The sequence below is a fragment of the Ixodes scapularis genome, unplaced genomic scaffold, assembly GCF_016920785.2.
Source record: "Ixodes scapularis isolate PalLabHiFi unplaced genomic scaffold, ASM1692078v2 PGA_scaffold3__209_contigs__length_174095766, whole genome shotgun sequence".
Classification (NCBI taxonomy): Eukaryota; Metazoa; Arthropoda; class Arachnida; order Ixodida; family Ixodidae; genus Ixodes; species Ixodes scapularis.
In genome coordinates, this window is record NW_024609868.1 from 12,932,459 (window position 1) to 13,004,547 (window position 72,089).

Sequence of the window (72,089 nt, forward strand, 5' to 3'; positions counted from 1 at the left end):
TCATGCCCAAAATTTCATGCAGGATGTGACCCACGCGGTCTTTTGAGATGCCTACTGTCCCAGCTTTCTTGGGCAACTTCAATCGGCGGTCTGCCATTACGAGATCGTGGATTTTTGTCACGTTATCCTCCGTGGTAGCCGTTTTCGGGGCACTTAGGCGTGACTCATCAAAAACCGACGTCCGACTACGTTAAAACTCGTTAAACCAATTTTTGACTGTCGCCATCAAAGGAGAAAGGTCATCGTACACAGCATCCAAGCGCTCTTTGAGTTCACTGCACGATTTCACTTCCAAAAACAAGAATCGAATCACCGACCGATATTGCTCTTTTTCCATTTTTCTAAAATTTGCGGACACGCCCGCTTTCACCTGCGGTCAAAACAAAAGTACGAGTCCGATTCAGTTGAAATTTCGATAGTAGCCGTCTACGAGAATGTACTACACGATAGTAAATTTCTCTTGCGATAGGGGCGCCATCGGGCGGTGAGGCTAAGTACTTATCAGACCGTCCTCGTACGAGCCCAATCCAGAAATTTTGGCTCCCAAGAAGCTATAGTGAACAAGATCAAGTAGTAGCTATTCAAAATCAAAATTACATTAAATCAACTTATTCTCGACAACCGGCATTTGGTATAGTGTGTACTAAAAATGAAGCAAGATATTTCCACTGAGAGGTTTTGATGCAAACTGCTTACTGAATGAAAAAAAAAAAAAAACGCGGGACTTTAAGGATGGAGGATGAATATACACTGACCTTTTGAATTATCTTGGCGAAAGGCGCGGAAGTAAAGTAGACACGTCGTTACAAACCGGCCTTCCGCAACCCGATTTAAATATTGGCACTTCTTTAGCATTTATCTATCTGTAGGAAAATATATTGGTATGTAGAGAGCAGTCGATAGCTGTGCGCAAGCGTAGGTGAAAAACTCTATTCGTAGATTTCCCGCAAACATTGGAATGCCGTCCTCACCGTGCCAGGCTCATCAAAAACCGCTCCCGCTGAAAATGGCATCATAGATTTTGAAAGAATTCTTTAGTGAAATAAGTCTGAAACAGTCTTTCAGTCACCTCAACATTTTTCTAATAAGATGCAGGATTCAGTAAAACACACCTATAATGCAGCTATACGGTTACGCTCAATGAGTAGCGTCCGTTTTGGTTTATGAGTCGCACTTTTGTATAAGTTCTCAGTATGGTCGCCGGAGCTCAGCAGCGAACCTACGCCTTCGAACCGTCTTCGGATAGCCAGAAGAGCAGGCCATCGGAGGAAACTCTGGAGTTCCTGTTATGTCATAGATATAAATACGGCCTAGATGTTGCACGGTTAAGGTTCACACTTACTCAAATAAAACGCACATAAGTCACACCGCTGTATAAGACGCACCTGCGGAAAGGTGGGGAAAACACCGCGACTTGTGCGCCGAAAAATACGGCATTTGTCTGTAGAATGTTTTTATGCGCATACCCCATGTCCGAAACAATGATGCAGAAACGACAAACCACATCCTGAGTACTAAAGGAGCGAATAGGGCGGATTCAGCGCGCAGCCAATTTGCCTCGCCGCCATTCACCCGTAACATAACCGCTTTTTCGAAGCGCGACTCAAAGAAGCGCGGACGCCGAGTTCGGAACATCAATACTGGAGGGCGCCCATTACCCGTTCCGTAGAAAGCAGCGGAGCTTTTTCTCTGGCTTCCTGTGAGGCGGACTTTTGGTGTCGCTAGTAGTGCCACTTTTGATAGGGCGGGCTCCACGAGGTCTATCTATATTTAGACAACGTACCCTCCAACGATACGATATCTCACGCGTGCAAAAAAACAACGATCGTTCCGGTGAAAGTCTCTTAGCTGGGCCGATGCGTGCCGTAATTGCCGGTATCTCAATCGTCTGCTCTTACCCTCGTCCCCCTTTAAGAAAAGTTAGCTCCCGTAATGCTCGCAATGGCATCAGTGAGTCGGATCGCTATGTGTACGTTAGAGGATGTCCTGCCAATTTTCAGTGCGTTGGTGGTCTACGCATCCATTTTGGCGGCAAGCTTGATTTCGTGCCTCATCTTGTTTCTGTGCTACATCAAAACCCGACAGCTAAAGACCTGGAAGTTCATGAAAAAGTTTCCCGGAGCAAGTTCGACAATGCCAATGATACCGATGCTCTCCACGTGGAAGATCCATCGCACTCTGTCGAAGCAGGCCCACCTTGTTGACTACGGAACTCGTCAGTACCTATTTCTTTATCATTCTTCCTCCGTGAGTACGTTGGGAGATCTTAAAGATTAGCATCATGCAGTACGAGCCAAGATTGTATCGAGCCCATTGTGACTGTAACATATACCTGGAATGCACTTCCTGGAGAGGGTGCGACCTTCAAGTGTTGGTCTTTTGTCACCTTGAGCACGTTTCGGGAATGAGAAGTCGACGCAATCGCGGATGCAACATCTGAAAGATGGCGTCGACATACCATGGCACCAGGATGTCCATTTCAGAGGCCGAACCAATGAAAACAAAACTGCAACTAAATAAGCATTGTTGATCTTGCCAACCGCAATGCGCGTAAGAGAGAAAATGCGCTTCATGGTGTTTTACACTTTGTTTAATAATAGTATGCTGTTTATGTATATTTTGCGGCCATATTTTCATTAGAACCTGTCTGTTCTCTTTTTTTTTTTTTTTGTATTATTACGTACGATATTAAAATAAGAAACAGATGCGTATTGCTTTCGTGTTTCCCTGCCGAACACCTGCGTGATGCACCTCATTTCAGTACCTTTAATATTTATATAGTATTTAACTGTTTTCTAATATTTTTTCGAAACTGGCGGTGAAGAAAAATGAAACCCATGTAGAAAAAATAATTTTAGACGCATTTAATGAACATTTTAAATCGGTTACTAAAACAATGATGTGTTACCTAATTTTGACGCTGACTATCCGCCTATGCCTGATATTGTAATTAGTGAATGTGGTATATTGAATAAGCTTTTGAAATTGGATGTAAAAAATCCCCTGGGCCCGATAGTATCCCCAATGATTTTTATCCAGGTATGATGAATAGGTCTCAAAATATTTATTGGTTCTGTTTTCAAGATCGCTGTCCAAAGGTCAAGTTCCAGACGACTGGAGAATGGCCAGCGTCAAACCACTTCATAAGAAGGGAAACAAGCAGTGCATTCAAAATTACCATCCAATTTCATTGACTTCAACTGCCTGTAAACTTCTTGAACATATAATACATAATCATTTATCAAAATTTCTAGACGAACACAACACCTTGACTAAAATCCAGCATGGATTCCAAAAACGTTTCTGAACGTGTACTCAATTAATTTGGACTGTTCACGACTTCTCCTCGGCAATAAACAATAGAAAACAATTTGCTGATATTTTCATGGGTTTTTCGAAGGCGTCTGATAAGGTCTCTCACAAACTGTTACTACACAAATTGAAGAAATATGTAAGAACACAGAGTTAGTCAAATGGATTTCAGCATACCTTTCAAATCGTCGACAAATCGTATAGTTTACGGAGAAAATTGCTCTGATAGACTTTCTGTTCACTCTGGCGTTCCCCAGGGCACTGTGCTCGGACCCCTCCTTTTCTTGTTGTTTATTGATGATATGGTACAAGATGTTCCAGTAAAAACCAAGTTATACGCTCATGATTATATAATTTACCACGAAATAGCTAGTGCTTCCGATCAACTTTTGTTAAATAGAGCTTTTTAAAATATCGCAGAATGGTCTACGAAGTGGCAAATGACTATTAACTTTGAAAACACGGTTTTATGAGAATTACTCACAAAAGAAATTATTTGAAGTTTGTTTACAATACCAAAATTATTATTCTATGAAAAGTAACACAATATAAATACTTTGGACTATGGATCACTCATAATCATACTTTGATAAAACAGAGTGAATTACGTGACGTCTATTGCTCTTCGAAATTTATTCATTCTTAGAAGGACGCTAAGACTTTCTACCCCTTCTTTGCGTCGTCTAACATATAAAGCTATAGTCTTGCCAACAATACATTACGCGGCTATCATTTGGGATCCCTTCACCAAATTAAACATTAACAAGCTCGATCGTGTGCAGAAAAAGGCAGCTCGATACATTTATAATAGCTTTGGACGTACCTCTATAACCGAACTTTTAACCACAGCTAACTTAAAGTCATTATGTCAGGAAAATCGGCCTTCTCGACTACAATCTTTGTAACAATTAATAAATGGACATTGTAGGATGGATCTGACTTACCTAATAATCTTCTCATCGGGCTACGCTACTTGACGGAAGCATGCCCTCATATTAACTCATTTCCGATCGCATAGTAACTGCTTCAAGTACTCTTCTTTTTTTTTTTCGCGAACGGTGACTGATTGGAGTAACCTTTCTGAAAGTGCTGTTATGAAGCCATCATTGTCGTTATTTGAATCCCTCCAAACTTAGTTTTATCCCTCTGTAAAATATTTGTTCTTGTGTTTCTCCGACTTATTTGCTATTTTGTAAGCCTGCCTGTTTTATTCATCAAATGTACCCACCTGCTAAAATCCCTTTCAGGGATTGCAGTATCAATGAATAGATAAATAACAATAAATAACGCCAATGAACATGGCAATTGATTTTCACCGTGGGTAAAGTCAGCTTCCATGAATGACCTTCGAACCTTTTCAAAAAATGTATAGGGAAAGAAAGTGCGAAACACGGCCACACTACCGAAGGTTACAGCGAACTTTGCGCCTCCGGCAGCTTGAAGTCTGTGAGAAGAATGTTGTTACTCTGTTATAGTAATAGGTACAAAATATCAACCGCGATACAAATATGACGGGTAATCTGGAAGGAAAAGATAACAATAACGCGGCACGTCAGGTTTACGATTATTTCATAATTTAAAGAAGGGAAGGGACATCTCAAATCTGCCGAAGTTTGAGTTCAAACAGGTTCGACTTTTCCGAAAATTTGACAAGAACTTCGACATGCGTTCGACGAAAGTTCGACTATTACACTAATGAGCGGAAGTTTAGAACGAGCTGACGCCAACACACAGAAGAGAGTATCAAACTAGCAAGATGATAACAAGAGTACATTTGATGTTTGGCTTCAGGTTTCGTAAACATTGGGTAGATTTTTTTTTCTTTTTAAATTTCAAATAAACTGTTTTATAAATACCTTTTTATAAAATATTAAATGATCGTGTACAAATTGGGGAACGCTGTTCAAAGTTCAAACTTCCTCGAGTTTTGCCGAAATTTCGAAGATTTCTGGGTAGTAGCCGAACCTCGAGGTTTATTGTAGCACCTCGTGTAAGGCAACTTCTCTCTAATTGAGACTAATAGCCGTAACACGAGTATTGTACATTACTGCGCTCTGATTTGTTGTTGTGTATCGGCTATTTCTGAACCTCTCTTTTTCAGAAGTATTTCAACTCGCCGCGGGGTCTTCGCTATGCTTCAAAAAACAAGGGATGTTCAGGTTTTACGATGCAACACAGGCTGTGCTAGCGATCTACACGGCAGACCCTGTCGAGGTTTGGCTTTTCTTTCTCGGCACTTTTAAGTACAATATAAGACAGCCCGATGGCTGTCTTATTTGGACGCATGCCTAGGGCAATTTCAACAGGAAATTAGTAGGGAATATCTGAAATTCAATCTGTGGGAGCTGCAAACCAGTATAGAAACAAGAGAGCAATATGCCACGTTCAAGGGTATTTTTTGTTCTCTTTAACAGAACTGTGTGTCCACGGACACACAGCGAGCTCCTACAACTGACATTGTATTTGCTAACCTCACACAAACGCGCTCTTATTAAGTGTACACGAAACCAGACCGTAAGTTCTTCAAACTTCATAAGTGTTATAAATTTGCACTATTTACGTATAACTTCATCGTTCAATGTAGCTTAAAGACCTTCATGAAAATAGCCGATTAATAAAACCGAACTTCAGGGCCCGTTTGCTCGAAGCGCGGTTAAGCGCTAACCGCGGCTAAAGTTAACCGCAGTACCTAGGAGAGGGATTTTGAAATCACGTGACTGGCTCGGTAGGGATGCGGGGAGCCACGCATGGCCCCGTCGCTTTGTTTGACAAAATGGCTGCGGCGTACACACTTTCCACGTTCGCGATCGCATTGGTGTTTGTCTACAGGGCCCGTTTGCTCGAAGACGGTTACCATTAACCGCGGTTAAAAGTTGACCACCCTTCCCTACTAGGTACCTACAAGTACCTAGCCAAGTGTGACGAGGGCTGGATGAGCGGTAGCTCCGTGTTTTATTATAGGATGATAACTGGTATCTTCTACTGGTTGTAGCGAATGTAAGTGGCTTCCGTAGGAAAAGTTCCCAAAAAGGGGGGACCCAACAACGCGCGCTACCGGGTTCTCGCGACGCAGCGCGGCATACATTTGAGCAGGCAATTTTTTTGTTGCTCGTTGGTACAGATATTGGGTAAGGTAAAACTAAATTCTCCCTTGTTTCAAAAATTTCTAAATGCTTGGCTGTCTTAATTAAAGACAAGCCTCGTTGAAATTTCCTTCCAAGTTCGAAAAGAACGACGAACTTCAGTCCTAGAAAAAATAAGGAAGAAGTAAACAGTGAAAGGCGGGCAGTACACCGGCAGCATGGTTGGCCAAAATGTAACAACTGTATATAACACCATCATAAATTGAAAAACCTGTAATTCGGCTCCAGTGAAAATAGACCTATTAGTAGATTACCCAAGCATCGAGGAGAACGCTGGAAGTGTAATTCTACGGTCCGCACGCGCTGGCCTTCCTCTTATAAAATATTCGAAGTAAATAATCATAATTGACTTCGTAAGTGTGACGTCATGGGTCCAAACAAACCGTTGCTAGGGTCGTTGTTATGGACAAATACATGTGGCTAGGTTTCGCTGCGAAAACCCGACCGTTCAAAAATCAGGAGTGGGATTTAAACTTCTAAAAATCACAGATATCGAAAGCTTGAATGTCATATATGTTTCGACAGAAGTGTGCCAGCAATCGCTTGTTTCTAAAATATTTATGACTGCAACTTCCGGTCCTCAAGATGCCTGCAGCAGACGACGAATGCAAGAAGTATGCCGTCTGCCACACGCCGGCAGGCCAAGCCGGCGCCGTCGTTTGAATCGTGTTAATAAGGATATTGCATTTGTTCTAAATATAATGATTTTGAGACTTAAAAGAATTTATGGTGGGGTGCGATGCCAAATATGGTTTATCGAAAGTCCGGGCGTCGATTGAGATGATCTTCTCCTAAAAGATCGCATTAGACCCGTGAGAAAAGCACTTCAGGCGATCGGTCGAGATCCCAAATTTTGTTTGTGGACTCACGCTATGTGAGGGTGCGTCGTACCTGGTTGTGACCACCGCTGCAGGTTACTGAAAAATCGCAATAGACATGGAATTCTTTAATAAACTGACAACCTCAATAATAATAATAATCATAATAATAATCAACGAATTACCTTGACGGCGTACGATTTGTTTCTCATACTGGTTTGCACTACGCCGGTAATGCACTTCAGGTCGTCGTCGTAAATGATCGGCATGACGTCGTTTGATTTTACGGCATTTTCACCCCTCTGAGGTAAGCTGGGTTCTTCACAGGAAAAAAACGCACATTGCGGAGGTCTCTACGGCCACGGCAAAGCACTTGTTTTTGTCGCTTGTATACCGACGCAATTCAATGAAGACGCCCGTTGCAACAGAGGCCAGCAAATCTATCGTGTCGTCTGCTACCAAAGCAAGCGGAGTGTAATACTTCAGAAATGGCTTTCATTATTGCTATACGACACTGAGACGACAAGAACATATTCATAAATAGATATCAAGAAGTTAGGTTGCTTACAAAAAATTATTTACTTGTAAGCAAAACTCTAGCCTCATGTGGAGTTTCCATGCATTAGTTCATAGCAGCGTCCCTAGCAACGGTTTGTTTGGACCCAGACGCCATGTTGTGACGTCATCACTTACGGGGTCAAAAGGCTTTGACGACCGCGCGTACGAGGCAAAATTTGCTTTTGACTTTTGCTTTAGAACAATTACAACTGCAAACGACAGCACGAGCAACCCGTGTAACTGCACTCGTAGCATCCACCTCGGTGATTGGGAAATTTAGAAAAAGGTCTATTGGGAAGCTGTCTGCTTTTGTGTGCTATCAATACCCGGCCGATTGAGTCAAGGCAATCCACTTTCCGGAGACGTTGCCATGCCGACAATTATCGCGTTCATTTAGGCTTAGGAATGGCCAGAATCAAAAGACTATCTTAAAAACGCGGCGAGGTCATTGCTTATGCTTTGCGATTTAAGTAAGGTAAAGCAAAGCGAAAGCCTCCTGCACCATTCATTGCTGACTAACGCGCCCGATATTGCAGCTACAACGACATACTAGTTTCAAAGCGAGCGCGGCGCTCATTCACCAAGGCACCGCCATGTTTCTCCGCATCCCTACCGAGCCAGTCACGTGATTTCGAAATTCCTCACCTACGTACTGCGACTAACTTTAACCGCGATTAGCGCTTAACCGCGCTTCGAGCGAACGGGTCCCGACAGGTTAAAAGTTACGTCATGAATACATACATTCTAGTATGACGACCTTCATATCTGACAGAGGCGACTCGAGTGTGCCAGCAAGATCCGTTCCTCAAAAACAAGAGATATTCATCAGTAACGTATCTGTACTCGCGCTTAACCAGAAGGCTTTTCAGATAATGCGGTTTATGCGTAATATGTATAGTGCAGCAAAACGAATGGGCAATGAACGGTTTAAACGTGCCTATGGAAGTAGGCGACTTGAGCCACAACAGCGTTTTCCTCCGAAAGGAGAGGAGGGGGGGGGGGGGGAATTCCTTTACACTTCATTCACCCGTACGTCTACATGAAAGCGAAGACTAGAGGTACAAGATGGTGGTTTGGAAAAGTGCTTTCTGGGAAAGAGCGTTGGCTCTATTGTCAGCGACCAGCTAAAGAAACACATAGTCCTGGACATCCTGCTATCGCTCCGATGTTAATGATTTCGCGGAATCGACAAATAACAACGTCCAAGAGCCAATCACGAAAAAGAAGCCTGGAGATAATGTCAAGCTCTGCGTTTCTTAAGATGTCGGTCACCATACTGCACGTGAGTCAAAGCGACCGTCGGCCGTTTGAACGGACCGCATAATCGGTTTCTTAACTTATCGGGATATTATTTTGGACACAAGGGGTCGAATATCTGTGCCTTATGGCTATCAAAACTACAAAAAATTAGCTTACCTCAGCAAATAGTAACAAATTAAGAGCGTTAATTCGCTAACTGCGGCGGCAGTCTGCTAAAAAAAAAAGAGTGAATGGTGCGTCAGCCGACAGGAATGTAAGACTGCAGGCGTCCCCCTAACGTGCCGATATTTTTTATACCTTTATAAATTAAACGCACTGAATGGACACAAATCTATCAAGAAAGATTCTTTGCCGGGAAAATCCGGCAATGTCAAGATTTGCCGTCCCCTCTCGGCACTTACGTCACTCGGACGTCTTTCAGTCGCGGATGGCCATCAGAGGTACCGAATTCACGCACCTCGTTTGTTACTCTTTACTCGGGTAAGATCATATCGTTTTAAACAGGTATTTATACACAAAAAAAAACTTAACCATGTCCTACCACTTTTGTACAAAAGGTTAAATCGATACGGTACGAAACCAATTTATGCAGCTCCTCAAACAACAAACGATACCTTTGACTCACCCAGTAGAAAGGGAGGTTTTCAGATGCTGCCCAGCAAACTTAAAGGGTGCAAGAAGTATACGTGTCGAACATGTGTTTTGCACATAATTTATTCGTGTGCATTTTTTTTTTGTTGTTGTTTCAGGAACTTTTGACCAGCAACGTTATTTTGGACAAGGGAAAAGAATATGATATCATACGTCCCTGGTTGGCAAGTGGTCTCCTAACAAGGTTGTCCTTATATTTATATTGAAAGAACCCAGGAAACTATCATAACCAACAAATCTAATTGATGTTTCAGTGCAGGATCCAAATGGAAGCTCCGACGGAAACTTCTAACACCAGCCTTTCATTTCCGAATACTGGAAGACTTTTTGCCCATAGTAAATACGCAGTCGAGGGTGTTCGTCGAAAACTTAAGAAGCCAAGGGAAAGAACGTTCGTACAACATCGTTCCTCTGGTCACCATGTGCACTCTAGACATCATCTGTGGTATGTAGCTTCTATACATTTAGTTTGGCCTATGTAGTTGTTTTTCTAAATCAAAACTCCTGTCTGACAGAGAAACTAAACAGCATTTCACGAGCCGGAAAAAAGAAGAAAAAGATTACATAACATTCACAAATTGTAGCCTTTTGCGTATGGCGGAACTTTGGAAAGTAAATTCCGTATATTTAATATATATATATTTCTTGGCATATAATCAAAAACAGTTACTTCTGTGTAGATTTTGCACGAAATTGGCTGAAAAACACGCAAATAGTGCGTTTATAAAAAATACGTTATCTTTATTCTTTAATTAAGCGCTCGAATCTACCGTGTAGAAGATCCACTAACACATTTAGACATGTCAGGTTATTAGAACTCAAATTTAAATTTCACTGCCTACTTTTCTTTTTTTCAGAAACTATAATGGGATACGTTATTAATGCCCAAAAGAACAAGTGCTCTGATTATGTTCAAGCAATTCAAGTGTGAGTTCAAACATGTGTCTAATAATTTTGTGACAACTTGCGTTATTTCACGACTGTTCTCACGTAAAGAAGTGATAATTGGGAGCGAGTTAATAATGTATACCTGGCCGCAACATCATACATGGCACCGTCGATATACGTATTATCCTGGCTCTTCACCGCATCTTTTGCAATCTCGCCATCACGGCTGTTCTCGCTAAGAGATCGGGTTTCCGGGATCATATTTTTCCCACGCTCCACAAACGGTTAAATTACAAATTGTTTCTCGTTCTCAAGGATAATACATTCATATCTTTCCTGAAAGTTTCTGTGCTTATGAAAGAAATATAAACAATGTGATAGTGCTAAAAAAACAACTATGGCTGTGTCAGTTTACTGTTACCTCAAGCCTTTTGTCCTGTCGTGTTAAACTTAACAAGATTATGACTTTTTTCCTGATCTACATTTTTTTAAATATTTTGTTGATTTGTTTGTATTTGTCCAGAGTTGGAGAAGCTTTCACGCGCCATCTTGAATCGCCAGCGTTCTGGATCGAACCTATTTTCCGCCTATCTCAATCTGGGAGACAGTTCTACGACAGCATAAAAGAACTGCACGAATTTACCACAAAGGTAATAATATCGGAACGGTTATCTTTTCCTAATAGACCTTATGACTATGCAAAACATGCACCGAACAAATATTGCTCACGAAAATGCAACAAAGCTCACAACCTTAAACTCCCGCGCATGGAATTGCAATCCGATGATCTGTGCGCCGCACCTTATGTCCCTGCTCGTGGAGTCACGCGCGTGCAAATTTCAATTTTGTTAGGTTTCCTCGCATGCATGGGTCTCCGACCGAGATGTAGTCAAAAGCATGCTTAAAAATGTGCATAGGCTTCTGCTGAACATTAGATTTCAATTGCGCACAGAACAACGTGTTTTCTACAAACAAGCCCGGCCGCGTTTGCCCATACAAGGTGCACGGCACTGCGCGTGCCCTGAAACCAGAACAGCAGCGTGTTGGTCACTATAGGAGGGGTCCCCAAACCTTTTTGGCTAAGGGGCCGCATTAGGTATCCGTCGCGGTCTTGAGGGCAGGGGGGGAAAAAAGTCAATATAGACGAGAAAAAAACTAAATGAATAAACCTAACCAAGCATTAAAACGCAGAAATGCATGTTAGATTAAGAATTGAAAGAAACTTTAAGGTGGTTAATTACATTTATCAATTTAAAATTTAAAAAAAAAATCAAACGAAAACGTTTTAAAGTTCTTACGTGTAGGAATGAGCCGGCGGGGCACTCAAGGCCGAAGCGGACTCGCCTAAGAAATAAAACACAAAGAAAAGCACAGCAACGCAGATACATCGTCACGTAAGCCGTGGAGAAGGCGGGGGTGCCGCGCATGCGCAGTGGGGGAGCACTGTGTGGCAAAGGAAAACGTGGTGCGCTCGCGTCCGCTCTGCAGCTAATGGCAATTTACGTGCCGTTTCGCTCAGTCAACTGGGTATTTATGTTCCGTTTGTCGCTGCTACAGACATCGGACAACGCCGCCTTCGCTCCATGGGACAGTTTATGCTTTCGCATTAATATTTGGCCATCTATGACGTCACACGACCCTTGTGACCAAGAAAACTCACCAGGCATAATTCAAAGCGCATGAGAACTTCGACACATTCAAGTAGTGCAAAAGACTAATGAGAATGATACAGCTAACGTTGCCAATATGCACTAGTTGTGACAAGGAACACTAAGCACAATTTTACACGGCAGCGTAAGTGCACAGATACGAAGCAGGGGTCTAAGAACGGCACGTGATGTTGACGATGACCATGTTCATTTAATGATATGGCTAGAGGACCCGCGTTACGATGCAGTTTCTCTCACTTCTTTTTTTTTTTCCTGGCACGCTCGTATGCGCATTTGGAGCACGTCGCGGCACCGTTTTCATACGCGCACTTCTTTCTGCGCCAGTAACAGCGGGTCTGCTGGATGTAGATAGCGGGCCGGTCGGAAGACTTCCGCGGGCCCGATCTGGCCTGCGGGCCGGGGTTGGGAGATCCCTGGTCTATATGATCAGGCTGATGTGTTATAGATTTTAGAGCGCAGCTCTTAGGCGCCCTTTTCCGGCTTAAGCGGCGTCGCCGTCGGCGTAACCGCGCGTTGCATTATATCATAATTACGTCACATGTGACGTCACGTGTGACGTCACGAGGGCAAAATTTCCCTGCTGAATTTGCCGAAAAATTTTCCGCTAAATTTAGCGGTAAAATGTTTGTCTAATTTAGCGGCAAAATATTACCCTCGTGACGTCACACGTGACCCTCCCCTTCGTACCCTCCCCTCCCCCTCCTCAAGAGTTGCGCTCTCCATAGAATTGTAAACGTCTTTCATTTCTTTTTTTATTCGAGCTATAATTGACATGATTAAAAGAAGGAAAGGCGACCGATTACGGGATTTAACATATTACACCGTGGGACCAAGTTTAAAGCGTGTCGTAAGTACTCCCGACGCCAGTCAATACGACTCTAATAAATGAATTCCGCTTTATCTGATAATTTCGTTTCCTAAGCCCAGTGTATATCATTGCGAATGTGTACAAATTTGTTTCATATTGGGAGCTGAATGTCGCTAGCGACCTGGTTCCCTTCCCTGTCGGAACTGATCAGAGCGACTGTGTTCAGGGCGGCAACGGAGCAGATAAGCTCTTTCGAAAAATACTAAGAAAATTTAGGAGTTAAATTTTACTCTGAACAGACAGCGGAAAACGTAGTACAGCCTATAATTAACAAGCTTTAATTCAATCACATTATTTAGTTCGTCACAAATAGATCGAACGGAAAATACAATAATCGCACGGGTTTTGTCGCGGAATCAGCGAAAAAGAAGTGTCACAGGTGCGGGACGCTTCGATTTTCAAAGGAAGCCAGGGTCGTGCGACCCTGGTGCCCTAATTAGGTTCCTATTCCTCTCCCTGCGATTCTCGAGAGAAACTCTGGTTCCGTTAAAGATGGGTTCTACAATTTTTCCGTAGTGTATTTTCTAAAAAAAAAAAAATTCTTCTTTTTAGAGTTCGAAACAAAATTCAACAGAAGAGAAAAAGCCTAAAAGCTCCCTTTTTAAGGGAAAGAACGTTGGACTCCTTTTTCTCGTGTTCCTTTACTATAAAATATTTCCGTTTAAGAGGTGAGCACGTTGTTCAAATTATACGTTACGGAAAGAATAAACACAGGAACGACCACGACGACGCAACACTCGACTGTTTCGTCGTGTCCCTCCCTGTGTTTATTTTCAGTAAGATGTACAGTAATGATGAATGAAAGAAAATCCTACAACGAGAAAACATACTGAGAAAGCATGTAGGGACGACGTTTCAACGGCGGCTACAAGTAAACCTCATTGAATAATGTCCCATTTCTAGGTGATTCAGGAGAGGAAGAAAGAGCTACAAAATGAGCCCCGGGAGGCTTTCGACAACGCTGACGACGACGACGTGTATGGCATGAAGTCAAGCCACAAGAGAACATTCCTTGACATCTTGCTTCGCGAACATTTAAAAGATCCTCATAATTTCACCGAAGAAGATGTCCGAGAGGAGGTCGACACGTTTATGTTCGAGGTAAACACTTTGACTTATGCCATAAGTGGAAAGGATTGCAACACCGAAAGACAAGAGAGTAGAAAGAAGTAAGAAACCAAGCGCTGGATTAACAACTGAATCCTAAAGAAAGACTACGTCATAACTTATAAACAAATTTCGTGTCATCGTGGTTTATTCTATTTTATTTTTCGAATTTGTGTGTGGGAAGGGGGGAGATTTTCGTTTGTGCAACCTGGGTTTTTCGATATCAGTTTTTGTTCTGGAACAAAACATCCGAGTTTATCGGGGCTTATGCTAAAGAAAATAGGACATAAACATGAGATTCCCCAACTCCACGGAATATACGCGTGATCCGAGTACTTTTAAAACGGCCCGGCACCACTAAAAAGATAAACGCGATAAGATGTGTAGTTTTGAAGCAAAAAAAAAAAAACCTCGTGGACAGCTCATTTGGGAGCGCACTCCTGGTCAACATGAAATGAAACTGCTGACAACGATTTACTCCCCGTGAAGCTTCGGTTTTTGTTTTTTTTTTTGGTTTTTTTTATATATAAAACAGAAACTCCGACTTCGGGTTAATCGGTTTCCCCAAATTGTGATATAACCGCCTCGGGCGTTTATTTTCAAGTTTTATCTGTATTTACCGAAAACACGGAACCTTACGGAACCGCGTCAAACAAGGGTTGTCTGACGTGTTCGCTTGACAAGGAATGATGCGGTTGTTTTTTTTTTGTTTTTTTTTTTTTTTGTGGTTTTACAGTTTGCATTATAGAGTCAGCCTGTTCGTCATTGTAGTTCTTTATTGTCTGTCACCGCTGTCATACTTTCCTTTTTTTAAATTATATCTCTCCCAGAGTATACGGGGAAGTTTAACCCAACATTGCAGCAACATGTAGAATGTGTGTGATTAAATGAAGAAACTCCATACGAGCTCCAAAACAGAAGTTTGAACTAAAGTTGTAATTCCAGACGTTTTCTTACTCGTTTAGAGTAATTAAATACATGTAAGAGCGGGCAGCATCGATTATTTATATATTTAACAGAGTCAAAATGTTAGATTCGTTATCTAACATCAGAATGTTTCTTACCCCTGACTCGTCATTTATTTATCTTTATTAGAAGAATTGTAGTCTCTAATCCTACCTCTAAAGAAGTGGATGTTGTAACTTGCTTAGTACTCGACTGACGCTAGTCTACCATACAACCATTCCATACGGGCTTTAGATTACGCAATTATTAAATGCTAGCTTAAAGTGCACGCTAAATATTTCTATAGACCACTCTAGGTTATTTTCTTAAGTAAGTATACCCGTGTTTTACCGCACGTTTTATCGCCAAAGGGTGCGTTATGAGCCTATGTCAGTTATTAACCCTGTTTAAATTACATACATTTTGAAACAAAACGAGTGAAGTTATTTCCTTCCGCACAAAAGATGCATGGCTTCTTGAGCCAACGTAAGCATTTCCCGCTTGGTGCATCTTCTCAGGGACACGACACCACAGCCATGGGCATCAGTTGGGCTCTATACCTCATTGGTCTCTACCGGGAACAACAAGACTTAATTCATCAAGAGTTGGATTCCATCTTTGGTGATGACAAGGTCCGACAGATTACATCAAACGACTTGAAGGAAATGAAGTACCTAGAGTGCTGTCTGAAGGTAACCGGTATTTCAGCATGCGTCTCACAATATATATGTCGGCCGCTAAGGGCTTTCTTTTAATCGCAGGAATCACAGCGCCTGTATCCATCGGTGCCGTTTATTGCCAGAACGTGCTCGGAAGATCTCGTTATTGGTGATTATATCGATCTGCCTCTTTTTACTTGTCTTAACTCTTCCGTACCTTTCGTTGCGTTGTGGTCGATTAAGGCTCACTGCCACTGTAGCATTGGTCCACGTACGCCTGACTGCACTGCAGTATGTCTTACGTCTAGATGCGGCCACGAGCCACGATAGAAGCCACAAGGCGTAATTTTTGCTACCATGAACTGCAGAGGATATTATACAAGCCCGAAGCCAATCCATTGCGCCTTAATTGACTGGGAAAGCTTGTAGTGTCTGCTATGGTTCATTGTAAGCTGAAACTGAGCATAGTCGTGTACTCCAACCAAAAGGCTTTCTGCATTTTATCTGGTTAACGAAGGTAAAAGCAAGGAAAGCCGTACGCACGTTTCGACCATAGAGCTATTATATTGAATGCTAGAGGTTCAAATTGCTCTAGTGTTATACATAACTTCTGTTTACAAATTGAAGCACACGCAGACCAGTTCACTTTTGCGGTGCTCCTTTGCTATGGGAAAAGGCGCACATTTTATCTCTTTGCCGGAGAATATCAAGAATTACCTTTGTTACTTGGATCGTAGCGAATACTAAGTGCCTTTATTAACATTATGAAATTGAAATTGTTTGAGTTACAGTTATTTTACGATCAGTGAGCGATGTTAAAGTTCGCAGTATTTCGGGCCCAATCCTATGTTCCAGGGCAAGTGTGTTAAGACAAGCGACGAATCTAAGCAGGAATACCAGTCGGAAAGAACCTAGGATGACGGTAATATTGATAATTTGCGAGAGTTATATGGGACTAAAATTACCCCCATTTACGAGCAGTTAAAACGCGTAAAACAATAAAATTGCAGGCACTATGATATAATAAAATATGATTCTCTTCTTATTATTACGCTAAATTTTTCGGGCGGCTAGTTTCCTGGCTTTCCTCCATTTTAAAAGTTTTCGAGCATGCAGATATGAGTCTTGAACGCTAGAACAACCTTACCATTGTACCCATGTATGAGTTTTAGTGTGAATAGGACGAATGCCCATTAATTGGCTTCACTTTATTTTCGCCGTCTACATGCACATGTACTGATACAGCGTATTTCTAGACGCCTCTCTTGATTTTCTAGATGCTCTTTATTGTTTTGGGACGTGAACCCACCTGCAGAAAAGCGCCAATGCCATGTTCGCACTAGCAGTATCGGACAGTGAACATAAATACATGTACGAAGGTACATTAGCACCGTTTTTCATGCCATGAATATGAAAGAAAAACGCTGAAACCGGCCAATATTTTCATTTGCGTGACTGAGAAATGTTCCAAGCCATTTAGTACATGTGAATTATTCGTCACATTTGCTCTTATAATCAAGCGCAGGGAGAAAGTGCACCCACCTTTTCCCATATAAATGCAATACTGGAAGTCAACATGGGACTGGTTGCCGTCTGCTTCAGTTCGAAACCTCACATTAGAGCCAGTTGGACTACCAGCGTACACAATATTAACTCTATGGTTTCGACAGCAAGAAAACAGGATGCACTGAAATAAGGCGATTTAACTTCTCTGTGTATAATTTGGCAGGCTAATTGCAACTGTTCAGCCCTGATGATTACTCAAATGGACATTAGTGCGTCCAGTACGTATAGTGCGTGGAGTGTCCATGACACCGTCAGCAGGAGCGCGATTTGGTATTAAAATAACAACTATTCACATTTGTATTTTGTTTTTATCCGTGGCTTTTCCTTCAGCTGGAAACACGGTGCCCAAGGGTGCGACTGTCCAAATCCCGATTTACAACCTGCACAGAGACGAAACCGTTTTCCCAAAGCCCGAGGAATTTATCCCCGAGAGGTTTCTTCCGGAAAACGCCAAGGGGCGGCATCCCTTCGCGTTCGTTCCTTTCTCGGCCGGCCCGAGGAATTGTATCGGTAAGTGAACGCGTGAGCATATCAGATCTCATATAATGACGCCCTCTAAAAAAAAAAAAAAAATGTCTCGTGCGCTCGCTTCCACACGCCTGACAGCTAGAGAGCATCTCGATCTATATAAAACGATGTTTGCCAATGACGAACCCAAATCAAATTCGTGCACTTTGATCTGCGATGCTGAACTGAGCTTATCTGTAGCGTCATGCAAACTCTACAAGCGCGGATTTGGCCACTATGCGGTACGCAAGTTCGTCTGCTTCTTACGCAGGGGTTGCAATGACGTCAGAGCGCCGTCTTCTGACTGGCTCTGATTGGAAGGATAGCGGGCAGACCTCAAAGCAAGCTACCTTGAGGTACCCACTATCCTTTCAATCGGAGCCAATCAGAGCTCGGCATTTTGACGTCATCGCAACCCTTGCAAAAGAAGCAGACGAACTTGCGCTCCGCATAGGCAGTAACAGGTTAGGAAACGCTGCTCGTGTTGAAGGTTCCAAGCATGTGATGATTACTCCGGGCCAATGAGATTGCAGCTTTTGTCAATAAGAGGGGGAAAAAAAATCACGAAGCAAGAAACATGATAAAAACCACGCCCTGCGTTTCTTAGACTGTCTGGGACTATAGCCCTTTGCCTTATCTTTATTTCTTGGCTAATATTCAAAACCTTCGATTTGGACATAGAAATGGTAAAATCTCGTTCATATAGACCACTTTACTTATCGCAATGATATTTACGTAATTCCTACCTATACTTCGTTTCAGCTTAAGTTCACGCGCCGCTGGCGCTATACGAGCTAATGGGACCAATCAAGCAGCATCAAAAGCACAAGTCAGTAGGTGTTTTCTTTTTTATGATTTACTCAGTAATTATAAAACACGTACAGAAACATGCGCTTTTGACACTGCCTGATTGGACCCATCAGCTCGTAGCGTCAGCTGCGTTTGAATTTAAGGTGAAACGTGTAGTCACTCTCCTGCGCATAAGAAACTTGGAGGACGCTTAAGCTTCGCCTTTAAGAGTGGAACGCGATAGCGAAACATACAAACATAGGAACTCCCGCGCGTTCCCAAGCGAACGTGCCTTGCGTGTGTCTGGCTCGCAACCGAAAGCCGCCTAAACGTTTTCAAATATTTTTTTTTTAAGGCATCTGATTTTTTTTATAAAGTGAAATCATTTGAGACATGCGGCAACCTCGATTTCGCATTACATATCATATTTTCTAATTATGTTTCAAATCACGTCACGTTTCATGTGAGCATCGTGGGTTGTTTGAAATTCTCGCCCGAGGTCATGTGGCTGTGACGTCATGACCCTATCGACCAATCCTGGATTTTAGCGAACGCCACCTACGCCCGTTTTTCTGAGACACAAGCTACTTAGCCCTTTCGCGGTACAATCTGAAATCGCAATTTACGATGTGATTCAATTGGCGATCTTGTTTTTGATCTTACTATTTCCAGGGCAACGCTTTGCGATGATGGAGGAGAAGATTGTCGTTGCAAACGTGCTGAGGAACTACAAGCTGCGTTCTCTGCATCACCGTGACACGATTAGAGTTGTTGCCGAGATGGTTTTGCGCCCCAAAAACGGGCTGTTCGTGCAATGTCTTCCGAGGTGATAGCTGATTCTGCCATCCTCGACTGCAGCACCGAAGCCAGACAGTTTTATTATTGGGTAAAGAGCGGTGATTACAATGAAATTATACACGCGCGACATCATTATTCAGTGATGCATACATCTAATCATGTGGCTAGTCCTTGGATGAAGTTACAAACTTCAAAATTCATGTAAATGTTTCTACATGAATACTAACTAACTATAAGAATTAGAAAACTAGGCAACTCGAAAAAATATACGCACGCTATATATCGAAGGCTCTGTCAGTGTTAGAAAATGGTTGTATTCAAACTGAATGTATGCTACTATTATGGTAGGTTAATTCGTTTTTTTAGAGCGCAGCTCTTAAGCGCCAGTTTCCGGTTTGAGCGGCGACGCCGTCGCCGTCGGCGTAATCGCGCGTTGCATTATGGGACGTTTCCCATAATGCAACGCGTGACGTCACGTGGGTCACGAGTGGCGTCACGAGGGTCACGAAGGTCACTCGTGAAGGTCACGACGAAGGTCACGACCTTCACAGTGACCTTCGCGAGGTCTTTATGACTGACATCACGAGGGTCAATAGGCTCATAAGTGACGTCACGAGGGAGGGCGAGGAGGAGGGGAGGAGGAGGAAGGGAGGAGCAGAGGGAGAGGAGGAGGAGGCGCATACCCTCCTCTCCGTACCCTCTCCTCCTCGTGCTCAAGAGCTGCGCTCCACTTCGGCATTATAGGGAGTTGTAAACGTCTTTCATTTTTTTTATATATTTCATGTCAAATTACACGCACGGTATTTATTTAGGAATCCGTTAGTGTTGAAAAAACTTGTATGCAAACGGAACGTATGTTACTATTTTTGTATGCTAATTTGTTTTCTTCTATTGTATGCCTGTAATTCTGTTCAGCTTTGCTTTCTTTCTTGTTTTTTGTCTGCTCTTACGGTTGTTGTTGGAGAGTCAGTTGTTTTGTGAAGCAACTACTAAGTTGATTTTTTCTTTCCCTACGCTTTCTCCCTTGGAGAAAAATAAAGAATTTCAGTTTGGATTTGATATCTTGCAACTATATGACAATTTGTTTTACATTGTGCATCTTTTAGGCCCTCTAGTTTTGCCTTTGACTCTGTATGGTTAAAGACATAAAATATATAAGCACCGCCTATAGGTTGTATGTATACAAAGACAAGATTGTTTGTGTAGCTGCTTTTACTCTGATATGTTTCATTGTTGCGGGAAGCTACATATACACTCAAATGTCAATATAACGTCTGTTTTCACCTGTTTCCTCTTTTTTCCAAATCTTTATTCCTGGCATTCTATGTCGCCGAAAAAAACTGTAATTCAATAAACCAAATGAATCAGATGCTGGGTACACTATTTTTCAACTTTTCTTTTTGAAATACTCTTGAAACCGAATTGCATGGTGTCGCTGTGCTCAGATGCTTTATCATAATTGTCGGTGCGATTAAGCCAATCATTCCCAGGGATACAATTTTGAGTCGCTGGATGCAATAATCTAAAGACCAATAACCACGGTTACGCTGACTCTCCATTCTAGAGACCGAACCAAAGGGTGATCACAGAGAGGCCGTGTGTTTGCGTTAATAACATACTGCGCCACAAAATATTTTCAGAGGACTGAAATTCAATAACGTTCTTTATGTTTCTTGATACAAGGCGTTCTTCATTGCCTGTTCACTTTAAACAGCTAATCGACTAGCCTGCAACGTTTAGTCGGAAATAATCCAGAGAAGTAACAAAATTGAATTCTTTATTTCCCCGTCAGGAGAAAACAAACCCAAGATCTCTAGAGTAAATTACAGGCCGACAAAAAACCCAACTTGTGGGTTCCCACACTCTGACGAAGTCTAAACTAAACAAAAAAGTGCATAACGCTGGCGTAGGATGAACACGAAAAAAAAAGGCTTCCTTGCAGCCTCAAAATAGCGCCGACTAGCATTTAAGACCCGTATGTAAGCCTCCTAGCAGACAGTCGACAGCCACTCTGAAGCCCCAGGAGACTTTGTCAAAAGATGATCTGACTAGGGATTAATTATTGCAGTGTAAGCCTGATACTGGAGCCGTTTCACCGAGGTTTGGGTTGCACGCTGAAGATTTATTGCGCTTTAAATCAGTTCTTTGACCTCCGTTGATAACTCCCAGGCATCATTGTTTGGTTTCGGCTAAAAATGACTAGAACTGACACCCACAATCTTCAGCCAGATAAAGAGGAAAAAGCAAAGGGCAATTTCAGGAATGAGCATGTATCGGTCCTGTACCCATCTCACTTGAGCTTTTATTCTTTTTGTGCACTGATTGATCGTTTTGCCGGATGTGGAACTGATACGGTGCGTCAACAAAAACTATTTAGCCATAAAATAACAACTAGGTGATTAAACCCTTCCGGTACTGGCACTGAGCTGAGGGAGTTCACATACTGGCTTTACTACAGGTATTATATATACATATATAAACACTTGACCACGTCGCAGTTAGAAGTCAAAAGTAGACTTAATGAGTATTTTAGGCCTTCTTTACTCGTTGATAATCTTGCGCGACCGCTTCCGAAAACATTGACGCCCTACATGGACCTCAATACGCATATGTTTTGAGTGGTAGCCCTTTCCAGTGCTGAAAGCGTTATTACAGTTGCACAAGTGTTTCCCGAAAACTACCAAACATTTTGTTGGCTGCTTCAAATTATCGGGCGGAGTAAGTGGTATGTCAAGCATTGCTGACGTCTTTAGGTATTACCCAAAACAAGGCGCGTTCTCAAGGTCATCGCTTGAATCGCCGATTCTGTTGGGCAGCACTCGACCAGACACGCCCCTAGCGGTTCACATTAGCTACGGGGAGAAGAAATGTAAATTACTCGATCTTTTGTGACGCAGCGGTCGTCTGACGTAACTAAACGCTGACGCAACTTTTCTGTCCACTCCGTGTGCCCCGCGGCCGATCGAGGTATCGATAACGCCAATATTTAAGACGGGCCTTGTGCTGTTACGACTGGCTTCCTTAACTCCGTCCTGGAGTTCGCCTTCACCTTTCACCAACGGCACTAGACAGTCACGTTCAGATTCCCGAGATCGGCCCTTGAGTCATTGGGCCGGTGGTGGCCTTCGAGAAGGGCTCCAAACACAAAAAAGAAGGTCTTCCGGAAGCCACGAGACCATCTGAGATCATTGGCCCTCGCAAGGCCTGTTTGTGTGTGTGTGGGTCTGTCGATGTTGGGTTTGAGAAAGAACGTCGACTCCTTACATCAGCCACCGGAGCGAGCGCGGCAAGAATGTCGAGGGATCGTATCATCTGCCCCTCGCTGAAAGAACACCCGGAAATTGCATCAGCCGCCCCCGCACTTCGGACACCTCGTGAACACCCGAACACCGGGGAAGGCTCCCCTGTCTTAGAGGGCCTTCTCGCCCTCGGAGGGCTATATAACATAGGCTCGGGAAGCCCCAGATATCCAATAAACGTATTAGCCAGCCAGCCGAAGTCGCCGATTGCCGACTAGCCAGTCGACCATGCTACTTGTATATTCACTGTACATAAAATTGCTACTTCAGTAGCCCCACTCCAGGCCTGTTTCGTCGGGGCCACGCTAGCAACGAGCCACAGCCCCGACTTTTGGTGCGCGCATGAGATCGTCACCTTCCGAACGCAACGGTGCTTGATAAACGCCGACCTGTGGCGAAAACACTGACCCCTTAAAATTGTAATCTCCTCGCCAATAGGAACAGGTCGCTTGATCTGTGTCTGAATATATCTTGCAGCAATTTTGAAAGAAAATAAATTAAGTTTAGGTCGCAAAATTATAAACTAAGAATGCAAATAATCTATTCTTTATGTAGGGGGTTCGATGGCCCAGTGCGGAGGCATGCGGTTTAGAGAAGCTCGTTTTAGCGAACGACGTTTTACCGACCCCGGTTTATCGAATGCCTTTATAGAGAACCCAGTTTATAGAAAATGGCGATGAGCCTTCTTTTAGCGAATTCGGCCACCGCGAAGCGGCGTGTTCGGGTGAATCAGGTGAGTTAACATTTTTGTAATGAGCCGCCGCAGACTGCCGCCGGCAAAGCGGCGGGAGCGTGAGAAGTAGGAAAGCCTTTTTTTTCAAAAAAGCGTCCTTTTTTCGATAAACGGCGGTTCTCTACACTGAGGCTCTGAACTGTGCTTCGATGAAACGTGCCCATTCTCTAAAACGTGCTTCGATGAAATGGCATTCGATCAACCGTAGTAAACCCGCCCGTGTGGGCTAGCGCACACCAGCTCGGAGCACGTGGAGCGAAAGCTTGCGCTGCGGAACCCAGAGACCCTGGATTCAATTCCCACCCCTGCCCGTTTCGATTCGCATGAGCATCGTACTGACGTGCGGTCGTGTATCACTACTGCGTGGTGCACGTTAAAGACCCCAGGCTTGTGCCGCACTGGCTAAATTGCTCATTACAGCTGAGACACCAGAAGCCCATTGAGGCGGACTAACTTTCTAACTTCCGGCTGTATAAACATACACACAACAATTTGCTTTTTCTTTATGTACTGTGCCTCAGTCTACATTTTGTCCATTAGTTTGCTTTGTAGCTGGAGTCATTGGTAGATACACCACACAACACCTTTTATGGGTTGTGCGGTTAAGAGGCAGTGGTCAAGGTTAGAAGATGCAGTCTATGACAGTGTGTTCATAAAAGAACAATTGGAATTGCAGCAAAGGGCTAAACAACGACCAGAAACTGAAGCCAGAAAGCATTGAGCGGTTATTCCGTATTTTCACACAATTTCACAGAGCCTTAAAGCATGCGCAGAGAAATGTGGGATAGATGTAGCGTTCAGGTCTGACTTTAAACTGAAACCGTCTGACACCGTTTCAGAGGAGTGAGAAAGTCTGTCGAAAAGCGCACCGTGGTAAGTCGGTTGTTTGCAAGGAAGGGGTGGTCCATGAAATATCACTGTTGTTTCAGGTGTGTGGGTCAAACGGCAAGGTGTGGAAATGATAGATTGGTAGTGAGATTGCACTCACTAAACACATTAGTGAGTGCAACAAATGTACGGCACTTTGGCCGCAAACTGACATCGTGCACAGAGAGTGTAACAACTCTAAGAGGCTCATAAGAGAGAGAATTCGTATGAAATCCATCGGTAACTGTATCACCTATGCTTCGATGCAACTCGGAAGTTGTTCCAAAAAGATTCTTAGAAGGTAATTTTTTGTTGACAGTTGTAGGTAAACGTGCAATGAGTCATTGTTTCAGAAAAGGGTTCAGTTGGAAGACATATCATTCCTCGTTTAGATAAAGCACAGCCCTTTCACACTCCGGCTGGAAAGTAAGTGGGTCGGTGGGATTGTTTTGTTTAAGGTCTTAAGGCCCGTTCACACTCTTGCGACCGAGTACGACTGAGAGAGACGAGATCTCTTACAACTTCTTAAATGTTTCTAGAATGAGGGAACACACTGACATTGTGGCGCCATCTATGCGGTGACCCTAGAACTGCATTTCACAAAAGCGAAGGTTTTGCGGGATTTCCGAGGTCAAATGTGCGTAATACCCATAGAAAGGCTCGTTCATAACATTGACAAAAGTTTTTCGAGCCAAAAAAGAAAGGATATCGCGCGGGAAATAAAAAAAAAATATGCCGGACCGCCGAGTTTACACTGCTTCCCAATAGATGGCGCCAGTGTGTTCTCTGGTTTAAGAAGTTTTAAGGAACCCAGGTTTAAGAGGTTGCAAACAGTCGCAAGAGTGTGAACGGGCCTTTAAGGTTTTATTTAGTATGGGATTGAGGTCACTGTTTACGGGTCAAGTAAAGGTCAGTGTGGGCAGGATTGTATAACAAATGTTGTCTTTGTGATGTCGGTGGTCGGTGATTAGATTGTGGATATATAAGGCTTTGAGGAAATAAACGCAGCAGCAGAGTTTGGGATGTTATTTTCTCCTGACTTCTTTTTTCGAAAAAGTTTCCCAGCTTTTACCACGGTCTCGGGTATTCTACATCATGATCAACATCCACCAGCTCGCCTGCGCACTCACTGTTTTTTTCATTGACGTAGTAGTGATTTTTTTCTACCTATTTTATGAAAAATTCGAAACATTTGCACAGTATATTAAAATTACAATAAAAGATTTATGTGCAAGAAGAGTTATGAAACACGTTCAGTGAACGCGTTTTAGAGGCAGATTCACAATATCTTTTTTTTTACCAACGAACTACTTTATAGAAAATGGCGCAAAATGTATAAACATTAGTATCATAAAATGCATTTTATGAATATATAAAAAACATGCTGAGCCATTATTGTAGTTGTGTTATTAATGCGCAAACTGAGGTATTTTTAAATTTGCCAAAATGGTGTTTCAATATTAAAAAGAAGTTCACATTTCATTTCTTTCAAACGTTCCTTAATTATTTGCAGTATCTCGAACTAACTTGTGTTCGCAAAGACTGAGTAACATATGACCTCTAAAAGAGAAAATGGAGAATAAACCTTCACTCAAATGGAGATAGCTTCTCTTCGTTGTAGGGGCTTTCCCGTATGACATCGGCTCCTAGGAGACATATCCTTGAAGCGGCAAAGGCTTTACAATGTGCAGCTGTATCACAGGGTGTAGCGAGTCCTTAGCTTAGCTTTATATTTCCGATTCATTACGTTGCCGCCTAAACTAGTTTAGAAGACAACGCAAGTAAAAACATACAAAAAAACTAAGCTAGGGACAGTACGACTTTCTACACCCTACAATAAGGCAGCACCGCAGTACAACTTTTCATAAGACCGGAGACACGGAAACAAAAAGGGCGTCCGTGTCTTCGGCTTTATTATGTTGCTCAATACTCACCAGCTCACCTGCACCCTCCCATCTTCTGCCAGCACAGCCTTTATCGGTTCTAGAAAATGTCTGCATGGAGCCGGCGTCGTGCGGCGAGACCCCTATAACGAAGACAAGCTATACCAATTTGAAAGAAGGTTTGTTACCGGTTTTCTACGACTGTTTCTACGAACGACCCTACAAATGGAGGCCCAACGTTCTTTCTTACATCAGAACTTCTGATCGCGCTGTTGTATTTGTTTTCATCGCTTTTTATGCCCCATACTACCGATGATAAAAAGGAATCGTCATAAAATACTAAACACGCTCAAAGATAGGGGCTGGCAATGTTGGTCGCGCGGAACAGTGCCCTCTGAAAATGGCGACAACGGAAACCAAGCGTCAGTGGAGAGGGGGTTGTGCGCATGCGCGTAGGCTTACTGGGAATAGGTCAATTCTACCGGTGCCAATAAAGATGTTTCCCTCAATCATTGGGGCCTACCCATTATCCTTTTAATCTGAGCCAATAAGAGCTCGGCGTCGTTCTGACGTCACAGCAACTCCAGCGCAAAAAGCAGACGATTCGCTCTCCGCAAAGAATTAAATCTGCAAATACAGAATTAAGTGTTATTAAAGCGCAAGTACGGCTTTGGCTGAGCTGAGCGATTTGAACGGGATTACGCGACTTTTACGTTTTAATGACTTCCACCATTTTAAGAGCCAGAAATCCGCCCACGCTCCCCCCGGCCCTCACAAATTTTACACTGCACATTGTTTCTTCGTGTTCAAATACGCGGACCCACACGAGCCACGTCGATCACGGGTTTCATGTACGACAAAGATGGTGTACAATAAATTATACAAAAATAAGTAAACCCTTAAGTTGCTGTAGAGGGAGTTTAAAAATAAAGTTTCGACTCTAAAATTGTTTGCAGAAATGAGAGACTCGACGTATCAAGAGAAACTTACCTGGAATAAGTATCTTACTGGTCAAATTTAAGCATTAAAATTTTAAGTCCCAATTTCGAATAATAAAAAGTCGATGCTTTTAAATTAGTGTTTTCTTTTTTTAATCTTTCTTTAATTTTTAACGTATCTGAAGTAGACTTGAAATTTTAATGTGTCAATGGGACTACTTAAATACGCATTCGATCCATGTTGTGTAAATGGGACTAGTAAAATACGTACTCGGGGTAAGTTTAAAATTTACACGTGAGCCGCTTATTTTTTAGTGTCTCAAAAAAATTTAGAAGCTACAATTAATGGACCGTCAAAAATCATCGACTGACCGTATCAACTTGAAAATTGCCTTCACGTATTTTACTTGTCCCATTTACAAAATAAAAATTCATATTTCTATTTCAATTACAAACAAAATAAAAGAATAAAAAATTAACCTTTTCGGTCTTTTTATTTTCGTATTTGGAACAGGCAAGTTAAGAAGCTACAGGCAAGTTAGGACTTAAAATTTGAATGTGCAAATTTGACCAATAAAATAGGTATTCGAGGTAATTTTCTGCTTGATACGTCGAGTCCTTGATTTTTACAGGCAATGTTAGAGTCCAAAATTTATTTTGAAACACCCTGTAGTCGTAGAGCAGCACTTGTGTATAGTGAAGCAGAAGATGCAAGCAGTGGCGTACCAACTTGTTTTTCAATGTGTGTGGGGGTGGGGGGGCAAACCAGACCCCTCGGGCCGGGGGACGGTGCCCTTGGTATCCCTAAAGCACCGCCGGACAGTGTTTGCCCTGCCCAGTAGCAGCTGGGTCGGGGGGGGGGGGGGGGGGGATGCCTTGCCCCCCCCCCCCTCACTGTGAGAACTCCGAACCAATGGCCACTCAAAATTCTTGATAGCGACAAAAAAAAAAATTTTGTAAAAGGCAGTAACCTCTTGCAAGATAACGGTAATAAAAAACCAGAACCGAAATAAAAAATAAAAAAAACAGAAAGTTAGGGTCAGTTAAGAATCTAACTGATTTATTTATTTATTTATTTATTTATTTATTTATTTATTTATTTATTTTACCCTCAGGGCACATGGCATTACAGAGGGGAGTGGGAACAATAGTAAACATAATAAACAATTGGAACAAAATATACAATACTTAAGGAACAGGGAACATGAAATTGGCAATAGATGTACAAAAAAGTGCGTGATCATTAATTGATGTGAGCGATGCAGGTAAGCGATTCCAGTCTTTGGAAGTCCTGGGAATAAAAGAGTCATAATAAACGTTAGAGTGGCAAAATGGGACACCGACTTTGTGACGATGATCAAGGCGTGCTGAAACAAAGTAGGGGGGGATGATTAGTTGGGATTTAAGCTGAGGAATATGGTGGTAGATTTTACGAAAAAGACAAATACGAAAGACTGTGCGACGATGTGCGAGGCTTGGGAGTAACAAATTATCTTTCATTGATGTAACGCTTGCGGTGCGGTTATAATTAGCCATTATGAAACGTGCAGCTCTGTTCTGAATACCTTCAAGTGAATCAACGAGGTAAAGAGTAGAGGGATCCCAGATGGAAGCTGCATACTCTAGCTTGGACCTAACTAGTGTTTTATAAAGAAATAGTTTTAATGATGACGGGGCGAGATAAAAGTTACGTTTGAGGAAACCAAGCATTCGATTGGCGTTGTTAGTCACATAGTTAATATGAAGTTTCCAGGAAAGGTCAGCACTTAAAATCACACCCAGATACTTGTATGAGTTTACAAGTTCTAGGGGTGTGTTATTAATACTATAAGCAAAATTGAAGTTGGCTTTACGTGTTATGCGCATTATTTTACATTTATTAATATTGAGCTCCATTGACCAGAGTTCACACCAGTGTAGTATGGAATCTAGGTCATGTTGCAGTTTTTGTGAGTCAGAGTCATTAGATATTACTTGATAAATAGCACAATCGTCAGCAAAAAGCTTAATTGAAGAAGAGACCACCGCGTGCAAGTCATTAATATATATTAAAAAGAGTAGAGGTCCCAGAACGGACCCCTGAGGTACTCCGGAAGAAACTGGTGCAGAAGAGGAGTTAGTACCATTACACGTTACAAATTGTGACCGATTCGTTAGAAACGAAACTAGCCAGTTAAACACGTTAGAGTCGATGTTAAGTTTACTTAACTTGAGCAGTAAAAGTCGGTGCGATACCTTGTCAAATGCTTTGGCAAAGTCTAGAAATATGCAGTCCACCTGAGATCCCTGATCAAGTGCCGAATGAAAGTCGCTGGTGATAGACAAAAGTTGCGTTTCACAAGATAAATATTTTCTAAAGCCATGTTGAGCTGGTGAAAAAAATGAATTAGATTCTAGAAAGTTAACGAGCTGCGTATAGATTATATGTTCAAAAATTTTACAGGGAACGCTGGTTAGTGAGATGGGTCTATAATTGATAGGAACGTGCTTATTACCAGATTTGTGCAAGGGAATAACTTTACCAATTTTCCAGTCGGCTGGTACCAATGAAGTCTCAAGTGATTGCTGAAAAATATGTGCAAGGATTACGGAGGAGTATTGATTTGTAGCTTTAAGAAATTTTGAGTTAATCTCATCTATTCCAGTCGCTGAGGATAGCTTAAGACAATTGATGATCTTCAGTACACCATCTGGAGAAATGATGATAGGATCCATTAATGGGAAGGAATCAACATGATAGCTTGGGTTACCACAGATGGGGGTGCTAGAAAAAGACCTAATGAACACTTCCTGGAACATTGTAGCGCATAAAGATTCCTCAATCAGAGTTTCGTCTAGTGTTTTAAGTGAAATACATGAGGGTCTATCACGGTGGGACAATACATTCCAGAATTGACGCGGATTATTTTTTAGCATAGATGGTAGCAAATTCTGGAGGAAATTGACCTTAGCACTCTGAACTGCACTCTTATAACACTGAGCAGCACTGAAGTAATTCTGCCAACGAACTGGGCAGGACGTGAGCCTGGCAGCTCTAAATAAACGTTTCTTTTTGTTCGATAACCTCAGAAGCGCCCTGTTGAACCATGGTGAAGTAGAATTTACAATTATGGTTTTCAAAGGTATATACTTTTTAGTGATCGAAATCACCACTTCCTTGAAAAGCGTCCAGTTAGTTTCAACAGAGCGCTCCGAGACGTTCTCAAAGAAAGCATCTAAAAAGCTAGAAAATTCAACATTAATGGCATCAAAATTGGCTTTGCTATAGTCTCTGATAATTTTCTTTTGATTTCTGACACAAGTTGAAGGAATGCACAAGGTAAAATGTAATAACAGGTGGTCACTGAGGCCAGGAAGGTAAGTAATTGGACCAATTAGGTTGGGCGTAGTAGTAAAAATCAGATCTAAAATGCTTGACTTTGTAGCCGTTACTCTCGTTGGGCTGTGAACTAGTTGAATGAAATGGAAATCAGAGAGTACACTTAAGAACTTTGCACAGTCTGTTGAAAATGGGTCACAGCAGGGGTCACTCGGTCCCCAAACAATGTTAGGATAATTAAAATCACCCATTAAAAGCAGGGGCGTATTCGGAAAACGCGTTGAAATTACATTCAACGCATCATGTAGCTTATCTGTAAAATCAGTAACATAAGAAGGTGGGCGATAACAGCATCCCAATACAAACTTTTGATGTTGAATGATCATGCACACCCAAATTATCTCTAGAGAACTGTTAATATTTACAACAAAGGACGGAATACTTTTAATAACTCCAATTAGAACACCTCCACCCGTTCGCAACTCCCTGTCCAGCCGATAAGTAGTGAACTGTTTCAATCGGTCAGTTTCCCCCTCTCTTCTCCAGACGGAGCGCTGAAGAAGAGAGGGGGAAAACCTCCTACTCTCTTTAGCGTTCCGTCTGCTTATTCCTCCCCGGTCCGTCTTACCCTCGGCCTACCATCTCGAATTGCAACGGACTATATACACCAATTAAATTTTGCGGGGGAATTTTTGTGGGGAAATTGATGTCACGTGACCTATATACCATTTCAGTTTCCCCGCTAAATGTAAGGGGAAATTGATGACACGCAACCCGACGTCAAGTAAACAATACACCAATATGGTTTTCCCGCTAATTATATTGAAAATCTAAGGTTTTCTAATGCATTTCATCCGCTATAGTTTAGGTAAAAGTAGCTGCCGATATTTTTTTCCTTTGTTTGGAAAATAAAAGCTAGTTGTACAAGTAAATTACAAAAAAAAAATGAAAGTGCCCAATTTAGGATTCTAACAATAATTATTGCAGACGGTTTTGTACGGGTAATCTAGATCTTCAAATAAATAGGAGCGTAACCAAGAACGCGGGAATATTTGCAAGTTATGCGTTAGAACTGGAGCTACAATTGGGTCCAATTTTGTCGAAATATAAACTCCCCCGATTCTTCACAAAATATTTTAACAAAGCGCCAGAGGCGTTCATTATTTATTCATTTATTCATTCTATATAGTACTGTATAATACGTGCAGTCAGGCAATGAATGAACTACTCCACCCATGAAGTATCTCTTCAAACTTCTCGAGACCTTTTCTAAGCTATGCTGTCGTCAGGGTGCTTTGCACTAGGTCTCTATTCAATGACTAATTTATATGCCTCCCATAAAAGAAAAATTATTCAGGTTTTCATAATTTAAGCCCATGAAACGAGAAGTCAGATTCGATGCTGAGTTATTAACTATTTGCATGGGTGTACATGAAGCTTTGTGCGTTAAGCAATCGTCGGAGCATGATTATACCTCACCGTGACTCAAAGGCGAGTAACAAATAAATTGAATTTTTCGCTCAATTTATATATATATATATGGATTTCATCTTCGGGAATGATACAAAGCGCCCTGTGAGCCACAGAGATAAGAGGGAAATGAGGTACATGGATTGTGTTATTAAGGTAGCCTTTCTTTCACCTTAAAAATTCGAGCGTTCACGATGACCTGCTGATATAAAGGTACGTTTCGGTATCTCATATGTAGGAGTCACTGAGACGTTACCCATCTGTGTCATTCTACATAAGGATTGTTGAAAAACCTCTGCGACTCGGTGAGTTTTAGGTGTTCGAATTTTAGTGCGCATATAACACCCCTCTCCCCGAGAAAAATTGAGAAGTCTATCTGAATTATGTACCTGACATGATAGTTTAGGGTAATCTTAAAAGGAAATTAATCAGCCTCAAAATTTGCATTGTATTCACTTTTTTTTATTTTCTAGAAACAAAAGTGGTTTTTAACTTTTTGATTTTTTTTTCGTAAAATTACAAAACAGATTATTGTTATTTTTAAAGCTGGTACCACAATCCCGAAGGGTACATCAATTTAAGCATCAAGCTACCTTTTGCTCCGAGATCCCAAGGTGTTCCCCAAACCCGAGGAATTTCAACCACAGCGCTTCCTTCCCGAGAATGCGAAAGGAAGGCACGTGCCCTTTGCCTATCGTGCCGTTCTCGGCAGGACCTCGCAACTGCATCGGTATGCCACGCGCGTGATTCCCTAAGTGGGCGTATGTTTCTGACGTGCTGTGACAGTCGAAGCCTAATACGGAACCTTAATTTACGGATCAAAAGTTTGCGATGTCGGAGGAGAAAATTGTCCTCGCCAACATCCTCCGAAAGTACACGCTCAAGTCTTCGAGTCACAGGGACGAAGTTGGATTAGTCGCCGAAATGGTTCTCAGACCCAAAAATGGACTCCGGATCACGTTTACTCCTAGGGCGACTCCAAAAACAGTCGGATAACGCCTTACACGAAAGCAAGCAAATAAACATAAAGTTAAATTTGTTATAAGGTCGGCGACTCCAAAGATCACAACCCTCAAGAAGAAAAACATTCCATGAATACGGACCGGCTCGTGGCAAATAAATGTATCTCATTTGTTGTTGTTGTTTTGTAAGTCCTAGACACCTTTGCTTGGTTTCGGTTGTATATAAGCCTAAAATTGGGAACCACGAGCCTGCGGCAGACGAAAAGGAAAAGCTAAAAGTTATTTTTACGAATTTTTACGATATCTCCATCGTGTATATACAGCCGACACTTCAACTTTCATCTTCTCCAGACACTGATTTCGTTTCGCTGTGTGAGAAACTGATACGCTGTGTGCCATTATTCAACAACAAGGCTTTCGAGTCCTTCCGCTACTGGCAGAGAACCAAGTGAGTTCAGAGTTTGTCTTCTATTCCGGTGCTATTCAGGTGCCCCATGTTATAAGACTTCATCGCGCTAAAATTTTATGCAAGCAATAGCCAATTTCATGTACATCTTGGCTTTGTTTACATAATGATTCTTTTGCGTGTCCGCAATGTGTGCCCCCCACACGCACACCCAATAATAAAGTATTACATCTTTTCTTATCGAAAGAATAAACTACGGATTTTTGCGGGCTCATTCTCCGCCGAAATGTAACGCAAGCGGCCCAAACCAATTGCCGAAGTTTCAGCCCTAACCCTTATCTTAATAAAAAATTACCACTTTTTTTACAGTTTTTAATGGGAGAATGGGGGTCCATTTTCGGGCGTTTCGGTAGCTGGCAACATATAGCTCCATGTATTCGAGAAATCTGTCGGCCGCCATTTTGCAATTTAAACTTTCAGAAAATCACATTACAACTTTTGAATAAAGTAACGGTTAGTGCTGAACTTTCGGCACCTGGTCCGGACCGTGCTAGAGCTACACATTTGGGCGAAGAATGAGCGTTCGACGTTGTGTAGAATATATTTTCCCTGAAAAAAAAAATACTTCGTAAATATATTCTAAAACAAATTGTATATGTTTTTTGTTTTTTTTAGCGGTAACTTGTTGTAGTGCCGAAAGCGTAAGTATGGTTGCAGGAGCGTTTTCCCCCAAGACAAATCTCCGAGACATTTCGGTTACTTATTCGAATGATTAAACCAATATCCCACCCTCCCCCCCACTGTCATCATTCGTGGATCCAAGCAGCAACACCTATACCTTGCGTCAGCACCGCCGCCATCATGTCTTCCGTGCGTTTCCCAACGAGCGCGACGTTAGCACGCGGAGACGTCATGGAGTTATTATAATGCACGCCAGAGTTTCAAATGGCGCTAGGGTGCTGTTGCTAATTGAAGCAGACAGTAACCAGTCGGAAATCCGGTAACGTTTGTTTATGGGAAAAAGCGAGTGCATTTTCTCTCTGCGCTTCATCATAAGAGCAAATATCATGAATAATACGTGCGTACTGGGTAGATTGGAACATGTTTCGGTCATGGGGACGAAACAATTGGCCAATTACGGCGTTTTTATTTCAAATATATGGCATTAAAGTCGGTGCTAAAACGTCTTGGTATATGTATTAATTAATGTGCACAGTCGGACACAGTTAGCGCGAACATGGCGTCGGCGCTTTCCAGCATAGGGGATGTACGTGCCAAACGAACGAAGGACATCTGGAAAACCAAGAGAGAAGGCAAGAACTACGCAGTAACACAGGGTTAGTAATTCCTTGTGCATGCAAACGATCAAAACAAATTGAAGGTCACGTACTATAGTCCGGTTTGCCTTTTCCGCTTTATTCTTTCCGCTCATGAATGTGTGCGAAGATGCTTGTTTTGCGTACAAAACGATACCCGCACGCTCAAAATCTTTGAAAATAGGGAGAAGCAAAAACACAAGTTCCCGATAAGAGCTGCCCGGCATAGGACATATTACAAAAACACACCTTTCATAGCCCACATACAGACTTGTACACGTTACTGAAAAAAAGTAACTGATTACAATTACAATTACTACAGTCAAAAAAGTAACCGATTACCGTTACTGATTACTGCCTCCCAGAAGTAATTGAACAATTACTGCAAAGTAATTGATTACTTTTCAAGTTACTTTCACGTTACTTCTTATTGCGATGACAGAAATACACAAATACACAGTAAAATATTGCGTACACAATTTTGTTTGGTTATTGCTCCCTTTTTTGTTTTCAGACCCGGACCTTGTGGTGTAGCTGACGCGTCGACCTAAGGAACAAAGCCCACTAAAAAGTCAATAGCGAGTTCCCGCTTCCCGTCGACTTTATCAGCAATCTGCAACGAGATCCGGAACTCCCCAGCCAAGGCTGGTGGCGCGCTTGTAGAAGAGCGTGGCGCAAAAGAAAAGAGGATTTGCCAACTAATCCTAGTTTTATTTTTTTTAGATGTTAAAAAAATTTCAATAATTTTTGCTCCGTGGCTGAGTGACTATGCTGATTTTTGTGAGAAAAAAGAATTGTGGGATGAAAAATGTAATTGGTAATTGTGTAATTGATTTTGTAATTGATTACAGAAAAAAAGTAATTGAATTACTCCGAGCGTTACAGCTTGACAAATGTAATTGAAGCGTTACAAAATTACACTTAACTGTAATTGATTACAAGTAATCAATTACTTGTAACGCGTTACGTACAAGTCTGCCCACATACTCTATTATTTACGTTTTGAACGTTTCTACCCGCTGGTAAAGATGCACGACGGTGTCATTTTCGTATATGCGATAGGACTTGCATATTATCAATATATAAGCATCACAAGCATACCGGTGAACCTTGAAAACACTCTACATCCTTTTTATAGTTATTTTCCTTAGAATAGCCGTTCGTTTTTACGTGCCTGCTATGAAACCGAAGTTTTGAGCCTGAAATATAGCGAAATTCAACATCGCTCACTGGTAAAGAAAAATGCTGTAAATAAAGCAATTACACTTTAACAATGTTAATAAAGGTACATACTCTTCGGTAGGACAAAAAGAGCAAAAGTTATTCATGTTATTTTTGTACGAATAAACAAAATGCTCGTTCGTTTTCCTATAGGAATGCACAGGAGCACCGCAAAAGTAGGCTGGTTGATATCTGCTTCAATCTCCCTCCCGGACGTCGCATAGACACTAGCGCCAGTTGAACCTCTATAGCGTACACTATCATAATTCTATGGGAGACGCCAAGGCGAACGCCTGTGTCGCTTTGAGGGCGGCTTTCATTGAGCTTCAACGTGTTTGGCGCATGGGGCGGGTCGGAGATTCACCAACGATGACGTCATGAAATAGGCCTTGTCTTCAACGTGGTATTGATCGAGTACAGTAATTGGTACGTCAAGGATCGCTGACGTCTTTCGGTATTACCCAGAACGAGGTCGCGTCTCCAAGGTCATCGGGCGGACCACCGATTATATTGGGCAGGGGATCGAACAGTCACGCCCACAGCGGTTCGCTCCGGCTATGGAAACTAAAAAACAAAACAAAAAAAAACATTACGTGTTTGTTTCCGACGCAGCCATTCCTGTCCAATCTCTGCACCGCGCTCGATCCAGGCGTTTATATATACGTATGACGCAAATAACCAAGTAAACAGGTCTTGTGTCAGGTAAACACTGAGCTGTGAAGAAACTCGCTTAACGAAGCGCCCCCTAAAATCCGATCTCATCGCCTAAACACTCTAGAAAAAGCCGTGCGTCTGCTTTCCTGCACAACACCCCCCCCCCCCCCCCCCCCCCCTTGGAGAGCCAATTTCCGCAACTTACAGAGGCAGCTCAGCGAATGGCGATGCTGAAACATATGTTTAGACCAAAAAACGCAGTCTGAGTTGTGACATTAAGCAATGCAAGCGTGACGTTTTGCATTGCTTAATGTCACAACTCAGACTGCGTTTTTTCTTTGGTCTAAACATATGTTTTTTCCATCGTCATTCGCTGAGGTGCCTCTGTAAGTTGCGGTGATTGGCTCTCCGAGTGTTGTGAGGAAAAGCAGACGCACGGGCTTTTTTTAGAGTGCAGACACATTCAACCCGTGTTTCGATCTATCCGGCTAAAATTTTTAGGAATGTCGTTTTTTGTTTTTCTTTTCTCAAAGGAACTTGCAGTCGAACTTGCATAAATTATCATTTGAGAGTGAGCTCCTTTATTCGTAGTGTAATCCGCCGCAGCCGATTTCTCGTTGAAGCTCTCCACGGGGGCTTCTATAGCTATTACCGACGTCCGCGACTAAGAAGCGTTGCTGTGGTCGAAGTTCGCAATTGGCCATACCATTGACCCTTGTACTTTGAGAATGCCTGCCCAATCCCTGGTACACGGCGAGGCAAATCCTGCCAATCATGGCGAGGCAGAGTCAAATCCAGCCAATCACGGCGAGGCAAATTCTGGTCGTGCCGTGACAGTTAAAGAAAGGCAAAGCGGAGCCTAATATTTTCACATGTCTTTCTTTGTGATTGGTTCGCCGGTGTTATTGTCGGCTAATGCTGCAATCTTATTGGCTACGGAGCAGGATGCTTCATTCCATGCACAGTTTGATGTCGGCCGTTTAGGTGTCAGTCGCTTCGGAACAGGTCGTTTCTAGACGATGTCCTCTCCTTATTGTGATCAAATTAAAAAAAGCAAATTTTATCGAATACCCTTCATCAAAGCAGTTTGCGTGACGCGTCAAACGCAGCTAAAAAATCTTGTTTTAACTTTAATTCTTGCAGTAACATATATTTTAGCGATAATTTCTTGTTGAGGTGTGGAACGGGACATGTACGACAACGTGGACTCAACCTGTTGAACCCAATTTAAATCAATATCAAAACTTTATTTCGTATACTCCGACGCTGCCGTTTAGTACAAAAATGTGACTGAGTAGTGCACTTCTTTTGTTTTTATTTTAGAACAAGTTTGTTTTAACCGAAAGTTACAACTAGGAAACAAAAATGTTCAATGACGCAATATGCAGTTATTCATTTTTAGAGCAAAAGAGAAAAAGCGTTTCCCTGGGCCACTGGAGTGCTATTATTAGGCAAAACAGGGTACTTAGCAAAGTAAGAATTATTTTATCTACCCTCTTTGTTGTTGCTGTGAAGTCAAACGTCCCAAACGCCCATCACAACGTTATTGTTGTTTTACTTTTTTCTTCTTCTTCACATAGGCATAAAAAGCTTAACTGTGTACTCAGCCAAATCTTTAATTTTTTGTTTTTAGTTGGAACTATTCATTGAGTCAAATATGTGTTATGACATTGAAATACAAATGCACTCCCACACCACCTTTCTGCTAAATCGCAGTGCCAGAGCATTCGAAACATTTTTTTATGTATTTATTCAAAGTGTGTTCGACCCGTTTGGTCCTCACTGTATCATAAAGATATACGGCCTCATATGCATGCGCACAAATATTGAACTCCGGTGGTCATCGTCATTTTGCTTGCGGCCACAAAATTTCGCCAAAATCGAAATGAAGTGTCAATCCCGTAATTCTACGAAAGAATAAAATTGCCGAAAACTATCTTCCGGTTTGTTACTTCTACAAAAATCTGTCAGACCTTCTACCCTTATCAAAGCTAGTTCGTTGTAACTTTCTTCCCAGTGCGCAAGCAACCTCAAATTTAAAAAGGCCTACAATTTAAACTGTTGCCAGTCAAAACCGCCATTACGTCCGGCTTCGATAATTACCGCAGAAAGCAAGTTCGGGAAATGTTTCGCTTTTCCTGTTGTCTTTAATTTTTTGACACGACATCGTGTGGCAGAAAAGCCGGCGTCGGTGGTGTTGTGACCGGAAAATCCTGATTGGTCGATAGGGTCATGACGTCACAGCAAGAATTTCAAACAACCCACAACGCTCACGTCAAACGTGACGTCACGCGTGGAATGAAAGTGATTGAAAAACATGACATGTAATGCGAGTTAAAAGTCGCCGCATGTCTCAAATGTTTTCACTTTATAATATGATTCATTTGCCTTATAGAAAAATGGAAGAATTTTAAGCAGGATTCGAAGCTACGACCCTTCGATTGCGGGCCAGACACGCTACTGACTAGACTAGGCCATGTTCGCTGCACTTCCTACTCCTCACTAGCAGGAAGAGCATGAGATGCGAATGAGAAGGCGATGCAAACGGGCTCGATAACGCTATTGCGTTCCACTTTTAAAAGCGAAGCTTCAGCGCCCTCGCAGTTTTTCTTGCTCTTTTTTTTATATTTCTTTTCCATTGAAATTCCACCACCTAAAACGCCCGCGAACTCTCAGCCTCCTTCCCGGTTTCTTGCAAATACCTCGTTCATATTAAGAACGTAAAAGTCACAGCCGTTAATGTCTGCAAAAAGGAACTTGACATTTTGAAATGCTATCGCAGTAATTCAAACTACCTAATAATATTTTCTGTCTAGTTTTTAACGCATAATGTGTTATAACGTATATGACTGTCATCTAAGCCTTTCTGGATCTCTCTCGAGGCAGATCCAGCAGAAAATGGGAGTGTCCGGCGAACGCTGATTCAGGGCTCGTCTCCTCACGGAGACGATGCGAGTGCCAGCCACAGGTCTTGCTCCAGTAAATGCGGGACAACGCTATTAGATTACCTCAGTTGTGGAACTCCCGAGGAAGGGGGTACCCTCCTCGTTCACTTAAGTCCGCCTCCCGTCCTTTGAAGCACCGTCTAGCTTTTTGTTTCAAAACTGTGTGTACCATAGAGTAGAGTGAACCGCCATCTAGACGCTGTGCTTCGAAACACTCTCCCATTCCATAGAACATAGTACAGTTTCCGTTACCTTAGCAGCCGTCCGGCACGTTCGAGGCGAGCCTTGGGCGGAGAGGGGGGGGGGGGGGGGGGGGGGGAAGGTACCGCTTGTGCAAACAACGTCTATGAGCAGTTCCGTAACTGAGCTAATTTAGCAACGTTGATGCGGGAGTCGTACCACGCGAGCAGACATAAAGACGGGTCAGCGACGCGCTCTACTCCAAGGACGCGCTAAAAAAACGCGTTGCGGGTATTGGTCGAGAGCAACGTTATTAGATTAGCTCAGTCACGTATTGCTGATAGGCGCTGGGCGCCTCTCGTCATTCGCCGCGCCGGACGACTATTATGGAAACCGCGCTGTATTCTCTGGAATACGTACCTTTTGAAGCACAGCGTCTAGATGAGGCTCCATCGTACTCTATAGAACACAGTTTTGAAACGAAAATCTAGAGGGCGCTGTACACGACGGGAGGTGGACTGAGGTGAGTGGGGGGCTCGGTACCCCGTTCCGCCAGTGTTCCACAACTGACGTAATCTCGCTGGTCGAGAGCGCGTTTCTTTTTCTTTTCTCACTTCGGTGCGTTTTCTCGGTAGCAAGATCGTTCACGAGGAAGCCGCAGCACCGCGGGAGTCCCGTCTTCTCTGTACAGAGCCTAGATTTCAGAGACGAAGCAACACAAGCCATGAACAGCGTTTCCAATTTAATGGCAGACGCTTCCGGCACAGACTGATCAAAAGTGCACATGCCCTGCGTTGTCGTGTGGCGAGAATGACAGCAGGCGGAGCGGCTGGACAAGGCTCGCGGACGCTTCCAAACGATCGAGGCTTCCTCCTCCTCGCAGCGTGTACTGCAAAAGCGGCTCGTAAACCACGTGATTCCCGATCGAGCACTTGAAAACGCTGCCCCGTTCCCTTATGTGCCGCTCCCGGAGTTACGCTGCCGAAGTTGCCGGTGGCGCTGCGATCGCATTCTAGCTCGACGATGTATCACATTCTCCGTTGCCACCGCCTTCGCCACAATAGTCGGGGAAAAAAGAACGACTTTTTTCACTAAACTGCAACACCTCTACCAGACGTCGTCATGTTTCACTCTCCAACAGACTTCTGCAAGCAGGCATTAGAGTGACATCATCTCAAAGCTTCTTCGAGGGCATTCGGTCAAAGCTATAATTTCTGTTGGAACTGCGCCAGCGACCCAAGAGCGAGTCTTTTGTTGGGTAACGATGTACCGCGCGGAATGTTTCGACGAAGTATAGGCTACCTTCTTCCTGTCGGTCGCTCAAGCAAGTCTACGAGCTGAGGGTCTTGGGAAGAAAGTGCGCAGCAACAACGTCGACTTTCGCGTGTCTGACCGAGTTGTCGGCCCTTTTTGGATACGTCCAGGCTGCCCCGACGACGAAAACAGGAGAGCGAAGAGAGGCGATTGTTTTCGGGAAACCACACTTGGTCAACACGAAACGTAAGTAGCTGCCTCTTTCATGGCTGCGCAGTGGGCTATCTATACTTTATAGTAGTTCACGTTTTCGGTTTCGAGCCTGTCACGTGAGACACCGGGACCTCAGTCAGTCACCCTGGTGGGGTTTGTGGAAGAAGAGCGGCGTCTCCCATCAACAAACTATTCGGATACGATGCTGCCGGCGCGAGTCGCTATGCTCTTTTTGCGCTGTGTCATTTGTCCTCTATCTTCCTAACAAGGCCTGATAACTTCAGTTACTTCAGAGAAATGGACAAGGCACGCCTCATCGTACACAACTTTGTAACGGTTTATACTGCCTTTCGGCCGCTATATTGGTCAAGATTGGCGACCTCTAAAGGTTGTTGGCGTAGCGAATACCGTTCCGACACATACCGTGTCTCCGCGTGCAATTGAGGCCTTGACGCTATTAACTCCATTCCCCGCGAACTCAATCTGGCTTTGTGGCGTATACAGTAAGTAGGCAGTTTTAGAATAGCGTACGCAAAGGCTTCGTGTATGCAAAGAATAGCGTCGTCGTCACTGAGCATGCGCCGAACGCTAACCGCAGTTTGCGCTTTGCGCGCACTAGTTTAGCGGACGCTGTTCGGAAATTGCGTGCGTACGCAAGTAATCTTTGCGCTCCTCCAAAGAAGGTTCGTGAAATTCGTGATGCGTGAGAGGTTGACTAAAGCCAAGACGAGCAGTCAGAAAATGGCGGCTCACAGGACCGCAGCCACCGCGGCTGCATGCGGCCGCTCTGGCGTTCGTCGTGAGCGCGACGTCGGCGGCATCCTCGCTCCTGCGATTTTCAATACAAGACTGCATGGCACTTCTACGGGATGTGCACATCGCAAAGCCAGCGAGGTTGTCAACGATCGCTGGCAACTTCCTGCTTGCGACGCGCCAGCATTTCTCGGCGAACGTATACGTCGGGTACGTGCGCGAAGGTACACGAGGCCTCTCTTGCCGAGGCAACGCGAGCGGACACGAGCGGTCTACCGCTCGCCGTCGCAATCTCATATTTAAACAAATCTAAAACGTTACTCTGCGCCAAACTTTTTTTTTTTTTTTCATGTTGCAGCTTTTTGTGTGAAATAAATATTTTTACTGTACGTTGGTGGCATTGCAAGTGCCAGATGTTTGAGTTTTTGCGTCGCGGCGGAGGAACGCTATTCTAAAGCTCTCTATCGTAGCGTGCGCTAACGCGAGCGCTAAATTTAGCGCTAGCGTGCGCTAAAATATCGAACGTTATTCTAAAACTCCCTAGTGAGTACCGCTCGCGAACAAGATACGCGAGAAGATTCGCTTCTGAATCGCACACACGCAGTTGAGTTTCCTCATCCGTTAATCACACACGAAAGCTATTTCATAATATATATATATATATATATATATATATATATATATATATATATATATATATATATCACTGTGTCGAACCGAAAAAAATACGGGTTCGGTTACGGTTCAGGTTCAGGTAAATTTATTTTGTTCCGGTTCAGTTCCGGTTCGATTAATTCGATCCGCGAACCGGTTCAGGGCGCTGAACCGGTTCGCGAACCGGTTCGGAAATTATAAATGACAAACTGCAACATCAAAATAAATTACAAATAAAACATCTGAAATCAGCACATACGAAACGGGATACATCGTAGTGTAAGGCTCAGGGATTTCTACCAGGAATGGTTTCTTTATGTGCACTCAAAGGTTACCTCACCGACGTTTACGTATTCGGACTTCATCTAATTGGGTCCGACGCAGTAGCTGTAAAATCCGCGACCTCCTTACAAACCCACTTACAAGTAGAACTCGCTATCTATCCCGCCACCTCGGCGTGTAAGCAATTGAAGGAACAGTGGGGAGAAAATACAGCTTTCTTTATTTGAACTAGCCTTCGGTAACTCAAATTAGACCCTTAAAGGGCCCATGAAACGATTTTTGGGTTGGGATAAATCATTTTAGATTGGGATTTTACTAATAGCACATCGTTCAGTGGACCAAAAGAAAAAAGGTAGAAAGTCAAAATGCCTGACTTTCAGTGCGAAAGTTTGAAAACAGAGCGGACTATTTCGTACCTCCTCCCCTTCGCAACCTCTCTGCCTTTTCACGGTGATACATCCGCGGTCCCAAAAGGGCGTCATTGGGTCCAAACTGACGTCACACGCAACCGGACCTCACTTAATCCCTTCACCCCTAAGCTGACATTGTGCTGGAAGCTACGCGCTTGCCGGACCAATCAGCCGCCTCCCTTTCATCACCTGACTTCATTCTCTGCAGCCACATTTGCCACGCTCACGTGGCAAGTGTGGCTGGCCCAACGAGCACGTAGCTTCAACAGCACTGTCAGCTTCGGAATGAACGGGGTGGGGAAAGCAACTTTTGTCTGAATTTTGAGCAACGGGCTAATCTTCTAGGGGGAGAATGAATGTGTCCGGGATTACACGAACGAGAGTGCGAGCAAGAGGGGACTCCCCCTTTTTCGTCTTCTTTAACTGTTTGGTGGAATGCCCGATTTATGAGTTGAGGAGGAAAGCTAAACAGGAAAAAGTTGGAAAAGCGTTTCATGACCCCTTTAAAGAAGTTTTCATTAAACAAGGTACGGAATATGAAAAACACTTCACCGAACGCAACGCCAGAAGGACGTAATAGGATAAATATTAAAATAGAAGAGTTCGCTGTCTCACAAATATGTTAGCTTCTAAGTGCCTATACGAAACCGGATGCATTATTATCAAACTCCACAGCCTTTTCTTTTCTCATTCCGATGGAAGCAAGCTTCAAGAACTCGCGCGTTCTAGAAACGTGTTATATAATGAGCACACAGCAGCATTAAGGATTTACGAGATTGTAGAAAAATGAAATCCCGTGACGCGATTTTTTTTTTTTTTTTTTTGCACGGCTTTTCAATTTTCTTTTTTCCGTGCAAGCCGCGACCAGCGCAATACTGGTTCCTATGTCAAGATTCATGGATGCAGCGTTTGTCAAGATTCATGGATGCAGCGTTTATATTCCTAAGACTGAGTGGAGAAGAAAAATATGTAAGCGAGGTGTGTGTCAGTTGACGGCGCTTAAAAAACAAATGGCATTGATAGCACATTCATTGCCAACAGCGCGTGGCCGAACCGTTTTGACATGAGCCGGCAACCGTTATTTTTTTTTCCGGTTCAGTTCCGGTTCGGGTTCATCGCGATAACAATATAACGGTTCGGGTTCGGGTTCAGTTCCGGAAAAAATACCGGTTCGGTTCCGGTTTTCGGTTCGGTTCCGGTTCGACACCCTGATATATATATATATATATAGATAGATCTTTTTTTTTATGAAATAGCTTTCGAGTGTGACTAACAGATGAGGAAACTCAACTGTGATACGAAGTATAGTGTAGCTTTCGCAATTTTGAAAAACATCTGTAAAGCCTAAAAAAATAAAATATGTTAGCCCGTATATTTGTCTAATCAAATTGGTGATATGCAATTTCATCACTTCATCGTCAGTGTAGTGTGTACATGTGTGCCGGTGCGTGAATGCAGACGGCTGGTGCTTGCAGTAAGCTTATGTTTGCTGGGTACAATTTCTGCACAGATCAAAATGATTTCCCGGCCATTGTACGAACTCGGCGGCGACTCGTTCACTGATGTGGCGACCAGTCTTGTCTACTGGGCTCTCAAGTGGAGCGCTGGCATCTCAATATCGTTGGCACTTCTGCTGGGAGTCTGCGTCTCGGTGGCCCGATGGATTCAGCTCAAGACTCTTCGACAACTTCAGCACTTACCTGGAAGGAGAGAGGTTCTGCCATTTCTGAACGATTACGCGCTTTTTAGGGCCTGTTCGCAGCAGGAGTCCCCGGCCGCATTCAACACACGTAAGAACACTGCTCTTTTTTATTTTATTTATTTCTTTATTTACTTCGCAATACTACAGACCCCAATGGGATCCAAGGATGAGAGATGCATCAGTAGAGAAAGAAAGATAACATGCGTCCATCTGGTTTTGACACAATTAATGGCAAGTACACTGTTTGTACACGTGGCAGGGAACAACACAAAACAAGAAGCATTTGAGACGAATACGCGGCATGGCCAACGCAGGCAACAAGACACCTGAGTGAGAGAAAAAAAAAACATATAGAAGGCGAATTTCAGTCATCTGAAAAAAGACACCGGATTTAACAAAAATAATCAAAAGCCTTAAGCACCCGCACCAGATGTACTACGTTACACAAAATGTTAAAAAAAGAAATTACATAAATATGGCATTTAAAAGCAAAGACGGCAAGTTGAAAAACCATCCCATGACATGGAAATACACTGCAGAAAGGTGTCGTCAATTTGAGAAGATGTGGAAACTACTCACTTTACAAAATTAAAAAAAAAAAAAATCGTTGAGGATTTTATATTTATTTTTTACAAGGCGCATCAAAAGTGAAGTTGGAAACTTATTTGCTTCGATTTTTTTTTCAGCGATCATGTTACGTGCTATTATTTTGTTTTTATCAGGAAACCAGTTTTGAAAGTGTATTCCCACAGTCGGCGTTTCCTGTTTCATTTATAAACGCTTACAAAAACTTAATTATGCATTAGGCAGAACTTTATCATATTAACAGGACTAGGTGGTGACTAAAAGTGTTTTGGACTACCTTACAATGGCAGAATTGTGATGAGTATTTATTGACTTTGCATTTAAAATTGCCTATTCAGGTTGCCAAGGCCAAGGAGAGTTGCTGTTTCTTGATCGATAATCATTAAAACACCTTAAAGTATTAAAAAAACAATACACAATAGAAAAGACGAAACAAATTTTATAATCTCTGGGCGTCAGTCAAATGCTAAGGTTAGAGTGCGTACGGCGATAATTTGAACGAATTATGTATGATCGCTACATTGAACGGAGAGTATTTTTGCGATTACGTGCGCCTTTTGGATACACTTGTCTTTCGTCTCTTTCATATAGACAACTAGTTCGCGACATGTTGTTTTTATATATATATATATATGAACTGCTCAAACGCTGTTATTGATTCCCCCTTGTTATTGAGCAGAATCTCACTTAATACTCCCCAGCGACAAAACCGGGTCTACGGTTTCTTTTTACCCTTCTAACTTAGAATCTAATCCTCCGTTGACTCCGATGCAGACCATGTATGACAAGTGTTTTAACCCTGACGTGGACCTTTTCACTACCCTTGCATGTTTTTAAAAAAAGTGTAATACTGAGGCTGACTCTGTAGCGTGAAAATATTTTAGTCTGATCATCTTTCAGTTTGTGCAAGCGTAACCCTCCTAAGGCCTTACCAGCTGTTTGGGGCCCAATAAAACGCGGATTGATTGATGGATTGAAGACACATGAGACGGAGTGGAGAAACCTGAAGAAGCCAAGTAGAAAAAAAAATAACAAAACAAAACGAGACGTTGGTTTCTGCCCTGTCTTTTCCGTTTCTTCTACTTCAATTGCATTACATCGCCCCCTCTCCCGTCTCGGTGTCTTAAGAAAATGCTACACTTACATCACATCGCCTGCGCCATCAGTGCATTATAATGTTTAGTGCCATCCTTTATTTGTGTTTCCTTCTACTTCTAAAATTTACATCAACGTACTCAAACACAGATGTCATGCCAAGTACAGTATACATACATCTAGGGCGAAATTGATGGAGACGCTGGCAGTAAATTGAAGTAACTCAGAGCTTGAGCTCAAATTTTCATCAAACATGTACTTCAGTGGTGCATGACACTTTCTGAAATCGCCAAACGTCACTCTATTCCCGAAGAAAAAAATGCCGTTATTGTAAACATTTGCTTTCGACGTACCCAGCCACGCGTAGAGCTGTCTGGAGCAGTTATCAGGCGGTGTCGCAATGGGCCCTTGGAAGCAGACAGCGCGGCTGAGCGGTGTATTTCCGGCAGTCTTGCACAATCGCGTTCGCCATTTTTTTGCGGTACTAACATTACTGTGCGTGATTACTTTTAGATGGCAGTTTCGTGACACGGTGATCATCTTGAATTTGATCGACCGCCGCCGTGATGCTGTATTCGCAAAGATATATGTTATAAGCAGCCCAATACCATAAGAGTTCATATGGTATACATGAGGGAAATGACCAACATTTTCGAATATGCTTCGACCGCTTCATAACGACAAGGAGTAGGCGTCGAGATCGGTGGCTCCCATGGTCCCATATTGTTGGTGAGGCTTTAATATACACGAATAAGTGGCGAAACGTAACTTCTAAGGTGTCTACCTAGTTTGTTTGTTTGCTTTGTTTTTTTGCTTTATGTGGCACGAAAAGAGCAGCGTCGAGAATTGTACACAATAGTCAACTCGTCGCGATTAAACGAACTAACCTAATATTTCGTCCGCTCTCTTAATCCGCTTTTCAGTCGCCCTCTTTCTTGTTCTATCTCTCGAAAGCACTAATGCGTATAATTTGGCGAGCATCTCTACCCCCTTCAATAGTCAATGACAGTCAATGAGCATCTTGTTATCGCTCTAGAGCCAATAAGACTTCGGACAATAAGACTGGCGAAGAACGAATCGCGTGAACATGATAATTATCCACGCCATGCGTACCTTAAAACCTGGCAGCGACTATATAAGGCGCGTCTGTGTCGGAGGACGACAATAAAATTCCCCACGAATATTCTTTGTCGTATTTCACGAGAACCGCACTAGGCATCGAGATTGTCCCTATCCAAATTCCTCCTTTAGGAATCACATACCACTAAAACACATAACAGAAATATTCGAGATCCTTCCGTGCAGGCGCAAATTTTTTTCCGGCTTGGTTTATAGCCTGCCGAGCTATTGTTCGTCATCACGAACCCCGAGCTATATTGTTTGAGAAATTAGCAATTTTAATCGAGGAAACAGTCACACTATATTTACGAGCTGCAGATATAATATATAGATTCTAATATCGACACGAGGAAGAGGAAGACGTGCAGTCGCAGGTGACGTGGCCAGCGTCACCGGTCACGAGCCTGCGGTGGCCAGTTAGAATTAAACCGCGCGCCATTGAGCGGACGTCTCGTCTGCGACTCTTAGCCAATGTAGCAACCTTTGGTAAAAGTGCGGGGTAATGCCACGAGGAAGAGAAAGACGGGCAAGCGTTTGCGGGGTTCATACTCTTCCGTTCATCGTCGTCATCACTCTGAACCTTGGCAACAACAGCCCTCCACCGCAGCCGATAGACCTCCAGGCCGGAAACCGGGCCAGCCCCGCGCGCACGGCCCGGCTTCCACAATATCTTTCTCTCTCGTTGAATGAATATGTCTTCGGCGTTTGCTGCCGGTCGCGCATCATCGTAACAATATATATCTAGAAGCTCGAAAGATCAAATCACGCAAAGAGGAAAGCGAAGTACATTATTGTCCCGAAATGTTCAGAAAACCGTCTCGCAAACAGTATTGAATACAAATATCGTAGTTACTTTTATTATAAATATCATTCCCGTTTTGAAGGGTTTGATTGATTGGTAAATATATCACAGTGATGAAGTGATGACTTCAAAACTCTAGTGCGTAGTCCTTCATTATTTTAGGTGGTGTTGACTCTGCCCATGTCGTATTCAGTTGTTCACATTCCTTCGGAGTGTTTACACTTGTAAGCACAATTAAAACGTTATTCGCGTAATTATACTATGCCATGTTAGTCCCTAAAGCGAGCTGACAGTAGGGTTGACCAAAAGCACTCGGATTAAAACTAGAAAGAAGATCATGGGTTACTCTGGCTCCAGTTTGAATAAATAGAGAAAGTTCGGTGTTCAGGAACGCTTCGAACGCTGGCGATGCGCTGAGATGCGACTTAAGTGGTTATATTGCGTTGTGCTTTTCACAGTTTTCTTCAACGCGATCTCCGGGTTCCACGCTCGCTTCCAGAGGTACGGAATGCACAGGATCTACACTGGCTTGTCTCCTCTGATAATAGTCTATCGGGCAGACTACGTGGAGGTATGCTCATTGCATAATAATACCACACTCTGCATTACGAAAATTATCTATTAATAAACGTCCGTCACCAGGAAGTACTGAAGAGCAACACCTTGCTGAAGAAAGGAGCTGTGTACGATATGCTTCACAGTTGGCTTGGAACCGGCTTGCTAACCGGGTGAGTAGATATTACCATGATCTTTCGTCTTGAGATATACTATACACGGAGGGGTGGAGAGAAGCATAGATAGATGGATGGGTGCAAACGATTGTACCCTTTATAACGGGTGGTAGCTTGCGCCACCTAGCTTAGAAACCAAAAGTATGTGTTTTCCTGCACGTCAATTACCTTCCACTGTGTCTTTTTGTAACTATCCCCAGTCGGTGTTGGATAGTGCCAGGGTACTCTTTAGGGGATCGTAGGGGATCGGGTAAAACAAAATGACAAATTACAACTAATAAAAGGTTGTTAACATGTGTTTTTTCTCCAGAAATGCACTGTCATGGTGTGTGGCCAAAATAGCTGTGGCAATAAAAATTATACATGATTTTATTCATTTACATGCCCATCGTTAATCCGTGTATGAACAGCCTATGTCTAAATTATGTTTCCCAATTTGTTATGATGTTGAATTTACGGCGTTGATTGAATACCGCCATATTTTAATGTTTAGTAACAGCAGTGTGTAATTATTAAGTAATTCTTTGCAAACAACTTGTAGCTAAATTACGGTGCAAGTTATTGGCGAGAACATCGCTGCCGCGAATTAGTGGCAGAAAAATGTAACGTTGCAATTACAAATGCTCCCGCAAGAGTAAAATATATTATTTCTCAAACCTGTAATAAGAGCGCTACGCGATAAAATACTTACTATGGCACGCAAAATGTAGGTTGCTTACTAAAAATACATTTAATATATATCCCCTAAGATGTCTTAGATGGTACGATTCACATTTTATTTCAACCAAAAAAATCTTACGGCATACAAATCTGTGGCATCGCAGAGCGCCCTACAATATCATGCTACACACACTCCGGCAAATTGTAATACCTCCGTCGAAGGCACAATACTTGTTCTACTAAACACGGTAACATCTTAAGACCCAGGTTGGCATTACATCGCGTCGCAAGCACGTCAACACGAGATATTTGCAATCAAATTACAAACTTAGAAGTCTAGAAGTTCAATTAGATACTGAGCGGCTGCTGTTGCGTTTCTGAGCATGCATGCTGACCATACTCTCAAACATTTGCCCATAGTACAGGAAATAAATGGAGGACACGAAGACGACTTTTCACTCCTGCCTTCCATTTCCGAATCCTGGACGATTTTACGCCTACAATAAATGCCCAGTCCATGATTCTTGCCGATATTTTGGGGAAAATGTCTCTGGAGCACCATGGGGTTGACGTGGTACCAAGGGTAACACTCTGCACCCTGGACATTGTTTGCGGTAAGCCGCTTTCCAGATGTCACAAAACAACTGCTGTATTGAAATATAGCCACACGTTATTGCGAATTAAACAGCACACTCTTGATGTTTATTTTCATTGTATAAAGTATTTTCTGTGTGCTTTTTAAGTATCTCAATGATGTAGACCAAAATCATATGCGGGTACAACCTGTTTCAGAAACGATTATGGGAAGGGTGATTAACGCTCAAAGCAACCAGGACTCTGAGTATGTGAAAGCTGTAAACAAGTAAGTCGCTTTTACTTTCTCCAACGTTTGATATATCCGAGAAGATCCTTAGAAAGGAGCATAGCGGGGGCAGTGCTGCGGCTTTGACGCCTAATGTGCAGCGTTTAAATTTGCCTTATTTAGAACACGTTGGGTACAAAACGGCGTTTTCTTGGTTCCGCCTTCCATTGGCGGAACTGCAATGCACAACATATAAAACATTCATTTAAATATAAAACGACGGGGGATGAAGGCGTGCGGGGAGCCCTCTTAATGAAAGTAAAAAAAGTCTCATCTCCTGCGTTGGTTACGGATAGCATTTCAGGTACTGTCGCTTCAGAAAATCACCCTATCGGAGTTATGCCTTTTGATCAAACGGTACTAACAATACTACTAAACTAATGTGGCCAATAATGAAAATTACATAATTTAAGGCAATCGCCTTACACTATGTCTGAAGTCTAAGGCATTCGCCTTAAACTTCAGATATCCAATAATTATCCACGTTGAAGAGTTTTTTTTTTCTTTTTTTCATTTTCAATATTAAAAGACAGTATTTAGTATACTGCTCGGAATAAAGCAACATTTTTTCGAGTAATGATATATATTTAATTTTTACACACTATAAACGACCTAAGTTGGACGAACATCGCGATTTTAAAACTATAGTAAAAAATTCACGCAGATACTTCGCCGCATTGCTACGAGCGGGCGGAGTGAAACTTACAATACCGAAGTATATAGTGCTCGCAAATTATTTTCGAAATTCGCACTTTGACAAGTTGACAAAATATTGAATGTAGTACAAGAATAGTGCATTTTTACAGTATACGAAACGAGAATTGTAAACAGTACATACACTAAACAAACGATTGCGCTTTCCTGTAGAAAACAGGAAAATCTACACTCTCCGTCTGCATGAGTACCGTAAACCTAAAATCGTCATCGCTAATTTTTTCTATTATTGTCAACGAGGAGAAGATCACTATTTAGAAAGCGATTTTTTTTTTGTCTCCTTTAAGTTTTTTGGTTATATTGATAGGCTGATTACAGTTCAGAGGACTGGTTGTAATAATTTACTCGCATCTCTCTATACATTTTTGTACAAGTGAGTGCCTTCTTCTAGGTTAGGCGAGCTTTTCCTGGAAAGAATTTTGACGCCTTTTGCGAGGGTTGAAAGGATTTACAAAATGACATCTAATGGAAGAGAATACCACCGATGTCTCAACACGTTGCACTCATTTACAAGGCGGGTAAGTCAAATGAATTTCGGACCTGAAAGGTAAACGTGGCAAATTGACAGGCAATGTTATTTTAATTCACTTTTTCTACGTAGACTGCGCTACACTGTTGGCACAAGCAAGGTAACCAATTTTTGCTTGTTTCAAAGTTTAAACATTTATTGAGAACTAGACTGGTGAAAGTGTTTTCTTATGGCACTAACCTCAACAGTAAAGCTTTCGGAACTAATAATACTATTTTAAAATTAAAAAAAAAAATCGCCGATGACGTGTTTGCGTTAACTGTGTCACGCAGTGTACAGTATTCAGGTGAGGGGCAGTTCTTATTGACATACATGCTTTAGATTTTTATTTACCCCCAGTTATCTGACGTTTAAATCCGAAGTTTTAACGATTTCGTTTTGTTTTGTTATGTTCTGAATGAACCAGGAATCTAAACACCATCAGGTAATATAAACCTCTAAACAAGTTAATAAACCCGAACAAAATGTGTTTGTCTTGAAACGCAGCATATTCAGTGAAATCACACTGCGCACAGGGATCCTAGGTTCAATCCCCAGATCCCCCCCCCCCCCCTTACCCGTTTTCGTTCTGGATGAGCATCGTATAGCTCACTCTAAAAAATTCTGTGCATCTACTTTCCCGCACAACACTCGGAGAGCCAATCAGCGCAGCTTACGGAGGCAGCTCAGCGAATGACGATGCCGAAACATATGTTTAGACCAAAAAACGCAGTCTGAGTTGTGACATTAAGCAATGCAAAACGTCACGCTTGCATTGCTTAATGTCACAACTCAGACTGCGTGTTTTGGTCTAAACATGTCTCGGCATCGTCATTCGCTGAGCTGCTTCCGTAAGTTGCGCTGATTGGCTCTCCGAGTGTTGTGCGGGAAAGTAGACGCACAGACTTTTTTTAGAGTGAACGTAGTGGATGAGCATCGTGTATCACTACTGCGTTGTGCACGTTAAAAAAATCCAGGCTAGTGGATGTAATGCACTAGATAAATTGCCCATCTACAGCTGAGAGACAAGTCACCAGTCGAGGCAGACTAACTTCAGGCTGTATAACCATGCACACAAACACAACGCAGCATACTGCGCAATGCGGTGAGCGCGCGTGTGACATACGCGCCTTTCTCGTGTTTTCTCGCTGCAATTTAACGCTCATCACAAAATATAGTCACGTTCCCTGATATGTGCATTCCACCACACGAATCCCTTTGCTCGCTGTATTTCAGCAGTCCGGACAAAGGAACTCCTTAGATCACGCTTTTACATCATACTATATGGGTCGGGCTTGGCACAAAAACGTGAAATTTGACTTTTTGTCACAATCTGATGCCGTTTCGCCTGTCTGGTCGTGCATTTATCGCCTGTCTGGACTTGCAGCGCAAACATGTGCCTGTAGAATCTTTTCATAGACAATAGAGGGTTCAAGGGCCACTCTTAACAATACATTTCCACACATTGTGCACAAATCACATTCGATAGCCCGTTGCAGGATAAGAATAGCCGGACATGAATTCTTCCCACGAAGCCTTCCACCCCTTCCACTTCAACAGAAGGAACACTGGAAAGGAGACAAGCGCACAGGGGAAAACCACCACGGCCTAGAAACATGATTGGAATTAGCATTCCTTTGTGTACGCAATGTGAATATTTCTTACTCTTTGTGCTAGTCGATTCGAATCTTGACGCGACCAAAGCGACACTTTTTTGCTACTTGAATGGCACTTTCAGTCTAGACAGCAAGGCACATCAACACCTGCTATCTAGCAGGTGTTGGGGGGGGGGGGGGGGGGGGGGGGGGGGGCACGGTTCATGTGAAACGGAACCAAATACCATAGCATATGCAAAGATATCGACAAAATCTTGAAACTTATTGTTACTAGACAACCGCAATCAAATATATCGTTCAACGAAATGCTCGAACGCAGTCGAAAAGCTGCGGTTGTCCCTTAAATTTTTACGGGTGTAGGAAAAAATGTCCCCGGAATAAATTGTCCCCGGAAAAAATGTCCCCGGAAAAAAAGGCCCCGGAAAAAAAGGCCCCGGAAAAAAAGGCCCCAGATGGAAAGTAGGAAAAAATGTCCACAAAGGATTTTTTATCTCTGGGTTTCCCTGATCCTCATGTGCTTCCGGCGGTCCGGTCATATGTCCTGGGAAAAAAGGCACCGTGTGGCAGGTAGGGGAAAACGGCTCCGAAAGAGGATTAGTGAGTCTCCCCGCAGAGGTTTGAATCCTGTCGACTGCGCAAACATTTTTTCTTTTTTTAAGAAGACAGATGGGATGGCAATCGATGTGAGCATGGACGCCGGACGGACAAGGCTAGACCCTAAGAAGCTTCGCCCCTAAAAAAAAAAACAAAAAAACTAGCGATCGCTTGTTCGTGTTAAGTGTCGCGCTTTTTACCTATTTGGAAATGATACACAAGTACCTCTCAAATTTCCCCAGACAGAATAATTTGGTTTTAGCTAGAAGTGTTATGAATGTTTTATTCACAATGAAAAACAGACACAAACAGTTGAGATGCAATGTTGCAAAATCAGGAATGAAATGACAAACTCTTGATTCATACACAAAAGTCAAAAACGGATTGTACTTGCAGTGGAAAAAATGTCCCATTGGGGACATTTTTTCCTACTTTCCACCTGGGGCCTTTTTTTCCCGGGACTTTTTTTCCGGGGACGTTTTTTCCGGGGACATTTCCTCCGGAACCCAATTTTTACCGCACCTTGACCCGTCACATCGAGCATTCGCACAGCGTATGCTTGAGGAAAAGGACACACGATACTACTCTTAGACTTTGTTACTGTTTCACAAAGACCGTCTAGGCTATTTCCAGTTAATTGTATTAGTTTATATACTGGGTGTTTTTGTTTTAGTCGGTCCTACTTTTTTTTTAAAGGGAACTTCTGTTAAGAGTTTTGTTCTGGCTATGAGTAGTAGGCCATTGCGCTCCTACAGAAGAGGTGAAAAAACAACAACACTTATTTAAATGTATAACTAAAACGCATTTACTGACTTTAAAAACAAAATTTGAGGCATAATATATTTACAAGCCTAATGTTCGACCCCAATACGGTCTAGCCGTGCCATGAAATTTGTATTAAAACATTCGTAGTCGGTGCTACGGATCGAGGAACACCACCCTTGTGCACGGGTTTAAAACGAAACTTGGAGGGCAAAGAGCAGCACTATCGCAACATGCTTCACTTGCTGATCCCGTGGAGATGCGGACGTATCTCCATCACTGTCAGCCCTTGCCAGCTTACTTTTGGCTCAAATCCGTGTACAACGATGACTTTTCTCGCTCCGTAACACCCACTACGAACTTTTTTTTATCACCGTATAGGCCGTATCAACCGTAACACCATATTGAGGTCGAAGGTCCATTTTCCACTTACGTTAGGTGTCCAAAAATAAAAGTTAAAAAAGTTTTTTTTCAGACATCCTCATTAGATAACTCATTATTTTATTTCGCCTTTCTGCGGACCGTTGTGGCAACCACCTTGGCCACGGGGCTAAAATACCCTAACGCAATTTTGTTTTTGTTAATAGTGGACCGACCGAAACAAAACACTCCATTTATTGTTTTCATTTAACACTCCAATACCACCTTTTTCTTATTCACAGTACTGACTGAAGAATTTTACGTATCGTTTGCAGGGCTTGCGAACTGTTAGGTGTTTGCCGATCCCAAGGTGTATTTACTTATATTAACGCATAAAATACACCCCAAAATGGAAACTTCCAAGCGCTTGTAAAGAACGAAATTTCAATTGCAATATCACATGATGATCTATGGTACAAGAACATTCTCATGATGCACAACTTCTTATAATAAACTTCACCTACCCAATATGTTATCTTTGTTTATACACGGACGTTTTGTTGACATGTATTCAACATTGCTTATAGACCGTCCCTTCATGACGTCCGCCATGTTGAAATTTGACGTGGCTGATTTGGGGGAGATTAGCAAATCACTTCATTTGCCCATTAAAAGGCGCTAGAATTCAAGGGTTCCTGCCAACGCGGCTTTCTGGTCCCTAGTTTAAATGGTACTTATATTTAAAATATTTACTTTATTGTTTATCGCCCAATCCAACTGCACTTGAAAACAGTCTATTTCAAGAGCACGAGACTTACAGCAATTTTCTAATAGTGAGTCATTTCTTCCGTCAAAAAGGTAATCTCCGAAAGAAAAGAGGACATGAAGGATGATTTTAACAGAGGTATACTGGTTAATGACGAAAGCGAGGACACTGGACGAAGTACCAAGCTCAAAAAACCTTTTCTTGATCTTCTTCTAATTGAGCATTTCAAGGACAATAAACAGATCACCGAGGAAGATATCAGGGAAGAAGTCGACACCTTCATGTTTGAGGCAAGTAGTGATTTTGACTAATTTGGTGTTTTCCCTTTTCTATCCTTTGTGCCACCTAAACATATGCTTAAGGCGTCCACACATATTAGTTTTATTAGTGTTATGTGTTACAAGCGATACTGAGCACGCTCAATAATGGTTGTAATTGGTTTGACCCACAAATGAATCGCACAGAAAATTAGTCGATCATACTCAGGGAACAAGATAGAATCAAAACACGCGCATCCCACGTGTGTCTCCTCTAGCTCACTTACTATATTAGCAATGAGTTTTAATAAAAAAAGGAGTGTTTTTCTACCTTTAGATTCAGCTATAAACAAAGCCTTAAGCGTGGAAGCATATTTATGATTTACGGTATGTACCGCTGTAGGCATTTTTATTCAAGTAAGCCCGTCCTTAATAATAATAATAAAAAAAAAGATGTCACCACGAATGAAAGGCTCTTTACAGGTTACACTATAACTCGCGTCCCATCTGATGGTGATGCGCCGGTGATGTACGTTAACGCCGGTGACGTACGTTCAATTTATACTAAATTCGTTTGGAGTTATATAACGTACGAAATCGCTCAAGAATGATTATATGCTACATCCGTGCTCGAACCGTAGCTAACAAAACGCAAAATAAAATTGCTCAGTCAAACTACAAAGGAAAATTCACTTTTCAGGGTCACGACACAACTGCTATGGGAATCAGCTGGGCGCTATTCCTCATAGGCCACAGCCCCGCGGAACAGCAAAAAGTACACGACGAACTAGATTCTATCTTCGGAGACGACACAGAGCGCCCTGTAAGCCACGAAGACATGAAGGAGATGAGATACTTGGAATGTGTTATTAAGGTAGCCTTTCCTTTATCCTAATGAAACATTCTAGTATTCACGATACACGCAGACTTGCTTATTTCATGGTATGTTTCAATGTCTCATACTTAGGAGTCGCAGAGAATTTACCCTTCTGTGCCGCTTTACACAAGGACTGTTGAAGAGCCTTTCCAACTTGGTGAGTTTACAATGTTCGAATATGAGTGCATATGTGAATATCCCCTCAAAATGCCTAACTTCCTTCCGCCCCACCTACCCCCACCCCCCGCCAAAAAAAAAGAAAGTAACGTATATGTAAGTTGTGTAACTGGCTTTAAAGTTAACCCTAGGCTAATGCTACGTATGGGCATACGCTTGTATACGACACGCGACGACCACAAAGAGTAAAATTTACTCTAGCTTAATCATGTTTACAAAGATCGATTGACTTAAAATGTGCCGAGCTTTTACCATAAGCATAAAGTATGTGGGTTTCGTATGCTGCCTATGTGTGATGGGGAAAGGTGGGCTGATCTGTCCGGGGCACACCCGTGAAGTGCACACGCACTTCACGGGTGTGGCAGCTTAACGCATTCTGTGTCCTTCGGTTTTTATCAGCGTGATCAAGCAAGTGTAAATATTCTGACTTTATAAACTCAAGCTAGTGTAAATATTTTGACTTTATAAACTCAAGCTAGTGTAAATATTTTGACTTTATAAACTAACTGTTTGCTCTCCCCAAGCCCTCGCTGTCGGTAGAGTATTTGGCTGGGGATCACATGGTCCCAAGTTAATTGAAAAAAACACTCTAAAAGCCGGGAGACGTCATAATTAAAGTAAGGACACGACTTGACATAACATAAAAATCACCCTTGGGAGTATTTTTCTATACAGGCCCCTTGGGAATTCTATATACTTTATACAACGTTAATCCACGTGTAGCTCATACAAAATAGCTGATAAAAAATAGCTTACGAAGTGCCTGATAAAACACATTTTGTGTTAATGTCTAAACAATAGTAATCAGCTTCGAAATTACACCCTTATATTGAAAAAGGCTTCACTCACTTAGTTTTTGTTTTACAGCGGAGCTGTTAAGGGCTAGTTTCCCCAGGATCGTGTCCGCCAGCGAATAAATGTCGACACAACACTCCGGACAACTACCACCATCTATAAGCAACCGTGGCAACCAGACAACCGGCTTGCCGATTGCCTAGTTGCCGCCGTCGCTCATAAATGGCGGCAACCTTTCCAGCCTTTCCACTCTAGCTTGCCGACTTGCGGCCAGCCATTACTTCATTTCCAGCATAGTACAGCTTCGCTGGTCTTCCTTCTTCACCAGAGTGGAAAGGCTAAAAGTTTATCATGGTGTAATACGCCAAAACAACAGGGACAGACAAAACGAAGGTAGAACTAGACAGGACGCGGCGTAACTTTCAACTGAATTGTTTATTTAGAAGACAGAATTTAGGAAAAATATAATATAAAAGCAGGCACACGTGGCAGAACAACAGATAAGGTCCAAAAACACACCCCCCCCCTCAAATGCCAGTGCCACTTAGCGGTTCATTGTGACCGTTGCGATTGCGGGCCCAACTCTGAAATGTGCAGCCCCATCTTTGGTGACACCTGTGTCATGGGCCATTATAAAACAAAAACGGCAAGAGAAATTCATGAAGCTTTCCTGATTAGGTCCCACCACGACAATACTTGCATAAGCGCTCCCTCTTTGTCATTGACTGATAAAGAATTCTACTATTTGAAGAACCAATGACACTGGCATTTGAGGGGGGGGGGGGGTGTTTTTGGACCTTATCTGTTGTTCTGCCACGTGTGCCTGCTTTTATATTATATTTTTCCTAAATTCTGTCTTCTAAATAAACAATTCAGTTGAAAGTTACGCCGCGTCCTGTCTAGTTCTACCTTCGTTTTGTCTGTCCCTGTTGTTTTGGCGTATTACACCATGATGCAAAACCAACTAGCCCAACTAGCCATCCTCATTTAAAAGTTTATTATTTTTTTTTTTTTTAATTTGTTATGTTTTTTTCGTTTAGCTGGTACGTCACTTCCCAAGGGAACAGCGGTTCAAGTGGCCGCCTACTTTTTGCACCGAGACCCAAAGGTATTTCCCAAACCCGAGGAGTTTCAGCCAGAGCGATTCCTTCCCGAGAATGCGAAAGGAAGGCACCCCTTCGCCTACGTGCCGTTCTCAGCAGGACCTCGCAACTGCATCGGTATGCCGCGTTCGTGCTTCCCGAACGAACGGCATACGTTTCTGAGGCGCTGCGACAGTGGAAACCTGATGCGAAACTTTAATTTTCAGGTCAAAAGTTTGCGATGTCGGAGGAGAAAATTGTCCTCGCCAACATCCTCCGAAAGTACAAGCTCAAGTCTTTGAGTCACAGGGACGAAGTTGGATTAGTCGCCGAAATAGTTCTCAGACCCAAAAATGGACTCCGGATCACGTTTACTCCAAGGGCGACTCCTTAAACCATCAAATAAAGCCTTACACGGAAACAAACAAATAAACATACGATAATATTTGTTATAAGACTCTTCGGACCATGCCTTCCAGGGTATCAACGCTTGAGCAAGCCACTGTTTTCCTGGACGTCAGCGAGTCCACAAATCACAAGCTGCTTAAGACAGAAAAAGACGACTCCATGAATTAAGGACCATATCGTGCCGAACAACCCTATTCTCCCAACCAATACTATCGATTGCATTATCTGCCTCATGGAGCTAGTCACTATATATGGGACGCTGTATTTCCCAAGCGCTGCGAAATACAATCAACTCTAAATTTCTGGTGCTTTTTTTTTGGTGCGTGCATTACAGTTACCGGATAACCCGACAGATACCAGTATCTTGATAAGGTAAGCAATGAAATGATTGTACAGCGACCCGCGATTCTACGGTTCTAGGCGACAGTACGTAAGCGCAATACCAATCTCAAAATTTGTCTCTCATCGGCTATAATGTTTCGAAGTCATCAGCAGAAATCGCCCCTTCCGGGAAAACAGGCGAGCCGGAACTTAATTGAGTTCCCTTGAGGCAGGGTCGGGCAGGAATACTCAAAAATGTATTTGGAAATACAAATACTGGGATACATCAAAATAGTACCTAAAATACTGATACTGAAATACATCTGTAAATGTGTATCACGATACGTATCGGAAATACATTTTAAATAGAGGCAAAAAGTCTTTGGAAATACAAATACAGGAATACATTTTAGGGAGGGCAGAAATACAAATACAGAAATACTGATACAGCAATACAATTTTTTTTAAATTTGTTTGAGACGCCAAACGAGATGAAGCTTGAAGTTGGAAGTGGACGTTTTTGATCCCGAAATTACTTTTCCGTAGACTTGGCACTTTGCCTTGAGTGTAGTGATTTCGGACGACGAGGAGTCTTGAATGGGCTCAAAAAAACGTTCCATCAAGGACTGACCGCGGTCGCTTCCCTGACATTCTGTCTTTCTGATGAGGGATACTTCGACCTCTAAATAAATTCTGTCATCCTAAATCCCATCAAAACGTCACCACGCCCCTGTTCAATAAGGACACCCGGCCCTGTCAAGAATGATCACATGACGTCACGGTGAAATGAACTGGTATTCTTTTTCTGTAGGTGTGGCCTTGAATATGAAACTTTACCACGCTGCTGAGTGAAAGGACAATACGTACTTTCAGTGTACTGTGTAGGTTACCTCGTTGAAGATCGTGCAGGCAGTGTCATTTGGAATTTTCGAGAATAGTGGACCACCTGAAGCATCCTGAAACACATGTCTCATCTTCTGTTCCGGTTGAAAAAACCATACGGTGGCATCCCTGTTGTTAAGGTCCTTCCTGCCGACCCTCCGCCACCGACGCATGAATTGCAGTCCTCAAGTTTCGCTTTGCATAATCCAAACAGAGACATCGTGGATTTCGGCCTGATATCGCCCCGTACTGGTGCGAGCTCTCCAAAAAACAGCGCGCTCACGACGAGTCGCAGATGTACGAAGTCTGGGTCGGCACAGCGAGGCCACGTCTGGCCTCCTTTCTGGGTTTCGGATCACCAGAGCATCGGGTCACGTTCACGTCAGCTGATGACGTACCCTTGAGCCGTGAAATATTACGGGCGCAGCCGCAGACACATTCGAATGTGTGTGGAACTTCATTGTGTGAGTCAGCATACTATTTCAAGTCAACCATCACCAGGCTCGTGCTGCAACGGAGTGTGAATCAGCTTTACCGGCTGGGTGTACTGTGTACCCTAAGGCAAGAGAGACGGTTAGCAGCGGGCATTGGATGACAGCAAACAACGACTCAAGAAACCCCTACCTAAAGACCTGCGGCACAAGATCCACTTGGTTCGAGTCCCCAACACGTCTCAGAAGAGAGAAGAGGACGTACAGAAAAATAATCTGCAGAATCGAAAGGAACTTTGGTCAGCATAGTAAAAATGCCGCAGCGCATCCTTGACCCCTTGTGCCTTAAAAAAAAAAAAAAAAAAAAAAAAAAGAGCGCTCGGATTTTTTTTTTTTTTTAAGGGGGGAGGGGAGTATTTTTTAAGAAATGTAACGAAATACATTTTATCCTGATTGTATCGCGATACAAAGAACCATTCCAAATATATTTCGATACAGGAATACAGATACTGGTGAAAAAAATGTATCGCGATACAGAAATACAGATACCAAATGTATTTCTGAAATACTATCGCGATACATTTGTATCGCGATACTGCCCAACCCTGCCTTGAGGCTAGCGGGAAACGAATCTTCCAGATCATTATGACTAAAAAAACGCTCTGTCCAATGGCCCTGTGTATAACTTTGCTCCACTATGGACTCCTTAATCTATACGTGTATCTTTCTTGAACCGTGTGCGCCGAAAACAAAGGCAGGGGAAGAGACGAGAGCGTTCGGGGACGTCAGATGGCTGAGCTCTGGTTCGACTGATTAGTGGGTACACCTAAAGCTAGCTGTCTTTGTCTCACCTGCCCTCGTCGAACGCGTTTGAATGGGAAAGCCAAATGCGTGAAGCCAGCATTTGGCGTTCTAACGTGTCTGACGAGTGCAGTAGACAATAGAGCTACTAGCTTCAGGTCTACGCACTAACCAGTCGTTTCAGAGCTCGGCGTTCTGAAGTCCCCACGTGCTTCGTCTCCTCTCCCTCAATTACTCGGCGCATTAGCCTGTGGGGAAGGCGAGCCGTGTAAGGCGACAATGTGTCAGGAGAAAAAGTGTAGTCACCTCACTGCCATTCAGACTGGCTAATGATGGGTGCAAGGCACTTCTAGCCGTCTTCACAAGCCAAGGTGATTAGAATGGCATCATTGGTTGGTGCTGTAAATATTTTTTTCGGCTGGCGTACACAAGTGTTACCTCGAGGAATGCAGACAAGCTTAAACGACGCCGTTTCTTGCAGTATGTAGTACATACTGCAAGAAACCGTTATCGTGCCAATATTTACCAGAAAAAAACACGTGGAGGATTAATGAAGGTCATGAACGTACGACGCCCCGCTGGCGACGATGTTTGAAGGAGTCCGACTCAAAGGTGCAGTCTACTCTAGGACACGGACCAACTAAAACAACGCGCAAAGTTCCTTATGGCAGATTGCATTCCTTAACTCTTCGCTCTAACGGTGGTGATAAGTAAACAAGATTACGTAAGTCACGCACCCTCGACTTCGTGAATCGAATAAAAAGTACACACAAGAACAATCTCGTTAGAGTCAATTCCCCACCTTCCGCTCTATGCCTTCGAAGGCGTTCGTTTTTCTTGGAGAGGACAAGCCGCGTGATGCCGCCAGTCGTGAGCCATGTTTTGCTCCGGACAAAGTGGATAGATTGACTTTTGGAAAGGGTCTATTCCAGCGGGGGCATGAAAACGTCCCTTGATGCAGCCTGTTCTCCGTGTGATCTTAAAGCTCGTTCACACACTTGCAACCGAGTAGGACTGGCTAAGACAAGACCGTTTTTTAGGCCAGATGCGCTGCTGCGGGTCAGGTCCTAAGCCGTCGCAAGAGGCTTAAAAACCGGTCTCGTCTCAGCCAGTCCTACTCGGTTGCAAGTGTGTGAACGAGCCTTTACGACAGACCTCAGCGGACGCTACGAGTTTTCGTAGACCGCGTTTCCCCCGCCGCTAAGCCCTCCGCAACGAAGAAACCGTTACTGCGCCTGCGCGCCGATGGCCTTGACTGTAGAGTTTCAAGTATCGTAGCGGGTTGCGGAAAGCGTTGCGCGACGGCGAAAACGATTTACGAAAACTCCCTATCCCAATGTGAGTGCCACGCAGTGCTGCCGACCTCCGAGACCACTTTTTCCCAAACCTTGATCCGAAAATTTTCTAGATTTCCCTAGACTTCTGGAAAATGTCTTTGTTCACGCAAATATTGAGATTATAGTTGTGTTTTAGCTTGAGACGAGATGTCGGCAGTTATATTACATGTTGAATTTTTGACTTGTTTCGCTTGGACTATTTAAATATAAAAATTATATATTAATTATGCATGTACTAGAGAGTCGAAAATTACTCGCCACGGATTATAGGGAGCTTTCGAACATATTATTTATTACAGAGAGAGCGGAAATAAGTCATTACGATTAAAGCAAAATCTTATTTTAGCTGACACTTTAATATAAAAAGCAAAAATATTCTATACAAAGAAAAAGTACGCAGAGCTTTCTGCCAGAGCTACCAAATAAAACGTGGGTAAAAAATATTGACAAGGAGTTTGCACATGTACTCACTGTGAAACACATGAATACGTCTTTACACTGTGTACATGCTCTTCCAACCATTCCTTTAAACTTTTTCGTATAATATACACAGCTTTAAAAAAATCTTTTGTAATGTGTCACAAAAAAACTTGCATTTTGCAAAAAAAAAAAAGGGTTTACAAGCGACATAACTCTTAAAAGAATTTAGATTTGAACAAATGTCTTTATTTCCCTAAACGATTCCCAAAATACCTAGATCTACGAGAAACTCTTTGGAATTGGCAGCACTGGTGCCGCGTGACCTACGGGAGGGGAACAGCGACGCGTGGCAGACGCAGACGAACTTGCGCTATGCGGAGCGTAAGTTCGTCTGCTTCTTGCACAAGGGTTGCGATGGTATCAGAACGCCGAGTTCTTATTGACTGAATTAAAAAATAGTGGGTAGACCTCGAGGCGTCTAGCATCGAGGTCTACTCACTATCTTCTCAATCAAGGCCAATCGGAGCTTGGCGTCATTCTGACGTCACCACAACTCCCGCGCAAGAAGCAGACGACTTGGGGCCCTAAACTCGTGAAACACAAAGTTGTAGCCGGAAGTTTGCGGAGCGCGCTGGTTGGACGTCGGTGAAAAAATTTTCAGTGGCTTAGCTCGGCTACGCCAGGATATACGTAGCGTGAGCTTAGGTTCAGCTGGTTATTCTTATGGCTTTCCTGGTTGTCTACGATTAGCTTGGTTATCACGCTTACTGCTGCTTCAATGACACACACACGGTATACGCATTATGTGACACAAAGTAAACGTTCGGCCACATCGTTTAGAACCGGAAGACCTGGTGGCATGGGCGGGTAATGATACCCGTTGGTAACGCTAAAGAGTGAATCTTCTGCTTAACGAGAAAGTTCTTGCACGTTGTACAAACCCGCGCCACGGTTTCACCCCACTCAGGCGGCGCCGCTAAACTCAACGTTTCACGCATGGCAGTACTTACCGGCGTCAAGTCTTTCATGTGCCAGTGTCTTTCACACACGTCGCACACATATCCAAACGGATTGTTTACGAAGTCTGTCTCGAAGGTCCGAGTAGCACTGGCGCTTTCGCTAAGGGTCACCATATAGTCAGTCAATCGGCGAGCCTAGACGTCATCGACGGCGTCTTGTTGTTGCTGCTGCTGAGATGGTCGGGCACGTCGCTCAGCCTCCTGCTGCGACGCCGCTTTGCTAGACGTTCTTTCCTTTGCTCCGGTGTCTCCGCAGCACGTTTAGCCTTCTTCTGTTCGTTCTTCCTACGCAACTACTTCAGGATCCGATAAGTTAAGCTTCTCCGCTCTTCTGCGCCGCTGAGCAGCAATTTCGCTCTCCTTCTCCATGGCTATACACACTGGCAAACGCCCCGCTATATGTATACCCCCACTGATACCTCTGCGCATGCGCACAAAATGAGAGGCGCTATCAAGCGGCTCCGGGGCAGCGTCATACTTGGCTACTGTGCAACGGAGGCGCACAGCTGGGCACGCGGCGGCGCCAGTGCGTCTGCCGCGGCTATGACGTCACTCCTCTGGAATGCGCAGACCGGCGAGGCGCGCGCAGCGGCGGCGGCTCAGGCGCGCCAGCTGTGCGCCGTGTGACGTCACTGCTCCTCGCGCATGCGCAGCACGGCTCTCCAGGAGCCACGCGAAACTGCTCAACCTCGGCCATGTAACTCACGCTACAAAAAGCGCAAAGTCATCGTCGTGATAGGCCAGTCGGTGCGCACCGTCAACTTCGACTCCAACTTTGTGTTTGACGAGTTAGCGACCTTGCTCTCCTCATAGTCAAGCGATTTCTTTACAGTTCTGGATTGGCTGGGATGACTCGTAGCGTCCGCTGTGTTCTATCGTAAAGCGAAACTTTCGGGGCATAACATCCCGCTGCCTAAACATGCACGCAGCACAATTACCATCATTGACACGGCAGTCAGCGTGACGCTCCTTCGCGGGACGCTGCGGCCGTAAGGCTTCTCAGGGACACACAGCGGTGCTTGCAAAACGTCCACGTGCCTAAGATCAAACCGGACCCCCTCGGATCGCGAAGCAGGTGCCATAACCACTGCGGTATGGGCGAGCTCCTTTCTAATTTTTCTTTATTGCGCACTAACTATTTTGTGCTATGTTATCGAGGCTAGGGTAGCTTCCACAGTGCTGCAGCTTTACATTGCTGCCAGAGCTCGTTTAGTTTCGTCTTGCGTCTCATGAGTTCACGCTTTCGTGCAAAAGATTCGCGTTGGAGCACTGAGAAATGTACGGTAGTTTTCATAACGTAGAAAAAAATAGACAGATAAAGCCTAGTATAATCTGATTTTCTTTAAAAAAACGTATATTTTTTACATTGTTGGTGCACTAACTTATTGCCTTTCTCGACAGACAGCGCGGCGCAAGTCGAGTGTGGTCGTGCGTACGGCAACGCGTGTCGCTGGTGGTGTGTTTGAAAGCCACAGCCTGGGTATCTCAAGCCTCGCGTGCGAGGGCTTCACTGTGTCATCACGTGTCGTCACCATCGACTCTCAGTAATGGCTCAGCAAGACCGAGAAACGCACTATTATCTCCGGCCGCCCTCGTAGCTAATGGAATGGGAAGGCAAGGTCGAAGCCATAATCCTCTAATGTCAGTTGGCGTTCCGCCAGCAACACAACAGCGAAGCGTTTGTTGGGTAGCGATGTCCCGCATCAAATGTTTCGACATAATGCTGCGTAGCTGTTTTCAGTCCCTCCCTCGAGTGTGCTCACACTTCGAAGTACTCGGGAAGAGACCGTGCTGCGCTTCGGATTCACCGTATTGCTGCTATCCTAGCGAGCTGTAGGTCATGTTCAACGCTTCGTGATTCCGTCCATGTCAAAATAGGCAATGAAAATAGCAAGAATCGCTATCGAGGCACATCGCTTAAACAGGACGAAAAGTGAGCTCCCAGCTCTCGCTCTGAAGAATAATAAGCTACTATAGTCGGTGACAGCTTAAGAGGGAAGTGAAAGCTCCTCCCACCACTTCCCACTTTAGCAGAGCGGACGCTGGGGAGGAGGCGACCTTCTCTCCAGCGTTCGCTCTGCTAAAGTGGAAAGAAGTGGGAGGAGTTTCCACTTTACTCTTGACCTATCATCGACTACTATATGTTTGACTCGATTTTATGCTACGTCGGTCTGAGCATCTGCAAGGCACCGCAGTTGCTATGAGATTGAGTTGACGATTCACAGTGTGCCGCATTACACTGCACATTGGCGCACAAACGCGGATTCAACCATTTGCGGTAACGTTCGTCTGAACTATAACTGTTACTCTAGCAACGATCTCGCAGATACAGCGGGCGTGTCTCTTAAAAGGCAATGTTAGTCAGCGTATCGAAAGGCCTTTTAGAAGCCACCAGCTCGAACTCAGCTTCGACATTCTCTGCTGCAAAAACGCCTGACTGCATGGTGCAGTCCCTGTTGACCAGGCCTGTTTTAACTCGTGTACACCGTAATGTTATTAATTACGGAACCGAACTCTCGTATGAAGGGCGGGACCTGACATGGTAGCCAAATGTTGTTTTAAAGGCTGAAGCGGCCAACTTATCCCCTCACTTTTATAAAAGTGAATTAGTCTTCCTCTGCTGTAGTTTGCACCAAACGCTGCATTCCGGCGCAAGCTACTCGAACGCTTGAAAGCGAAGATGCAAGGTTTGTTGAATGCACTTTGGCAAATTATAAGCAAATGAGCAAAAATATAGCGCCTTATTTCGTGCTTCGGGGTCTTACATCTATAACCGCAGAGATAAAAAGGTATACTTTTCTCGTGAGATACAACGCAAGAAGGGCGCATATAGACTTGTCGGTTTTAATCAATAGACGCCGAAAAACATCTGCCAGTGTCAAAAATACAAAATCGGTTAAAACCGAAAAATACCGATTTATAAAAATGTTTCTGTTTTACCTTTTATTAACTTTTTGTCGAAACGCACCTTTCTTAGATGTTCGTCAGGCGCGTAAAGTCTTATCAAGTATCAATCACCTGCCGGTCCCAAATCGGTGGAATATCACTGACCTTGGAGGGCAGTGGCATGACAGTTAGGTCAGTTACTACGGACGGATTGCCTCAATGTAGCAATGCGTGTGTGGTAGCGGGAATCGGTGCATGGTAAGAATAAATAAAACTGCTAAAAAGGAGAGAAAGACAAGCAGAAGACACACAAAAACGCAGCGCTGGGTCCAACTTGTCCGTCCGTCTTCTTTTGCTGTTTTGTTCCTTCTTGTCACAGCGTGTTCTGTTCAGGTCAGAGCTGCAAGACGGTGTTCGAAACTACACTGGCGGTCGTTATCGGTTGAATCTTGCGAAGGAAACTAATACCAACTTGCTTTCCTCGTAGTAGAAACACTTTGCCTGAGAACAATAAAATGTGTGTGGTTGCACAGAGCAGAAGTGTAGCAGAAAGCAAATAAACTGAAAAAGCTCCGAATGATTACTTTAATAGGTATATACTCGGACTTCGACCCTCTTTCGGACTCGTTGTCCATGGTTTGCAGGTATTTTCGCATTATGAGAAACGTGAAGCGTTATGGAAATATCTAAAAAAATATTAATTAAATTCCAACTCGTAGTTTTTTTAGACGTCTTTCACCGATAAACATCGTGTTTAGTATTCGCACAATACAAATAGCAGAAAAACCTCCGAAAAACACCGAAGAACCTCTGCCGATTTTTCTCATAAACACTAGAAAATCTACGGCCTAATAAAAAACATCGTGCACTACAATACAAGATTGCAGTCTTCTTATTTTTTTACTGCACTATCGTGGTGTGTAATGAAAATAGCTTACTAATTAATCATGAGCTTATTTGGTACTGATAAGCCGTCCATGCCAACAAGGTGTTAGATAATGGGCAGTGTGGCCAGGACACCGGATGATATCTTACATTATATAATGTACTGGAAAGTTTAAGTGGAGATTTCAATATCTGCTGCTGCTCTGAATATGTAACGAATTTGCACAGATGTAAAATCTGAACATCGTGTTAAAAAAAAACAAAAAAAGAACGTGTGTGTTCATTTTTCAGCAAGCAACCCGATTACAACGAAAAGGGAAAGGATCTCAGTGAAAAAATGCTTCCTGACTTCCTAAAGCAAACGTTACACTTTCGATTGTCATCTCTTCGGAATCAAGATATCAGATATCACTTATTTCAGCAGATGTTAGTAATGCAACTAGATCCTTTGAAAAAAAATGCCCTTTCAGAATTAGAATCACGTTAGTTGAATCAAATCCAATGTCTAACATTCAGTAACAAAAAGAAACCTTAGCACAATAAAGGTGAGTGTTTGTAAAGGTAAAACATTGAACTCATGCGAACGGTATTGAAATGTCAACTCAAAGTTAGACAATGAAATGCTGTGTTACGCGAAACAACACATGGCTGTCGGTAGATTCTTCTAAGATATCGTACAAAAATATGGTGTTTAGTAATATTTTAACAATAAACATTTAATGAACAACGAAGTGCGGTATGGTGTAGAGTTCTGCGATCTCACGCCCCGCGTGCCACGGCAGATTGTAAAATATGATAGTAAGGTGCATAACCTGTATGATTAAAGTACTGAGCCATTGAACGCATTAACGCGAGCCATTTGCGTTCCATCCATATGCATCTTTTCCACAAGGGCGCCGTCATCTTGAATGACGGCCCTTCCACAAAGGAAGCAATAACTATTTTGCCGTCCCCGCGCCAGTAGAAGAAATTCAGTGTACAATCGTAACCGTCACCCACTCTCGTTTTGCATCACCTTTATTTTTTTACTACTGGCAGGTTGAAATGTTTTATTATTTTTTCGTCGCTCATAACGGATATTTCCACCAGGTGGCTGGGGACGAGAGTAGAGGTAAAAAAGGTGTATACATCTAAAGGTTCAGTTAGGTGCCGTTTGAATGTTGCATACGTTTGTGAGCAAGTTCACTCCACTTTTCTGCGTAGCACTGGAAGTAAATGGAGGTCAAGAAGGCGACTGTTCACTCCCGCCTTCCATTTTCGCATCCTGGAAGAGTTTATGCCTACACAAAACGCCCAATCCATGGTTCTCGCTGATATTCTGGGAAAGAAGTCCCTGGAGCACAACGGGGTTGACGTGGTCCCGAAGGTCACGCTCTGTATGCTGGACATTGTGTGCGGTAAGCTGTTTTCCCGATAAATGTCAGATGTCAACAGCATCGGGATATTTCCGTGCGTTACTGTTTATAGAGCTCGACATAATTTTTTCGCTTCAATTGTACGAAGGTTGTAAATTTCATACGAAGTTGATTAAAAATAATCCACATAAAACGTGTCGGTACACATAACGCACACAGGTTACCCGAATTCACGTCTGTTGTGGACGATTGCTCAGGCAGAGTCTTGATTGATTTGAAAATGATTCGCCACATCTCCTTTGTCACTCGCCTCTCTGGCAAAATCAGTCCACGTGGGCACTCAATGTATTCATCGTTCGCCGACACGGACCGGCGTCTGACACCTTTTTCATGGTTGACACTTGTGCGTCCTTCCTTGAACTTCTGTATCCATTCATACACACTTTGCAGCAAAACACGTTCTCCATACTGTGCACAAAGTATCGGCACCAAACACCCTCAAACGACAAAAAACAAAACTAAATACAGCACGTTACTTTTTTGTAAAAATGACCAGTTGGGCAGCCATTGTTTCTCGCACCGCAGTCAGAATTGAACTGACGTTCTACATTCAAACCTTCACACCAATGATTGGAGAGACAGCGACCTCATATGAAAAGAACTAATAAAGCAATGCAGCCGACAAACGTTATAAAATAATCGAAGCTCGCATAATTTTTTGATCACCCGCACATAGGATCCTGGTGGTTAATCGATTGATGTACTAATCGCGAGTCAGTTTCTTAACCAATTATTTAGTGAAAAATAGACCCATGGAATTACTATGGGCAATACTGACGCCGTGTCAAAACATAATTTATTGAATGAAGTGACTTTTCTAGGATTTCACTATTTTAAAATACGCAATCGGCACCTTCTTGTACCCCTGCACTTAAAGATCACAAGTAACACTTGTCTTAAATCGACAGTCTGCATTGGTTGCTTGTCTTTCTGCTACGATATTCTTTCTAATGGCGCTGCGTTGCGGTCTCCATATCGAAACTATAATTAATTAAGACCCACGCAATTCGGGTGAATGTAAGAAGAGAAGAAACAAAATGGAATGGCAATAAAACGCGCTGTTTCTTTTTGTACTGCTATAGCATTGCCAATCCTAGTAATGGTCTCCTAAATAAACAATGAAGTAATTTCGTAATAGTTTAACAATTTTCTCAGCCTCTACATTAATCCAATTCGCCTTTTGCAAGAGCCGACTGCACGTGCGCCGTCTGCACTTGGAGGCCAACCATATTGTTTCTCGTCGCGCCCGTGAGATGGCACCACAGCGCAACGCTAAAGGCGAATTAACAGATTGCTTAACCGACTAAAAGTCTTTGATTATTCGGTTGAACTGTTTACTCGGTCTAGATGTGTTCTTTGTAGTTTTCAAGTTCTTAAAATGTTGAGCGACTTGATATATGTGCCGTTACATCCTCTTTCAGAAACGATTATGGGAAAGACGATTAACGCTCGAATCAACGAGGGGTCCGAATATGTGAAAACTGTAAGACGGTAAGTTCCCCTTACTTTTCTGAAGTCGGGTATCTTGGTAAGCTATCCCAATGACAAAGGGCATAAAAAAGCTAGTTTTTATAGCGTTGCATTGTGGTTTTCCGTTCTATATTATTTTTGTACTAGCTTGTACTGCGTAAATAGATGCGCAAATTTCAATAAGATATAAAATAGCGTTTACCGGTAGATTTCCATCTATCGGCGCCAGATTTGTAAAAACGCTATTTGAAGACGCCAACCAGTGGTGTACGAAAGCAATCGGATCACAACCCGCGACAAGTAAAAACGTTAGCGGAAAATGACCCTAAAATGTATTCGTATAACTCCGCCAGCCAAAAGCTTCCACCCGTTCTATTAACGTTGCGGCCCCGCGAACATTTGTTAGTGCCATTACAAGTGCCATAAGCTTGTCTAGCACTAATGGCACTTGT

At 43.1% G+C, this 72,089-nt stretch overlaps 2 protein-coding genes and 3 pseudogenes across 2 annotated transcripts; 4 read left to right on the top strand and 1 right to left on the bottom strand.

The window, feature by feature from the left end:
* The first annotated feature begins 1,557 nt into the window (after positions 1-1,557).
* On the top strand, positions 1,558-20,608 carry LOC115332267 (cytochrome P450 4c3). The gene is made up of 11 exons (XM_029994687.4): positions 1,558-2,215; positions 5,414-5,526; positions 9,841-9,926; positions 9,997-10,187; positions 10,600-10,669; positions 11,154-11,280; positions 14,072-14,269; positions 15,739-15,912; positions 15,982-16,048; positions 17,776-17,955; positions 19,414-20,608. Exons 1-11 carry the CDS (start codon positions 1,933-1,935, stop codon positions 19,569-19,571), a joined length of 1,647 nt encoding a protein of 548 aa, XP_029850547.2. The 5' UTR covers positions 1,558-1,932; the 3' UTR covers positions 19,572-20,608.
* An 11,509-nt stretch (positions 20,609-32,117) lies between these two features.
* LOC115332263 lies at positions 32,118-33,044 on the top strand (annotated as a pseudogene).
* Positions 33,045-44,792: 11,748 nt separating this feature from the next.
* On the top strand, positions 44,793-59,810 carry LOC121837028 (cytochrome P450 4c3-like). Its single transcript, XM_042292300.1, has 11 exons — positions 44,793-45,088; positions 49,060-49,172; positions 49,244-49,329; positions 50,413-50,606; positions 50,785-50,854; positions 51,960-52,086; positions 56,267-56,464; positions 57,132-57,305; positions 57,399-57,465; positions 59,321-59,500; positions 59,590-59,810. Exons 1-11 carry the CDS (start codon positions 44,815-44,817, stop codon positions 59,754-59,756), a joined length of 1,650 nt encoding a protein of 549 aa, XP_042148234.1. The 5' UTR covers positions 44,793-44,814; the 3' UTR covers positions 59,757-59,810.
* Positions 59,811-64,763: 4,953 nt separating this feature from the next.
* LOC115332260 lies at positions 64,764-66,063 on the bottom strand (annotated as a pseudogene).
* A 1,639-nt stretch (positions 66,064-67,702) lies between these two features.
* LOC115332259 overlaps positions 67,703-72,089 on the top strand; it is a 13,065-nt pseudogene continuing 8,678 nt past the window's right edge.

Coding starts and splice junctions, on each gene's coding strand:
- LOC121837028 (XM_042292300.1), top strand. CDS start 44,815: ATGATTTCCCGGCCATTGTACGAACTCGGCGGCGACTCGTTCACTGAT. Junction 45,089..49,059: donor CCCGGCCGCATTCAACACAC/GTAAGAACACTG, acceptor TGCTTTTCACAG/TTTTCTTCAACGCGATCTCC. Junction 50,607..50,784: donor CACCCTGGACATTGTTTGCG/GTAAGCCGCTTT, acceptor AACCTGTTTCAG/AAACGATTATGGGAAGGGTG.
- LOC115332267 (XM_029994687.4), top strand. CDS start 1,933: ATGCTCGCAATGGCATCAGTGAGTCGGATCGCTATGTGTACGTTAGAG. Junction 11,281..14,071: donor TGCACGAATTTACCACAAAG/GTAATAATATCG, acceptor TCCCATTTCTAG/GTGATTCAGGAGAGGAAGAA. Junction 17,956..19,413: donor CGGCCCGAGGAATTGTATCG/GTAAGTGAACGC, acceptor TACTATTTCCAG/GGCAACGCTTTGCGATGATG.